We start from the raw sequence: 58,610 nt of genomic DNA, 5'->3' as shown, positions 1-58,610 counted from the left end.
ATTTTCCTCTTGCTGAGGTTTTAATGAGGCTCGACCCTTAGTTTGCTCCACTATGTACTCTCAAGGGTTTTGGTTCTGCCGTCTTTTTTCTCTTTTCCTCTTTAATAAAAATTTTATTTAAAAAAAAATATTTCAGATTCTAATTCTAATATCCCTAAGTCCCTATTTGATTTCTACCCGTTATCTGTTATCTTGCTCATGAATTCATGTGTAATACAAATTAATGGGTTATGTACACCTACTAAGTTCCATGTGCTAAACACACTTCTGCCTAACTAATATATGCCTTTCAAAATATAGATAGTGCGTGCTTGAAGATTATATTAGCATAGAACACTGTTATTTTAGTATAGTTGTTATTATTATCTCAAATAAAAAGTGTAGAACACTGTTTCATTGGAAGCTTTATTATTTGTAGGTGATAGAATGTCAACAACAACAATTAATGTGCCGATACAAGCAGGGACGGATCTAGAAATTTAATAATGACCGGGCGAGATTTCACCGGATGATTCTAATAAAGTTTTAATAAAGAAAACGAGTTGAATCTTGAATAATTATTTGAAATGACACAATTATGACCGGGCGAGATTAACATATATAGATAAAAAAAAAATTAAAATCACACATTTATAGGTAACAAAAAAAAAATTTGACCGGGCGACGGCCTGGGGTGCCTGGCCTTTAGATCCGTCCCTGGATACAAGCACAAGGTGAAACAGGACCAATATGTGTTCGTATGAAATTTTTTAAGTTTTAAATCTGAAAATTAAGTGTAAAATAGGAAGAAGAAAAAAATTACATTTCGTCAGGTCGAACCCGATGTTCGGGTTTGGTCCGATCCTGGATCGATCCTCTATCAAATTTTGGTATTAGTCGGTCCAAATTTAAAAAAAAAATCGGTTCATCAAATTCGACGGATCAGTCTGGGTCCGACCCGCTGCTCACCCCTGGTGGAGGGCTATATGTCATTCATGTTGATTGGACAATTAGAAGTAAGTTTGAAAATTTTAACATGTGCATCCTTCCATGTGATGCAAATTTAATCCATCTGATTTAAATTAATAGCCCTTGCCTTGCATGTGCTCTAATAACTTTTGCACAAAACAAAGTGCATAGTTTATTTTGGACGACTTAATGGAATCCAGACTAACATTTGGCTGCATCTATGCATCACATGTTTGTTTTGTCACCATATTGTGAACTTATTATTCCTCGGGCAACAATTATATCATACGGTTACGTATCCGCGCAATTTAATTAAGGGTTATTATTAAAATTAGTTCGAATTTATTAAGAGTTTATAAGAATAATTTTTATTTAATTTTATTGTTCAGTTTGTAGCTCAAATTAAAATTTCAGTCAATTGAGAGTGATGTGTTTTGTTGATAATTAAAAAAAGTTGCACCATTTTTTTTAATCTCCATGTTAGCTCCCCAAATGTCACCATTTCAAATGAGATTTTAACACTTAGCAATCTTAACATTTTTTTTAGAATTACAAGAAGTATCTATTACATAATCAAAGAAATTGGGTGCCTCAACTTTGCCGCTGGAGCTAGGCCTCTTTGATGAGAATGTTAACACTTAATGAGGTATAATCCTCGCTGAACGCAGAATGTATTTCTCTTAACAAGATTGAAATTTGAAGTTAAATGGGATGGTGTTGAGGGAGCTTATTTGGCAATTAAAAAGATACTACTCTCACTTAGATGTATTTTTTTTAATTGTCAAATTAATTACGGGCGAGACACGTCACCCCCTTAATTGATCGAATTTTAACTCGGGTTATAAACTGTATAATTGAAATAAATTCAGGCTATTTTTATAACTTTCATAAATTTGAATTGGAAAGAGAACATGAAGTTAAAGCTTGAACTATTTTTAAATAATAAATCTTTAATTAACAATTTGTGGATCTCGAAAACAAGTAATAAAAAATTGTGATATTAATGGCTCAATTAACAATCAGCTTCAGCTCCTTTAATTTGACCTAATTAATAAAAGTATTTGTAAACTAGGAAAAACTATAAACGGTTTGGTGGAGTTTTAAATAATATATATAGGTTCTTTTAATTATAACCGCGTCATCAACCATGTTATCATTGATGACAAGTTGATTCTCTTCTTCCTACGAGAGATTGAGATCTCTGATTAGTATATCCATGACTAGGGCTGTAAATGAACAGAGCTATTCGCAAGCTATTCGAGATTCGGCTCGAAAAAAGCTCGTTCGAAGCTCGATTCGATAATAAACGAGCTGAGCTCGAGCCTGATTTCGAGCTCGAAAATTTATCGAGCCGAGCTCGAGCCTGACAGTGCTCGGCTAGTTGAGTTCGCGAACATGTTCGAATTCGATTGTTCGCGAGCCTGTTCACGAACCTTCAGTCGAGCCTTCAATCGAGTTAGTACATGAGCCTTAAATATGTTAGAATTGCTACGGTCATTCAAAAATAAGTTATTATACTATAACTCCTAAAAAACATTACAATTAAAAGTTTAAAACTACATAAAATTATGACAATACTACAATTATTCAAGTGCCAACATGGCACATTTAAATTTAACAAACATATACTTGTGACAATTTAGGTGAGGTGCAGAGGAGGGAATATGGATTCGGAATATGTAAAATCAATCGATAGACTCAATACTAAGAGTATGACATGAAAAAAAAAATAGTTTTAATAAGGAAATGCACGAATTTTAATAAAAAAAATACTTGTATTGTGAGTGGAGAAATGATCCTCACTTAAAAATAGTTTTTGTTAATGATAATTAATTAATTGTATTGTGAGTGGAGAATAGGGCCCACCATATTATAGATAGTTTCCAAATATGAAAATGGACTAATTTTTATGCACATCCCAAAATAACTAAAATGGACAATTTTTTGTGGACGGGAGAAGTATAAAGTATATGGATCCACGGGGTGAATTTGGAACATATATGTATCTCAAAAATCGTAATTCTGAATCAGTTTCAAAACTTAGAGAAATAGCCAGATTTGATCAAAACCCATCATGTCTTATTTTTAGGGGTTATTAGCGCTTAAATACACCAATTTAGGATATCATTTTTTAAAACGTCCGATGAGTATATGTTGATATTTCGACTAGCACGTCAGCTTTAATTTGAGCAAAAATTGAATTTGTGGCGAAATTGCAACAATATTAATATTTATTAATATTTATGTACTTTTTTTTTCAAAGTTCATGTGCAAAACTAAACAATCCCCAAAATTAATGTATTTAGGCGCTAATAACTCTATTTTTAAAGGGCCTAGAATTGAAAAATGGATTTGAATCCACATATCTAGAGTACTATATGGAAGATCCCCTACCTTACTTTTAAAAAAATGGTTATTACTTTATTATTTTATCTTTTTTATATTTTGAAAATAGTATATTATTTTCATCTTTGAAATACATATTTAATTTTTTTTGGTCCATCCCCAAAAGTGCACTCATTTTCTTTTGATAAGTATACTCCACACAACTCACTTACAATAAAAATATTCCAAACCATTATTCCACTCACATTCACTCAATTAACTTTTTAAAATTTGTGTCATTCTCAAATTAGTATGCATTTTAGGAATAAAGGGAGTATTATTATACTAATTAAAGCGTAGTACTCCCTCCGTCCCAAACGAAATGTCCTGTTTTTCTTTTTGGATTGTCCTAAACGAAATGTCATGTTTCCTTTTTGGGAAAAAATAAGGGATAATAAGTGTCTAACTAAATTACTAATTTAGTCTTAATTAATTAAAACCTTAATCTCTTAAACCTTAATTAAGTTACTTTATTGTAGGACCCACTAAATTTTAACTTTATACAACACCACTTAATACTCTAATTAACTTTCTCCTTAATAACCGTGCCCAAAAGAAATACTCCCTCCGTCCCTGAAATAAGTTCTTCTTTTTTCTTTTTGGGACGTTCCCCAAATAAATTCTTCTTTCTTTATTTCTATTTTTGGACAACTGACACCACTAATAATACTTTATTTATTCTTACTTTTCACTTTTTCACCACTCTCAATACTAATTATAACACTTTTTTACTTTTTCACCACTCTCAATACTAATTATAACACTTTTTCACCTTTTTACCACTCTCAATACTAATTATAACATATTTTTCTCCACTATCAATATATTTTACCACTTTTCCTTAAAACTCGTGCCGTCCCCAAAGAGGAGCTTATTTTGAGGACGGAGGGAGTATGACATTTTATTTGGGACGGAGGGAGTATTAGTTTTAAATTAGATTATTATATGTTGTGATGATATTCAAATTTAATTTCTAATTATGTCTAATGATGGTCACGAAATAAGTAGAGTCAAATGTCCCATTGGGCGTACACCTGACTAAAACTTTTTCAATTTTTGTCTCTTATGATTTACTTCATTCGTCCACCAATTCATGTCTTACTTTTCTTTTTGGTCCGTCTACTAATTCATGTTCTACTTATTTTTAGTAACTATTTATACATTTTTTTAATTGGTGGGTTCCAATAAACAATACATTTTTTCTCCACTCAACTAATAAATAATACACTTTGTGATCTCTTTCTCCACTCAACTAATAAACAATATATATTTTTTTTAAAATCCGTGTTTCCTCCCTTAGGTCAGTCGACGGAGGGAGTAATTAGTTTCCTCAATCGGCTTTCAACTGTTGAAAGAACTTCCTTGAGTTCCTATCTTTTCAAGTTGTGGAGATGTCAAAGTATTCATGTGGAACGTTATTATCAGAGCATCGATCATGATAGACTTCTCTGTCTAGTGGTGGCTAGAATAAATTAATTATTAATTTGAAGGGAATTATATTTTTCGTGAGAACGTGAGAATAATGTATTTTTTTACGAAATTAATGTACTGACTCCTAAATTTTATGCATTCGAAAGATACAAAATCTTTACCTACTCTAAGATTCGAATTCAGATGTTGCATTTATCCAACAAGATAATGCATTTGCTGTAAATGTTCATGATCAAAGGGGTTATATATAATAACCGTCAAGATCTATGGTGGATACATGAATGAGATTCACTGTACAACACTTTGTGTCCCACTTTTCTTCAATTTCAACTTTGAGCTTTAGTTTAATTTTGTGCTTATTAACTAAGGTTTATTCCATCAATGTAGAGTATATACTTATTTTTATCATTTAATTTCACTTTTATTAATTAATAATAGGTTGATAAATTCAAAGTCATGCTATATAGTACTTTTTAAAAAAATTAATTTTTTAAAATAAAAATTAAATATAATTCCATAGTATTATAATAAATCTTATTTTTATAACAAATATTTTTAAAATAATAGATATAAGCATGGGATACATAACACACATAAAATTGTGGGACACTGGATCTCATCCCGTGGATACATCATTTTAATGGATAACATATGGATTAGAATCTTAAAAAAGCATTTTTTTTCAAGTACAATAAATTTTACTATGAATACATTACATTTTCACGATAAATGCAGTTATTATAAATTAATAACCAACTTATAAGCATGAACGACATATCGAATTAGTGTGAATTATTAATGTGATTAGCAGAAATTTCCTTCTTATATATAATAACCAACCGAGTGCATGAATTATAATTTCCTTCTTACATTATAACCACTAGGCTTTTATTTTTTATTGACAATAAGCATGAATTATAAATGTGTGATTAGCAGAAATTTCTACAGTTATTATTATTTTAATGATTTTCATAGAATTAGTGGAAGGTAGTGCGCAGTAATATTGGAGCGCGATAATAGCGCAGAAAATATATTTTGATTTTGAAGTTACAATGATTGTACCGCCAAAACTTAAAAGTTAAAAGTAGTCACTAGATTCTACGGAATCATGCATATTTTTCACTTTACATGTATAGTTGATTATTGAAAAAGTCTTCATGTTTTGTTGCTTATTGTATAGCTAGCTCGCTCTTACGCATTATACAGTAGGGTACACGGTTTTTTTTTCTTCTAAACACAATTATATTAAAAAATAGTTCAAACTATCATCCCATGATGAATTTTCGTCCTGAATTTATAAAGATTATAAATATAGCTTGCACTTGTAACTAATTAATATAAAGATATAATTACAATTAGTCATTTACGTACCATGTCAATTCATCTTCATATAATTATAATTTTATCCTTTTATGCTTATTTACAATTAATCGAACTTTAATTTAGAGCAAGCAATCTTGTATAAGGATATTCCCTTGTTTATTATGATAGATTGAAATTTTGGGATATTCCAAGACCCTATCGTTAAAGCTATGTTTACTTGATTCTTATCCCATTGAAAAAGATTGGAGAAATTTTATTTTTGAAAAATAAAAATACTCAATCATGCATCTTATCAATCATACAAAATAAACGCCCCCTTAATTTAATTTTTAAATCAGGATTTAACTAAAATGAAAAGTAAAAACAATATTAATGATGATTAATTTACACAAATATCTCAACAATTAAACTATATATACGAAAATCAAAATATGATGTTAAATTTGTGAGGCTTGTAAATCAAATTGAATATTTTATCTGGTGCAAGGCAAAGACTGTGAACCTTTATGCAATTTACTTTCACGTGCGTTTTCTTTTATGAAGAATGGTAGAATACATATATTTTTCTTTTTATTTCATTTTTTTCAAATGTTCTCTTAGTTGGAAAATTTTCCTAAGGCAAGAAGCAAAATTTTTATTGGACAGTGCTGGTGTGACTGTGGCATTTTCAATATCTAAATTTTTAAATGAGTCATGATTAAAAATTTCTCGAAGTTTTATACTTATAAATATATATATATATATATATATATATATATATATATATTTCTTGAAATATATTGAGACTCTACAGGCTAAAATTCATTAAAAGTTTAAATTACAAATCATATATAATCAATTAATTTATAATTAAATTGGTCAATATCACATGAGAAAAAAAAAAAAAAAAAAAAGTGGTTGTAAACGTTCACTTAGTCATTACTTACCTAAACAATACTAATGTAGTTTTGGAGGCGCCGTTTGGGGGAATGAAGTAAAATCCCACTAGCAGTATATACGCTGCCTTATTTCGAACACTAAAACGAATTGGATAATCATGAAACAATGTAGTCAAATGGCCATAATGAAGATTGAAAAATAATTTTTTGCCCTAATCTTAAAACATCAAAATATGGCCATTAGTTAGATGGTATGCCTAATTTGCCTTTTTTACTCAGCCGCTGGGGTGATTGCGAGACCGCTGGATGATTGCGCGGCCGCTAGAAGCTTATGGGTGAGTTGCGCGCTCGCGAAAAAAAGCCAGCGCCCGCTGCGCGTATGGCACTTATGGCACTAATAGTGCCATAAGTGTCATACGCATCATTTTATTACTTCGTTTTATTTTGACTTTCCGTTGGCACTTATGTCACTATTAGTGACATAAGTGCCAAAAGAACCATTTTAAACACTTTCCTGCAGGGTTTAGATGTTCCATTTAAGGTTTTGATTATCCATTTAGGGTTTAGATGATCCATTTATGATTTCTTGATTCTATTACTATTGTTTCTGTTGCACGTATTAGTGCCATAAGTGCCAAAATGACCATTTTACTTGGTTTTATTTTGGATTTCCGTTGGCACTTTTGGTACTATTAGTGCCATAAGTGTCAACGGAAATCCAAAATAAAATAGTGCCATAAGTGCCAACGGAAATCTAAAATAAAACCAAAGTAAAATCTTGGCACTTATGACATTAATAGTATCATAAGTGTCTAACCCGACCCGGCACGCGACCCGCGCGCCTGATCCTACCCGTTCCGCCTCATTAAAGGTAAAAATGTCCAAATCAATAAAAATGGCCAAATATTATGTTTTTTCAATGTGTGACCATAAATTGTGTTTTATGCTTCATTTTGACTACTTCAAAATTTTACTCTTTAATCATTGTAGTTTAATAAACAGCAGATCATTTTGAATTGGGAACTCCAAATTTGTGAAGATAAAAAAAAAAAAGAAAAAAAAAAGAACACTATCCTTTTCTAGTGAAAATGTACTTAATGTTTTTTTTTAAAAAAATAATTCAAGGAAAAAAAAATCACAATAGTTACGCACTTTTACAAAAATAGTGTGTAATAGTCTAAAATACACTATTATACGATTTTCGCAAAATCATGTCATTGTTGCAGATTTATTTTTACAAAAGTGTGTAATTACGAAAAAGAAAATGTATAAATTGTGAAAAAAATGCGTAACTGTGTAAAATACACTACTTACACATTTTTCGAAACTATTACACAATTTTACAAAATCGTATAAATCGAAAAAAATATTTAACAATATATTTTAAATTATTACACTGTATAAGAATATTTTAATCATAATAACTATTTCCATAATTTTATCTACATAAATAAAATTTATTCTTATTATATGTATTCAGCTAAAATATAGTATGCCTCAAATAAAAATGTGAATGAATATACAACAGAGACCTCACCTCGTGTGACCATAATTTTTTGGAGCTAATTAAGCGTGTCTGTTTGATTTGAATTTCGAGGAAAATGGATTGCAAAGGAACGTGTGTGTGTGGATACGCGTGTGGTGTGTGTGATGTGTGAAGTGTGATTTTACTCCATACCATAGCAGTGCAGTACGTCCAATTTCTCGTCAAAGTCCAACTCGGTGCATGAATAAAAATAGTAGATTGGTTGGACTATCCTTTTCAAATATAACTGATTTTTGCCCTCACAAAAAAATATAAATAAAATGCTCAATAAATTAGTTTTAGGATTTGTTTGGAGTTGAAATGTTGATTAAAACAATTTGGAGCTATACTTGATAAATAGCCTATTTTCTCTGTAAGAAAGACAAATGTTGGCCATTCTTTTAATATTATACAAATTGTAGCTTATGTTACTACCTACAAAAAATAACAGCTTAGATTTTGGTGTGAGATTTTGATTTATGTGTACATGCGATTTACTAATATGCATGCATATATATACAGATATAATATTGATATATTAAATAACACGAAGCTATATATATATTTTAGAAATTGAAAGTTAAGAACACTACTCTGTTCCACCCAAACACAAAGCTAACAGCGATATTATAAAGATCAACCGAAGATTGCACTATAACAATACACCTTGCAATCACACACTCACGCGAAGCTAAGAAAACACGATAGGATTTACGTGGTTCAGATCGTTGCCGATCTTACGTCCACGGGAGGTGAATGGAGCTCTTTTATCGTCACAACAAACTCAATGTATGAGATTACACAGTAGAGATTCACGAAAGAAAGAATCAAAACTCCTTCACTCAGAATTTTACCAGATGCACACAAGCCTCTCCAACTCTCAACTCTCGTGTTTCTTTTCTCTCAAGAAAACCCTCAAAACCCAAAAATCAAGAATTGGTTATCTCTCACTTGTACTCTAAAATACAATCAACTAAAGAATAAGATCGACGGCTGTGATCAGCTCCAAGAGATGAGCTGTCCATCTGCATAACCAACCAAACTTATATATTGCATATAAGTCCTTCAAGCTTTGATTATTATGATGATGAGTCATCGAAGAGAGAATAATTCCACAAACACCCCAACAGAAATAATATACTCACATGACCATTTTTGAAGAAGGAAACACAATATTTGGCCACTAATTGAAAAAACACAAAATCTGACCATTTTTTTTATGTTTTAGGATTGTTTTGCCCTTAATTAGGGCGGACTAGATTCGGGTCGGATTCGGGTTTGTGCGCGGGTTAGGCACACATGGCACTATTAGTGCCATTAGTGTCATATACCTGTGTGTTGATATTATTTAGATGGGTACGATTATATGATCATTTTGAACACTTCCCCGTAGGGTTTAGATTATTCATTTAGGATTTAGATTCTCCATTTAGTGTGCTGCACGAATGGTACTTATGACTATATTAGTGTCATTAGTGCCATATACTCTCTTATGTAGTATTGCACAAATAGTACTTATGGTTATATTAGTGTCATTAGTACCATATACTTAGATTTTTATTTTTATTTTTCGGTTGACACATATGGCACTAATAGTGTCATATGTGCCTAACCCGCGCGCAAATCCGAATTTGACCTGAATTCGATCCGCCCTAATTAAGGGCAAAACAGTCTTTACACGTAATAAATTATCAGATTTTGTGTTTTTTCAATTAGTAGTCAAATATTATGTTTTCTTCTTTAAAATGGCTATTTCAAAAGCGCTCACTATATTTTAAACCATATATTTTTGTGAATCCATGTTTAGACTGTAGCTATAACACAAGAAATTCTGAATTGAAAGAGATTCATTTGATTGGATCAGATCTATATGTAGAAGAAGTTTACTCTAAACCGTGTTAAACCTAGCTAAGTGTTATTATTGCATGCCTTCCATATTAATTCCTAATATAAATTGTATATTATTGCTAACAACATATCATCAACATACTCTATATATACTTAAGCAAAAGTTGAACCAAGATTGGATCGTCAAGGTTTAATGTAAATAGAAATTATTTATCGAAATAGAGGGTAAATATTATTGGATAATGTATTGAAGTTTAAACGTCTTTCGGCAGTTTTGATTCACTTTCCATTTTCAACACAAATCTTTAGCTTTAAGAGCACCTCCAGCGCGGAGGTCGAAGGACGCGTCGATCCACGCCGAAGGAGAGGGGCGTGCGCTGGAGACCCGGCCAGGTGCGAGGCGAGGTCGAAGGTTGGACCCGGGGCGAGGATTGAAGGAGTATGGCGCGTCCTTCGGACGCGCCCAATTTAAAAAAAAAATCAAAAATCGTTAATTTTTTTAAAAATTCGACCGTTGGTTATTTTTCTTTTTTTAAATTCGACCGTTGATTTGAACGGCTATTTTTAATTTCTTTTATTTATTTATTTATTTATTTATTTATTTATTTTCCCCTTCTATAAATACCACTCTTCCACTCTTTCAAATTCACCAATATCTTCAACTACAATTCTCTCCCAACAACAATTCTCTCTTCTACATTTCCAAAGATGGATCGTGAATTCGATGAATACCTCGAGCAACAAGGCGGATCGAGGCTTCCAATGATGGGATTTGCTCCATTTTCACAAGCCTCCAATGTCTTGGCTACGGAAAATGTTCCCACGCCGGCGGCGAACGCCAACGTTCAAGAAGAGCCGGAGGAGGTGAAGCCGAAAGCCAAGGGCACCCGCGTTGCATATTCTAGCGAGGAGTCCGAGCTCGTGGCAATATTGTGGGCGGAGGCAACCCACAATCCTATTTTGGGGACCTCCCAAAAGTTGCTCCAATATTGGGGAGCAATCGCCGAGAAGTTCAACGCGCTCAATACGTCGGGAGCGCCGCCGCGAAAGCCGGATCATCTCAAGTCCCACTTCGCCCGTGTCCAAAAGGAGACAAAATTCTTCGAGGGCTTCTACAACACTTGCAAGGATAATTGGGGGAGTGGTATGAGCGACGATCAAATCTTCCAACAAGCCCAAACGATGTTCGAGGCGAATTTCAAGAAACAATTCTCCTACGTCAAAGCTTGGAAAGTGCTTCGTGAATGCCAAAGATTCACGTCGCAAGCCGGGGATGTTCACTCCGCAAAAAAGTCAAAGGGCTCCGATGGTTGAGCAACCACTACTTCTTCGGAGCCGAGTGTCACAGCGAGACCCCAAGGCCAAAAAGCGGCAAAGCGAGACAAGGGCAAGGCGAAGAAGGGAGAAGGGTCTTGCCGAAAGCATGAGGGAGCATGCTCTCAAAACGGGGGAAATCGCCGAGGTCAAAAAAATGCAAGCCGAGATGAAATGGGAGGAGATGGATATGAAGCTCTTGAACAAGGACACGACGAGTATGATGGATGCACAATTGGCCTTGCACAACCACCTAGTCCAAGAAGTGCTCAAGCGTCGAGGGCTTATTTAAATTAGGAAATTATGTTAATTTTTATATTATTATCGTATTTTAATTATGTTTTTAATTTTATTTTAATTATTATAATGTTTAATTTTATTTTTAATGAAATTAGAAATTTTAAAATAAAAGTGTAGAAATATGAATTTTGTGGAAATGAGGATTTAAGCACCCACCTAAGACACAATGCATTGGAAATGGGTGTGTCTTAGGTGGGGCTCACTCCTAAGACACTCCTCTAAGACACAAGCATTGGAGTTGCTCTAAGAGCATCTCCAGTGGGGTGTGTCTTAGGGGGTGTCTTAGATGGTGGTCCCCACCTAAGACACACCCCTCTCCAGTGCATCGTGTCTTAAAGGGTGTCTTAGATCTCCATTTCCATAAAATTTATATTTATACACTTTTATTTTAAAATTCTCAATTTCATTGAAAATAAAATTAAACATTACAATAATTAAAATAAAATTAAAAACATAATTAAAATACGATAATAAAATAAAATAAAAAATATTTAAATAATTTAAATAAGCCCTCGACGCTTGAGCAACTTTTGGGAGGTCCCCAAAATAGGATTGTGGGTTGCCTCCGCCCACAAGATTGCCACGAGCTCGGACTCCTAGCTAGAATATGCAGCTCGGGTGCCCTTGGCTTTCGGCTTCACCGCCTTCGGCTCTTCTTGGACGTTGGCGTTCGCCGCCGGCGTGGGAAGATTTCCCGTTCCAAGACATTGGAGGCTTGTGAAAATGGAGCTTCGAACCGCCTTGTTGCTCGAGGTATTCATCGAATTCACGATCCATTTAAAGAGAGAATTGTAGTTGAGAAAGTGGTGAATTTGATATTGTGGAAGAGTGGTATTTATAGAAGGGAAAAAAGGAAAAAAAATAAAATAAAAAATAAAATAACAAAATAGCCGTTTCATGCAACGGTCGATTTAAAAAAAATTCAAACGGTCATTTAAAAAAAATGATTTTCAATTTTTTTTATATTTAATTGGGCGCGTCCGAAGGACGCGCCATACACCACCGCCGCTCGCCCCGGATCGCAGCTTCGACATGGCCTCGCATCAGGCCACGTCTCCAGTGCGCCGCTCCCCTCCTCGACGCGGGTCGTTCCAGCGCTCGACACGAGCGCTGGAGGTGCTCTAAGGAGTAATCGATGCTGCAAAATCCGCAAAACACAAACCTAGTAATACAAAATCACTACAATTCGTTTGGTTGTGATCATGCTTTCATATTTATTGTTTACTTTTGTATTTTTGTTCATGAAATTTATGTTTTTGTTCATACGCCTTGCGTGAGGTGGTCGACTGCACAGGACCGAAAAAAAAAATTGAGGCCCTAAAATATATAATCCATTAAATTACTAAAATTTTTTAATGTAATGCAGCACTAAAGAGCCCTCTCCTAAATTTGCTTGACATGGGATCAATCCTTCCTAGTTGCAAATGTTTGATTTATTTAGGGAAAATTGCACCTAAATACACAAACTTTGTCGAAAATCCATATTTGACGCGAAGTTAGGATTTTACATTTTAATACACCAATTTAAGAAGTTGACGCGAAAATCCATATTCGGCCACCTTCTCGAGGGTGGGGGGAAGCTGACGTGTGGAGAGAGAGAGAGTGGGGTGTGAGAGAGAGAGGGTGGAGTGTGTGTGTGTGTGTGTGTGTGTGTGTGACGTGGCGATGACGTGGCGATTCCGGCTGCCACGTCAATATCCCGGTCGCCGGAATTCAAAATTGTGTCAAAATTGAACAACTTCTTAAATTGGTGTATTAAAATGTAAAATCCTAACTTCGCGTCAAATATGGATTTTCGACAAAGTTTGTGTATTTAGGTGCAATTTTCCCATTTATTTATTTACATTCCAGCGCTTTTCTATGTGGGCTGAGGCCCAGGTTGTCTTTGTATGTTGAAGCCCAGTGCTTCTCTTGTGAAATTAGCTCTACACATTTCAGCAAATACACGACTAGTTTTATACATATTTCAATAAATACAAGCCTCTTGTCAGCATCAAACCAGATGGCATTTTTCTCTTTTTTAAAACTCATCTATTTCATCTTATCTTTCATTTTTAGCGATATTAGCAAGATAAATTTTTTAATTTTTTTTGCTCAACTATAAATAGAAGATTTAATTTAAGAATTCGCACCGGCCTATGAGATAAATGTTGTACTTTGAGAATGACTTGTGACTTTGGAAACGTAAAAGTATTCAGTGTATAAATGATAGAATGACCCATAAGCACAAATATATACGATTTATACATGTGTAAATCTGTAAATACAACATGTGCATAATTCCACGCCATGCATGTACAACTGCTCCCACAATATGCATAGTTTAAAAAAAAAGTTAGAGATGCCATGACTTCGATCTTCAAACGTATTTAATTATTATTATACAATACCTATTAAATCTAATATTATAATATTATACAATACCTATTAAACCTAATATTATACTCATCAAGTTAATAATATTGTTATTATATACTATAGTCTATAGAAATATTTATAATTCATTCGTGCTTAAAATGAATATTCATTTAAGAATGACACGAATTTTAAAAAATTGATTTAGTGCGTCTGGCTAGAATAAGGATTCTATTTTTGCTGTGGGTGAATTGTGCGAGATATACTAATCAAAAAGAGAAATTAATAGTATTTATTTAAGGATGGAACAAAAACGAAAGAGCCAACTTGTAAGATAGTCATACCACTTTGAGAGAGCATGCGCAGCCCACGGGCTTGACCTTTACGCCCTCCGTTTCCCATCTGCCGGCGTCCGGACCGTCCCCACCGCCACACGGCGTTCGGCCCCTCAGCTGCCGCCGTTCGGCCCCTCAGATCCCTCCCACCATCCCAGCCGGGCGCCGCTTCCCGGTTGCCCCCGTGCTCAGCCTCCCACCATCCCAGCCGCAGCCCAGCAGCCGCAAGCTCGCAGCCGCCTCCCGCACGCCGGCCACACCAGCACGGCGACGGCGTGTCTCCGGCGACTTGATGATCTTGGCACTCCCGTCAGCAGCCTCCAGACAACGGCACGCCGTCGCCCGCCACACCGCAGCAGCTCTACAGCCGCACCCTTAAGATCTGCCCGATCCAGATCTGGGCTGTTTCTCTTTCAAGAAAACAGATCCCTAGGATGCGCGCCTTTCTTCTCCGGGCTGTCCACGCGGCGGCGCGAGCTGCCGTCTAGCCTCCGGCTTTCTCCTCTCTGCGTCCTTTCTTGGGGACGGGGCTATTATGGCTTCCCTCCCACCGTTCCCGCAGGTCTCAAATAACTACGTCTCTTGTCCCGTTTTGCCTGGTTCTCGGCCTTCTCCTACGGCCAGCGTCGTCTCTCCGGTGGACGCCTACTCACCATCTGATCAGAAGGAGACGGATTCTGATTCTCCGCAGTTGGCTACACAGAAAACTCCACCGCCTTCTCAGGCGGAGACGTCGTCTCCTCTTCGGCTTGGGGGGCCGACCTCGGCTATGCCGCCACTAGAACAGTTCGTCGGGAAGGGTCAATCTAAAGCACAGCAATCCAGTCGATCTTTTGCGGATACTCTCAAACAGACGAAGGGAAGTCGGCAAGCTGATGTTCCTGCCTATGACTTCACGGTTCTACAGCCTTCTTTGGTGAACGATAAACCCTGTCTTATCATTTCGGAAGGGTTCCATCAACGACAAGTGCGATCATTCTCTCATGCCCTGCATGGCCGGATTATCCTACGCAAGGGGGATCGTCCTCGTTTTGCTGCTGATTTGCATGTCGAGTTACAGCAGATATGGAAGCCGGATTTATCTTGGGAAATTATTCCTCTGGGTAAAGGTTACTTCACCCTGAAATTCTCCTCTGCGGAAGATATGGCGCTGGCTTTCGCTAAAAATACATGGAAATTACGTCCGGGCATCTTGCATTTGCATACTTGGGTCCCAAATTTTGATCCATACAAGGATTCATCCACTAAAGCACAAGTTTGGATTCGTGTTTTTAATTTACCTCACGAGTATTGGCATCCGGAGGTGCTTTCTGGTATTGCTAGACACGTAGGGGCACCAATTGTTATTGATGGTTTATCTGCTCATGCTTCTGTGGGTCATTTTGCGCGTATTTTGGTTGAGATGGATGTCTCCAAGGCTGTGCCTGATTTTTTTGATGTCAAATGTGGGGATCGGGTTTTTGTTCTCGAATTCGGATATGAAGACCTCCCATATTATTGTCACTCTTGCTGTGTTGTTGGCCATGCTACTACCTCTTGCAGGAGATCTAAAGAGGGGATGAATGATACTGAGGATCAACCAGCTGGCAAAGGTACTGACCCAGCCCCTGTTCAGCAACATCGCTCCAAATGGAAACAAGTGGATCGTAAACAGGCCTGCTCTGAGGCTTCTCTTCAGATGGTTGTTTATGAGAAGGGTGGAATCCTAACCCCCTCGAATCGTGACTCTGCTCTTGGGGATGACGAGATGGACACCTTCCCGGATTCAACAAGGGAGGAAGTCGTTGGTTCCCTTAATCTTGGATCTGAGGCTGCGCAGGTGGACCTTCACAACCCCTTTGCTGCTCTGGAGTCGTTGGATGCTGAGGTTCAGTTGGATAATGAGGTTGTCTCTGAACACTCGGTTGGTGATAACAGGGCGGACAAGTCTGTTGGTATGGAGATTGTTCCGGTGATGAATGACACTACCCGACATCCGGTGGAAACTACTATAGTGTCAGATACACATGTTGATATTGTCACTATGCATTGTAGTAATACAGACATGGCTTTGACTGTGACGCCAGGAAAGGCGACAATGGAGGATCCCCCCATAATTCGCGGTCGTGGGCGTCCGAAAGGGGCTTCCAAGAAGGGGAAGGTTTCTGATTCCTCTATCAAGAACCGGCTCCGGCGTATAATCAAGAATGGTATGTCCTCGGAAAAACAAGCAACTGGTCGTGTCGCTGGTGCTGTTTTGCAGGGAGCCGTTCTTGACTCTTCGTCGCCAATGGAGTTCTTGAAAAAAGTGCAACATGCTCATTCTGAAGGCGCGCTTATGCAAAATTTTGTGATAGACTCTTCTTCTTCTGACGCTGCTCGTGCTATGTCGACCGTGGTTTCTAAAAGATGGGGAGATATGCTTGACGACGAAGATTGTTTTGATGAGGATGATCCTCTAAAAATGTTCTCTTAGTCTTGTTTGTTTTTCGGTTTCTCGTGGCTTCTCGCGGGTGCTTTCACTTGTTTTTGTTTTTTCTATTTTCCTTTTAATAAAATTTCTATTTCAACATATTGAACAATGGAAGTCAATATTTTGCATCCATCTTAAAAATATAAATTTTAGTAATTTTTTTTAAAAAAATTGGATTGCATTGTCCTTAATTTGAATATTGTATAATAATAATTAAATACGTTATACATTGCATGGGGGTGGGGCCAACCGTACCTCCTTCCAAACCAAATTTAAAACCTCTATTTATATTATGGGTTAATTGCCCATAATTACTAAACTTTAGATTTTATCGGATTTTGCTACTAATCCAAATTTCGGTCAAATATATCAAGCTAATATGACGTGTCAATATTTGACGTGACATGTTTATTGTTAATTTCTTATTAATAAGAAGAAAAAAAAAAGAACACAAAGCAAATAACTCAAATTCTCAATAGCTTAATATATCAAATTAAATAATAGTATTTTTTTTTAATTACCAAGTTTAAATCAATTTTTTTCTAGTTCACTATTACACAACTGATTACTCCAATATATAAAATAGAAGTTATTCAAATAGTATAAATATATAAAGTTTATAAAAAAAATTAATCTTTAGATAATGAAAATTTAATAAACTTTATTAATTAGCTAAATAAATTTTTTATATATTAAGTTATTGATAATTAAAATGTTCTTTGGCTGACACACCTAAATTCGAAGAATCCCCTTACTATTATTGAATTTATTCAATTATTAATTCAACTAAAAAAATACTACTCCCTCCGTCCCTGAAATAGCTTCCTCTTTGGAGACGGCACGAGTTTTAATGAAAAGTTGTAAAGTGTATTGATAGTAGAGAAAAAGTGATATAATTATTATTGGAAGTTGTGAAAAGTATTATAATTAGTCTTGGGAGTGGTGAAAAGTGAAAAGTAAGAATAAATAAAGTATTATTAGTGGTGGGGTAGGTGTCCAAAAATAGAAAGAAAGAAAGAGGAAGTTATTTGGGGGACGTCCCAAAATGGAAAAAGAGGAAGTTATTTTAGGGACGGAGGGAGTATTATTTAATTTGATATATTAAATTATTGACAATTTGAATTATTTGCTTTGTGTTCTTTTTTATTGATAAGAAATTAAATAAAAAATTTATTTTATCAATTAGTTGTCACGTAAAAATAAAAACGCCACGTTAAAATTGGCACGCCATATATAGCTTGGTATTTGGTTGGAATATGAATTAGTAGCAAAATTAGATAGAATTAAAAATTTAGTAATTATCGTGTCACAATTTAAAGTTTGTGTGTAAACTCAGAATTGGAGGTATTTTTTGATTAATTAACCCTTGTATTATCCATTGAAAAGTAAATTGAGCTTGCCCCTCTACTTCTTGATTCTCCACCTTTCCATTCTATCCATCAAGAATCCAAACCTGCTTCTAACTATATCTTTTTGCAGGTATCTCTTTCTCACACACACACTCGCCCATCTGGATTTGCTTCGAGCCAATTGCAGCTCTTGCATTTTGATTTGTCAGATGCAACTATACTTTATCATCTGCATTTTCTCACTCGTGCTAACGTTGATTAGAGAACTCATTCTAATATAGTTTCAATTATCAAATCCAATTTTCATAATAACGATTGTCGGGTCTGAATTTCTTTTCCCTAGCGGTTGCATTTGAATTTGAATTTGTATTTGTATTTTAAAGAGTTTTGCATCCTTCAATTACTGAGTACCGTAAATTCTTGTGGTTGCAGCAGAGGAAGAGAGAGAGAGTAGTGATGGACCTTCAAACTCCATGTTGTAATGCCTGTATGCTGATTAACAGAAAACCAGCTCCTCCTAAACTGTCATTTTCCAGAAACAACATCAGCATACCAAAATACCGATGTAAAACTGTGTCAGAGCTCCAATCAACAGCCTCTGTTAACGGGGGCGCACGCCCCTCTTCGGTTCCATCGCACAAAGTCACCGTACACGACCGTCAGCGCGGCGTCGTCCACGAATTTTATGTCCCTGAGGTAGTATCTTTGGCGCATTGCTTGTCTTGCGCAGTGATCAATTACATTATTTCTTTTTTCCTGCAAGCTAATGAAATGATTATTTATAGGACCAATATATCTTGCACACTGCAGAGGATCAGGATATAAAGCTACCTTTTGCTTGCAGGCATGGTACTGATCTGTTCATTACTAGATTTTGGAAATTGCATGTTCATAGATTATATTATGTATATAAATTTTGGGCAAAATACCTTACACAACTTGATTAACATTTTGGAAAGCAACTACCGAGTTTGGTATTTTGATCTAAAGATTAGAGCCAGCCATTATTCTCAAATGAATTTATTCTGAATTAGAGACGAGATTGGAGTGGCATTCCTATGCTGGCTAAACTATTTTAAGCTCTTGCTTGTTGTGTAAGATGTTTATGACTTTTGAAGTGTTTATCATCTTATGTTGCTTACTTGTTCCTGCGTACCTGTACTTTTCTGTAAGACGGGCTGGCCGAATTTCGATACCATATGTTCATGTACATCTTTTGAAATCATTTGACCTTTAATTGATACTTTCCAGCATTTTATGATGAGGCTTGATCCATTCAAAATGCTTCCAGGGGAAAAAGGCATAAACTTCTCAACTCTATTCGGTGCTACTTTATCATGCTCAAAGTGAAGGGGTCATTAGTGTAAATACATTCAGATAGTGTGAATAGAAGAACTTGTCAATCACAATAAATTTATACACTATGAGCTACGTATGAATTTGAGTCTAAAGAAATGAAGCAGGAAGCTTTTTTCTTGTTAACTCTCTTTCCTGCAGGCTGCTGTACCAGCTGTGCTGTCCGTATAAAGTCTGGAGAACTCAAACAGCCAGAAGCACTAGGGATATCTGCTGAATTAAAATCTCAGGTATGTTGCATATAACTTGACAGAGAAATGGCATAACATCTGTTTTATCCTTAAGCTGTGATAATATTTGGTGCTCATTATTGTCATCAATAACGGTTTAATAGGTTATACCAAGGTGAACTGTATGTAAATATCAAGCAAATACTTCTTGTCAATTGATGCAGTCCATGTTTCTGGCTGCAGAGTTACCTCATGTCATAAGACTATGATATTTTGTCCTTTTCACCAAGTTTTGCTTCCCGGGCTTTTGCTAACTTGACAATCATTCAAGCATCACACTCCATGTGAATGTTTGCTAGGGAAGTTTTGTTCTGTGATAATAACCAGTAGTTCTGGACAGAAAAACTTTCGGTAAACTGCCAACGTATGATGAGTGCTCTAGCATTACAAATTTGAGTATCCTTTGATAGTGACTTCTGAAACTAGGACGGAATTTCAGGATAATTTTGAATTCAATAAAAAAGGACTATAAGATAATTGTTCAGCAAAAAGAAAGACTGGGTATCAAGCTTTCAAGTATTTATTTGGTGTGCAGCTAATTTTGGTAATTGTGACAAGTGTCTAATGGGGAAGAATGTGACAGAAAGTAACAATCCCATCCAGCAGAAGGAACTGTTTGCTCTTCAAGCCTTAGTTTGAATGGATACTACAAGAGAGCAAAGCATTTAGGACCTCTTGAGTTGGTCCTGGGTTTTCTTACTTTTATTCGTTTAAGTTAACTATTGATTCAAGTTAAGGGGCCTGAGGACAAATCATTGGTGAAAAGAAATCGTGATTGGGATGATTATGCTCGAAATATGAATTTTGTGGATGTCTGATTTATCCTTTAAAATAAATTGCATAAGGAAACTTTTTTGCATGAGGAAATAATTTTTAATTCCTGGTTGGAAACTTCTCTTTTTTTCTCAGTGTAACCTTATCTTTAAGGAACTGGAGGTTTTAGTTCAAGTTTTCTTCATCACATTTCTGTTTTTTGAACCAACAAAATGTATTTGCTGTTAACATTGAGCTACTATATTCAACACGAACCTTCATAGTTGTGAGAGAATTTGATTGTGATTGCATTTTGGGGATCTACTGGGTTAATAATGGATGAGAAGTTATAGAAATTCTCAATCAGTCTGTGAATAAAACCTATCTAACTCATGAACCATTGTGTTACAACCCAAAAAGTCTGTCTTTATGAAAGTTCTAAAACAGCCATCCTCACCTTGAGCATTGTTTATAGAGCTTGATCATGTCTCCTGGAACTGATAGTGCTGGGTTTAGTAAGTTTATTGATTGGTTTTGACTGTCTATGCTTATAAAAATTATGTAACCTAGTTTTTTTATTCTTGTACACTATATCTTATAGCAAAGTTATGATACCTAATATGTTTGGATGAAGAAATATGTCTGTTGGAAATTAGTCGACTTGGTTTCTTTTTCAAGGATTTTTGAATGGGTGAAAGAAGTATTTCCACCATTTGAGCTATATTTGGCCTTTTGATACATGCTACCTATTGTCATGATTATAAACTGGCATTGCTCCCATCAATTCCTTGCTATTTCTTCGATCTGTTTTATCATTAATGTGATGAGAATCTATTTTTTGAGCTCAAGATGAGCTCTGAGTATACTGAGAAAATAGTTTTATATCAACTAAATCAACAATTGATAGAGAAGGAATTATGTAGAGTTCTAGTGGCATATTGCTATACCCAAGTGTGCAAATAAAGTTGTTGAAATGGCCGCCGTCTCATTTGATTGTCTTTATGTGATTGGATTATATCTTTCATGCTTCTATCAGAAGTTAAATTGAAATTGCTTTCAACATCATTTCTAATTCTTCCATATATATTTTTTTACTGTTGACATCTCATTGCATATTTTATTTCCTTTATGATGGATGTAGGGGTATGCACTTCTGTGTGTTGGCTTCCCATCGTCTGACCTGGAGGTTGAAACACAAGATGAGGATGAGGTAGTATACTATATGCATCTAAAAACTTATTTTTGCATATTAGTTGCGCCTTTATTCGTTAAGATCTAAGAAGCATGGGGACGGATACGTAATACGGATACGATACGGTACGGGGACGTAAATACGTCATTTTTCCAAAAATCAAGATACGATACGTCAAAAATACGTTTTAGTTTTTTTATTTAAAATATATTTTATATATATTATAAATTCATAATTCACCAAGAATATAAGTAAAACGCTACTAATTCATCATAACAAAGTTCCAAATAGCAAATAATGAAATAAAACAGTCTTCTTAACAGATAATACTTCATAAACACAATAAAATGTTAGTAGCCCAGATCACTCATCATCGTCTTTCTCCTCCTCCTCCTCTTCCTCTTCCCTCAAATCTTCATGGCTGCCAATTCATATAAAAAACATAAATCAAACTTCAATTCAAATAAAAAACAATAAATCCACTGCCCAACTCAATAAACCAACTGCCCAAACTTCAAAAAACAATAAACCCACTGTCAATTTGAAATACCCACTGCCCAATTCGAAATTAAACTTCAATCCAACAAAACCCAAAGCCAAACCCACTGCCAATTTGAAATACCCACTGCCCGAATTCAGCCAAGCCAAATAAAAGAGAGGAGAGTGCGAATTAGGGTCAGAGCAATACCTTTACAGCAGCGGGGCGCAGGGCGGCGCGACGGCGGGCTGGCGCAGGGAGGCGCGACGGCGAGCGCCGGGCTGGCGCAGGGAGGCGCGACGGCGAGCGGCGGGGTGGCGCAGGGTGGGTCAGAGAGGAGAGTGCGAATTAGGGTCAGAGAGGAGAGTGCGAACGTGGGAGGCGCGAATTAGGGTTTTACAATTTAGAAGTTCTAAAATTTTGACTAAAACGTATTTTTTGCTTCAAATACGTATTTGACCGTCTGGTCAACGTATTTTAGACGTATTTTTTATTTAAAAATTAATTAAAAAACCGGGAGTTAAAAATACGTCCCCGGGGACGTATTTTACGCGTATTTTTCGCGTATCGTCCCCGGGACGTCCCCGGGACGCGTACGTCCAGCAAACTGCCGTCCCCATGCTTCATAGGTTAAGATAAGTATAACTTGGAAGACGAGTACTTGTAGTTATAACTTTTATTTTAGTTCGGGTCTTCTCCTTTTAGGCTTTCCTACTGGGTTTCTTATGTTTGAAAAGCTATTGTCTACTTTATATACATAGGAAGTGGATCCTATAAATTTTTGTCCTAGTGTAAGAACCAACTATCAATCTGGACTATTGATTTTGTATGATCTACAATTGTCATAAAAAAGAATCGTTACAATATGGAGTATAAAAACTTATGATTAAAGAAGCATTATATATAAAGATGTATTATCATAAAAACACATTATTATATATGTGAAGAAGCATTTTTCTACATTTCCAGACTAGAGGTGGTTGCTACCATTAATATAACTTGTCATTGTGTGGAGCTATGACTAATAAACTATGTGACTGCAGGTGTATTGGCTACAGTTTGGCAGATATTTTGCTCGAGGTCCTATTGTAAGTCTTATTTGCAATATATGTTTCTGAATATATTCAGATTTGGAAATAAGTAAAACAAAAAATACCATATGAGAAATTCCCACCTCTAATTGAAATAATAGAAGTTGGATAATACGATTTTTAACTACTTTATATAGTTGCTTGTAATGGTGGTGCCAAATTTCTAATCCTGCAGGAGAGAGATGACTATGCATTAGAATTGGCCATGGGAGATGAGTAAGCTGCAATGACCACGAGGATTTGTCTAGAGAAAAATAATGTAGCTGTGTATTAATTATATACTCTATATGTTTTTTGAAATATAATCTGAATTTCATGAATACAGTAAATAGACTTAATTTCATTCCATTGATCTCAAATCACCTTTTACAAGGATAAAAAACAAGAGCGTGACTCGTTAATTTGATTCCATTGATCTCAATTATTATCAACACATTTAAGAATCGATAAGATATCTATGAAGCGCAGTTTTTCCGACAACTCTCCTTTGCTTGAGAAGCTCGTTCCTGAAATCAGCCCATGTAAATGTTTTATAGTTTCTTGGCTTAGGCTGTGCATTCATGAGCTGCAAAGGGCTCTCTATTGGAGTATCAGCAGCAGGGCTGATGAAATATGCAAGTGAGAGACGATGCCTTTCCTCATTCACAACAGCTCTGTGAACTACACTCTTTAACCTTCCATTACTCCAAGCCTGTACATCAACAAAATCAATCTCATTATATACATGACCTAAACATAGATATTCATGCTTGTTTGCTGCATATAAACACGACGACGTACCTCAAGTGTGTCGCCTATATTAACAACAAAGGAGTTAGGAAGGGGGCGGACTCCAAACCAGCGATTGTGATGGTCGCAAACTTGTAGGCCACCTACTTGATCTTGGAGCAATATGGTTAGAGTGTGAGGGTCGGAATGGCTGCCGAGACCCAAGCATCGGCCGGGGAGAGGGCACGGTGGGTATCGATTAACTCGGATCATACTGTTCTCTTGCTCCCTCAAGTGTCGACTGAAGAAGTCACTACCAAGCCCTAAACCAGTAGCTAGCATCTCCAATATACGTATTCCAACTTCTTCCATTGCATTCAAATACTTCATCATTGCATTGCTGTTCATTAAAAGTGGGTGACAAAAGTAAGACATCAAAAATAGGATAGAGGATGAATGTGGAGTATGATCATTACTTCACACACCAACCACAAATATCCAAATATAGAGACATACCTAAAGTGATGGTGCGAGTGATCGCCATAAACCCTGGTGGCAAACTCCAGCACCTGCTGCGGCGAGTGAAGCAACTGCAAGATCTCCGCCCACGGCAAATTGTTTCCATAATCGACGTTGGATGCCGAATAACCCAAAGGCAAGCTTCCCGTTCGAGCTCCCTTGAGCTTCTGCTCCATCGGGAGATCGTAAAATCTGTTCAAGCAGACGGTGATATCATTTATAATCTCGGCAGCCACGCCATGATCTACCAGCTTGAAGAATCCCCATTTCTGAGCAGCTGCCACCATTTTCCGGCAGAGGCCGCCGTAGTCTTCTTCGCCTTCCCGGCTAAGTCTTATCACAGGGATGTCTTGTTCGTCGTCGAAGACATCGTGCTTCAGTTTCGGCCATTCCTCGGCCGACCACACAAAGTCTTTCACTTGTAGCTTCTGATCGGATGAAGAGAGTGATTCTACGTGGTGTTCTTCGTCAACATGTGTTGCCATTGATGATAACTAATTAATTATTTTGATTTATTCTCTTGTGTATCTTATATATAGAGAGGGGAACAGGATCAGGTAGAACTCATCCCTACTGTACAACTATAGTACAATGCGGATTCATAATTTATCCATAGCGGCTGGATTTATTGAAATATAGAATCTAAAAGTGCTCACACGGGATTCGAGGGCGGCCTTACTCTTGAGTCAAATTTTTTTTTGGACTATTTGTATAATTTGTTGTTTTTTTGTGTGGCTAAAGTAGAATCTTAATAGGCTTATGAATAGAGAAGATCAATAAAATTAAATATGTGAGAATTGAGAATAATAGAACCACGCACATTTAGCATTTTCAAAAGAACCACACCCTATAAAAAATTGAGAATAATGAATAAATCAATAAAATTTTCGAATAAATTAATAAAATTGATGAACAAGCATATATATTTAATATGGTAAAAAATTCCCCCCCCCCCCTCTAAGATTCGAAGTCATACCAAAATACTTGTTCGTAAAAATTATTGACTTGTTCTAGAGAATTCAGACACATTCTCAATTCTCAACACATTTTGCATTCTTGACGGAATCTTTCTCTCTCTCTTGCACTTAATGTATAAATGAACTGCACTTTTGTGATAATAAATTGCCAGATAATTGTGCTCCATTTGAGATTCAAACTTAGGACCAAAAGTGCAAATACTTTATAGGTTAAGTGCAAATGGTTTGTAGTTTGTACTTTAGAAGAAGTTTATATGTATAGGGAAGAGATCATATAGAACATCTTCCCTTAGATAGTATATAGAACTCAATCTCATCCATCCATCTCCTTGATCCTATGGCTAATATTCCCCCTTTATTTTTTATTCTTTTAACTTAAGAATTTTATACTAAGGATAATATGGTCTGATTTTGTTTATTCTTCACGTGATTTCCTTCTTCTGAGCTGCGCGTACACTGAGGCGTGGAGGTAGACAATGGTGTCTAATGCGCAGCGGCGACGGTGGCGGCGGCAACTACCGACGAGTTCTCACGTAATGATTCGAAGATATATTGTGGTTTTGATAAGGTGGTCCGGTGGATAATGAAATTTTGATAGAAAATTGAGGGGTCGATAGATGTGGAAGCTATGGTGGCGATTTATGGCGGAGTTCGCCAGAAATCGAAGAAGGAGGCGGTGGGTTGTAGAGGAGTTCGTTGAAAACACGACGGGTTTTAATAAAAATGGTTAATGTATTGTGAGTGGAGAAATGATCTCACTTAAAAAATAATGTTAGTAATGATAATCAATTGTATTGTGAGTCAAGAAAAGAGCCACCTTGTCATAGAAAATTTTCAAAAATTAAGAAAAAAAACTAATTTTTATAAACATTTTAAAATGATAGAAATAACTTATTTTGTTATGAACGGAGGGAGTATTATTAAATATTAAAAGGTCTATATGTTCTCTTGTTTATAGAGAATAGCAATCGGCATCAATGATATCAATACAAACGCGCGGTAAATACAAGATACAAAGTATTGATGAAATATTGTTGTTAATTACTTAGTTCTTGTTTCATTTTGCGAAAAAGTAGCCAATTGTTCTCGACTAAATCGGTGATAACTATAAGGGGAGCTGTCACGACTTGGAATACAGCTGCATGATGGCGGTATGCGCCGCCTATCTTCCATGAGCATATTAGTTTTAAAGTTGGGATACAATCGATTATTTTTCGTGAGAGCAACAAATTAAGAAGTTAATGTGAATAAATTAATGTAAAATATGGGTAGTCGTATTTAGTTAATATGGTGAAATTTTCGTCTTTTTCAAAATTTAAACTCATGTGAGAATGATTATTCGTGCATTATATTGATTTATTCGTAGATTTATATTGACTTATTAGCTATTCTCAATTCACACGATTAATTCTAAAAAATATCAGTCATAGAATTTGTATATTTGATGTTATAGATTCATTCGCATTTTTCTCATCATATTTAGCCATCCTCATTAGACCATCTTTCTCCCTCTCTCTTTCTATATAGTGAAAACCACAATTTAAAATTCGAACTGAGAATTGAAAACTATACTGCGTGTAAAGTTATTATATTCACCATACAATTAACTGTACTTGGAAGAAATAAATTTGACTCCCTCCTAAATTCGAACCTCGGTGGTGCACCATACATCAAGATGATGCATCCACCGCAAATCTTCATAATCCAAGGGTTGATAATGGTTTTCTATTTTTATTTTAAATATAAATTCTCATATGGGGGTTGAATAAATTGAGAATATACCTTATCCTACGAAATAAGATGATTTATAGACCATAAAATCTGATGAGGAGTGATATGTGCAGAGTAGGGAAATGATGCAAATCAGAGGAATCGACTCCACCAGCGGAATAAGTATGGCAGAGGAAGCGCACTCGTCAGAGGAAATCATCCTCGCCAGAGGGATCTTACTCACTAAAGGCATCTTATGCACTAGAGAAGTCACCCTCGCCAGAGAAGTCCCCTCGCCAGAGAAGTCATCTTCGCCAGAGAAGTAGCTCTCACCAGAGGAGCCGTCTTCATCAGCGGAATCGCTAGAGACGCGGGAGATTTCCCGCGTGAAGGCAAATTTACCGACATGCCCCTCTATCACGCCAAGTGCACGCCTTAGCACTGATTTTACCATTTTTCCCTCCTATGTAGTCTATAAATAGAACCTGAGCTCGTACATTGTAACTACGCTATCTCTTATTTTCGAATACAACAGCTACTTTTCTCCCGTTCTGAGTTTTCCGATTGTTTACTTTGCCTTCTCCGATCACTCACACTAGGTATAGTCTATATTTATCGCTTTGTAGATTAGGTGTTGGTTCCTTGAATCACCAAAATCGTTATATCTATGGTTTAGATCTAAGATCTATGAAAAAAATATATATAACAAATACAGTTAATAAAATCTATAAACAAATCAATTATAATGCAATAAAATTTCATCCTCTCCAAAATTCAATATTAACTTGTTCGTTAATCTCAATTCACATGATCAATTATTATATATATATATATATGTGTGTGTGTGTACATTTGTTTTATTATAGTATCTAACGAATGGTTATTGACATCATCAATTTACATATCAAATACTTTATCCGTCCATTGATTCGTGTCATAGGGAAAGAGGACACAAGTTTTAATTAAGAGCATCCGCAATGGGGTTACGTGATAGCTTACATGATAGCCTACTTTATGATGGGGGGACCACATGGTGTAAAGATGCTGCAGTGGGGTTACATGATAGCTTACATGATAGCATTAGTTTTGATTTTTATGCTTTTTACTTAAATTTAATTGCTCAAATTTAAATAACACATTTTACTAATAATTAAAATTTCATTAAAATAAAAAAACCTAAAAATTACATAAAAAAATAAATTAAAAACATAATTTAAATTACATAAATTAAACTCCTAGTTTAGATAAGACCACGACGCTTGAGCATTTCTTGGACCATGTGCTCGTGGGCCATCCTCTGTGCATTGCTCATATGCGATGTATCCAGACTGAGGAGTTGCATGTCGAGCTCCCTCTCCTTGAGCTCGTTCCTTTTGGCATATTCGGCTGTGATTTTTTTCAAGTTCTGCTCGGAGCTTGCCGCCGCCTTCCCCTTCCCTTTCGCTTTCGCCGCCGCCTTCCCAATCGGCCAGGCAGACGAGATCTCCTCGCCCGACGCCGAGGTGGTGAAGGCGCCCTCCTCTGTCGTCTTTGTCCTCTTGGAGGAATGCACGTCTCCCTCGAGGTACATCGACTTGAACTTGTGGTTGTTCCGGAGAATTCTCCACGCATTCCAGTAGTTGAAGGAGGCGTTATTTGCGCTCCGACTTTTGAAAAGAGTTTGGGCCTTGTCCCAGAGCATATCGTCAGAATGGCCGGACGACCACTTGCTGCGCGCCTCCACCCAAATACTCTCCCACAACCGCACCTCTTGGGCAACTCGGGTCCAGTGCCCTTGAATCTGGCGGTGCTTGAGGTTGGCGCCGATGATGGGGTTGACACGGGCGACGATCCTCTTCCAGTAATCGTACCCCTTTTGATTTATCCCACGGATGGCGTCGTTTGTCTCCTCCATCCAAATTTGGACGATGATGTCCGTCTCCTCAGGGGTGTAGGTATGACGGACAATCTTTCTTCCGTCATCCTCCGCCCCCTCCTCCTCCGCCACAGGCACCTGCCTGTCATACCCGATCTTGTGGGCGACTTCTTTCCTCCGGCTGCCTTTCTTCGGTTTGGCGGCACTATGAGCTGCCGAAGGCATCTCCTCGCAGGACTGAGGAGCATCCCCCAAGTTACACCCCGATAAATCGGGATGATATTCGTCGGATAGATCTGGGCACCAATTTAGGTCTTAGTAATTTGGGTTGTGTGGATCCATGGGGTGTAGAGAGAGGAAGAAAGAAAGAAGTAAGGATGAAGAAGAAGAAGTGAGGGTGTAGGGAAAAAATGAGGAAGAAGAAGAAGAATAAATAGAAGAAAAAGAAGAGAAAAAAAAAATGAACGGTCAAAATTCACGGAAAACGAGGCAGCAACGGTCAAATTCGATTTTTTTTAATAGGCGCGTGCATCAGCATCACACGCGCCTTACACTATCCTCAAAATGGGCTACACGATAGAACGTGTAGCCCTCGTGTAACTCTCGTCTGCAACGCTGACACGATAGCAAGCTTACACGAGTAAGCTGCTATCGTGTAAGGTTGTCAATGCTCTAAGAAAAGATATACTCCCTCCGTCCGCCAAAAGTATGGCACTTTGGCCGGGCACGGAGATTAATAAAATTTGTGATGATGTTGATGTAGTGGAGAAATGGTCCCACCACTTTTTGAGATGTGTGGTGGAGATTGATTTTGGGGTGGGTTTTTTGTAAATAAAGAGTGTTTGTAAGGATAAAATATAAAGGTGGATGGTGGGACCATGGCTTAAAAAGGAAAGTGGAATACTTTTTGCGGACGCCAAATATAGTAATTGTGCCATACTTTTGGCGGACGGAGGGAGTATTATTTATTTGTTAAGTGGAGAAGGGGCACAACTTTTAAAAAAATGATTTATTTGTTAGAGAAATAGTTACTGAAAATGGGTAGGACATAAATTGGTGGAAGGACCAAAATGATAAATTAGGATATGAATTGATGGACAAAGGGAGTAATAATTAATGCTCAATGTATTCATTTGATAATTTATTTAGAGCTATTATAATAATTTAGAAATGTGTATTTCTAGAAATTCAGCCTATATACAATTTATTGGCATCAAATGCTATAAATTTTAGCAAATAAAAATAATTGAAACACATGGAATACATGAATAAATATATTATACATTTTATAATATGAAATTATATAAAAATTAAAAGTTAAGAGTGCCTAACAAAAGTAATTAATAGCAAAGTTATATTTGAATCCTCCTACTCTATTGTCTCAATTGCACAATGTAAAGGGAAACTTAGTAATTAGGAGTTGCAATGTTCGAAATATGTTGTGACAAATAATTAATTATTGTGATAATCTATATTTAATTACTTAAATATTTTATGTTAAGTAATTATAAAAGGTATTACTACATCAATTTGTGACAATAATTAATACTAAACTTATTTTTTTAAAACGAGTTTGAATATTAATAGACATGTCTATACGATTTTTTCTTTAATTTGTAATTTTTTGTATTTATTATACTGTATTAAATTAGTGTACAATTATATTTAATAAATCCAAACGATTTTTAGTAAATAGTAAGTAATGATATCATGTTTGAGACTAAAATGAAAAATAAAATCACTTTTTAATTATATTTGAGACGAGTGGGAGTAGGAATGTCAATCCAGCCCCAAACGTGTGAGCTAGCTCGATTAGATCAACAATATGAGTGGGTCATGGCTGAAAATTTTCAATCCAATAAAATTATAGTCCGAATAGCTCGACACCCGAGATGGTTGACCTGAAAATAACCTGAACCCTATAAGAAAACAATGTGTTCGCTTAATTATATGAAAAATTTATCGTTATTTTATTTTCGATTTCATTACTTTGCTTCTAAAAATTAGTACAATAAGATTTTATTTTTTTTTCAAAAAATTGTGAAATGTATCTTGATTCAATATTAAATTTTTATACTAATTATTTCCCTTCTCTGTTTTTTAAATCAAATACTTATATAAAAATACTTTAGATGTGAAAAATTAGAAAATGGTAATTATTTTAACAAAAATATATACTCCATCTTTATAGTATCTCCAAAAGTTGTATAGATTAACTATTATGTAAGTCGATGTTGAAATGTCATTTATATATAAATATATAAGTGTATATGTTTGTTACAAATAAAATTAGAAATATACTGGTTAATTTTTTTTAATAATTTTTCGAGTGATATTTCATGAAATTAGACGGGCCACAAAACAGTAGTAGGAGTACTTGATATGGAAACATTGTTGAATGAGTAGAATAAGAGGGAGGCAATATAGCTTTCTCGTTTTCAAATTTGGGGCTGAAAACCCGGGAAGCTTGAATTCTAAAACTAAAAAATTATGGCGCCATTTTATTATCGTATGCTAATCTATAACCTTATGGTGATGCAGTCTGAGTTCATGTCTGTTAAGGGAAAAATATGCCAAAATCTTCGCATTTGGAGCTTCACGCCTCCGATTCTGAGGTAAATGAAACAATGTATCAAATTCCTCGTGTTGTTAGAAGCTAAATGTTCTCACTTACAGAATCTTTGTCGATTATCCTTTTATCTTTTTGGCAGGCTTTGGATCTTCTTGATTCACTTTCACTTCCTCCAGGTTAGTAAGATTGTCATTTTTTGACGTTTGGGTATTCGAGCCCTCAATGTGTTTGTTGAAATGCATCAGAGAAGGTTTCCACCATGTTTTTTTCAAAAAGAAATTGTTGTGTTAATGAATCTATACCTTTATCAATTATATCCCAATATTTGCAATTTATCAATTCTATCATAATCTTTTCAACTTATATGAATTTTGTCGATCGTTTTTGATATAATTGTTTCTAAAAGATGTAAAATTTAAAATGAAATATTAATATGCTCGTATGCAACTTATTTTTCAAAGCAAAATAATAGATCGTCCTCCAACATGTCATGTCTCGACTCGAATGTTGAAGTAAAATTCAGATGATAAAATTGATACTACAATATACAAAAGTTGTGATATAGTAATTGTTAAGTTTCAAAGATTGGGATAAAATTGATACAATCACGAAAGGTTGTGATATCATTCATAAAAGGTATGGATTTGATCATTAACCCTAATTTATTTGAAATGTTGTTCTAGGTCATAATATGTTATGTCTTTGTTTATAGAACCTCCTGATATCAGAAACTGGTTCCCAAGCTACGTGTATGAGTCCCCGGAGTTGGATGACTTGGATTGTTTTCAAGATTCTGATGGGGCTGGAGACCGTTGTGTCAAGGAAGATAGCACCCGAAAATCGGGGAATAGTTGTCCTATAGGCAAGTATGATGATGCTTGTGCTGGGCAGGTGAAACCATCTCATGGGATTGAGTCAAATGTATCTGCTGCCATGGTGAGTGAAAGTCTGTCTTGCCACAAAAATAAAACTTTCTCATGTTTTCAAACTTGCTAGGTTTCAGTTGACATTTTTGAAATATCCACATTAAAAATGAAGATAAACAGAATAAATAATAGAATGGCTTAATGGCCACTGCCTCTTGTCTTGTGGCTTACATATTGTAATGAACTCTTTATATAGGTTTCAGGATTGTCAGATTCGTCCCTCTCCCTTCCTGAAGGTATGAAAAGGCTTTAGGTATTTGTGTAAGACTCAATCTTTTTAGTGCTCCATGATTTGAATCCTTTTTCTGATAAGGAAGGGATTGAAAGGAATGGTTATGGACATTTTCATTTCCTATGATCAAGAAAAAATAATATCAACTTCGATAAATACATAATTACATTGTCTTTGGTGCCATCAGAGCCTCCGGACATTCGGAATTGGTTCTCAAGTTATGTCTATGAGTCACCGCTGCTGGATACTGCACTTGATTTTGCAATTTCTGTTTGTGAAGAGAGCAAAGATGGCAAGTTAGGTGCTGTAGAAAAGAGCGCCTGTCAGAATATAAAGGATCCAATGGCCTCTAGCAGTGGTGAAAAATCAGAGTTGTGCCCACTAAAGAATACCTCGGATGCAGTGGTGAAAGGCCCCAATATAGTAAATGGTAGCAAACTAGACCATCAATCCGTGTGCAATGTATATGTTTCTCCCTCCATGTTTCCTTAGTATGTCTGTTGGTTGTTTATGTGTATTCTTCCAGCAAGATCAAAATTATATTTTCTTCAGCAAGACATCGAGTAATAGTTACAACCCTCTGGGTAGAATTCATTCCTAAGAACTGGCGTTAAGGGATAGGAGATCCAAGTGGTCTAAAATCCCACATACTGTGTCATGCTTTAGCAATGTTGGACTCTACTGGGATCATAACATAGCAAATGACAGTTAAGACTCAAACTAATTAGAATTGTGAAGCTCCATCCCTCATTCTTGCTTGGCCTTTTGATGTAGTCTTAAGTCTTTTAACATTATCCTATAACTCCATATAGGCTTCACTTTTCCTGTTCCAACAAGTTGATCACAACATCTCTGCCTGCAAGAGTGTTGCTGACTAATGACTTCCTCAATGGTAATAAGTTTAGTGATTGGTTTTAGTTCACTCTTTGACAAGGAAAAACTAGAAAGTATAAAGTGGTTTAGCTTAGCTACTTGGCCTATAAAGTGATTTTTACTCTTTAACAAGGAAAGAGTACGACAACAACCTTGACAATCTAGAAATTGATTAAGCGGCATTTTCTTGCCACTCTATAATTACTTTTCTTTGCAATTTGCGTGTTAGGTTTTCATTTTTATCAGATGTCAATCATTAAGTATCTAAGTTTTTACTTATGTTGAAATACCAACTGAACCTTGCTGCTTGTGTTAATCTCAATGTGTTTGTACTTCAATAAAGTCATAGAAAACTTTGAACCAGTATAAGGGGAATCATTCCTCTTATACAAAATAGATTTGATAAGGTGCAGCCATTGGCGCTAACATCAATTTATTCCTAGGAGAGTAATATGTATCTTTTAATATGAATACTAGCATAATTTGTCTGAGTGGCTTTTAAGATTGTTGCCATTGAGCTTGTCGAGTCCAACTTTTGTGTTATTTTTAAATTGTTAACAGGATGACTATGATGATGATGATGTTATAACGAGTCTATCTAGTTCCGATAAGGTTTCTGAAGCAATGCTGTCTGGACAAAAAGCAGGATACAGTAACTACAAATCTCTTGAAAAGTCGTATGATGATGATGCAAAGTTGCATGGAACATTTTTTAGCAGAAATTCAATATCATTAAGTATGGAGAAAAATCTACGCAGTCAGGATGGGAAATCAGTTTATAGGCCGATTAAAGGAACTTGTTGTGTCAAAGATGGCCTAGGAAACAAAGATATCAATAAAATCGTATCACCTCAAAAAATTGATAGGATTGTACCCAAAGGAGATTGTCGGGGAAGTCAGGCCGACAGAAGAAGCGCAGGGAAAGAAAACGAGGAGACTGAACTGCAAGAAGATGGCTTCATTTCTGTAAGAAAAAGGAGTCGTCAAGAAAATGCCGAGAATGTGGCAAGGCTCAGAATTAAAGTAGAACCTATGATGAATATTGAGAAGGATTGCAACATAGTCAGAAAGGTTTTATCTGAGATTTCTAACTTCCAGTCCCAGAATATAGTGGCATGTACAGGAAAATGGTCTTGCCCTCAGAAGAATAAACCAGACCTCGGTCCTCCTCTGAAGCAGCTTCGGCTAGATCAATGGGTTCGCCGCGTATAAATTCAAGTTTTGGACAGGTATATCTGCTGCTCTGTACAATACTTCACTAATAATTATGAGTATATAATAATTTTTCTTCATGGCTTAGTTGAAGATGATCTTACAGAGTAGTGAAACCTTGCATTGTGTTATTCCTGAATTACAGACATTGAGATATTTCATACATCGTTAAGGTCGGAAAGTATTGTATTGATTCCTCCTCTGAAAGTATTGTATTGTATTGTATTGATCTTCAAAAAATCTATAAAATTAATTTAAATTAAATTGATCCTTCAACGAATTTTTATAATTGACATTTGATCGAAATTTTTGTATATTTTTACAACGAGGATGAAAAATACTTTTTCCACATCAAAACATGGTCATTTTCTGTTCTGAGGGATTAATTTTTTTTTCTTCTCTTTATTGTGTTCTCTTCTACAAGAAGTATTTACCAGCAAAAACCCAACAGTTTTGGGAAGAGATAAAGGTTTTGGTGATGGGACGGGTGGAACTGGCTCCCTTCTCCTTTCGTAAATGAGGATTGATAATGGTTTTTCGTAATGACTTGAACTTTCAACTTATTGATCAGAAGAAAGTATCATATCAATTGAATTATATTTTGTTATCTGATTTAACCATACAGTTTTTTATTTATTTTTGTAATTAAAAAAAGGGTAATTTTAAACATAACCCCCAATTTTCTCACTATAACCCCTTATTTAAAAAAATAATAAAAATAATTATGATTGTACTATTATACCCTTAAAATCTCTAATTTTTTTGTAACAAATTAAACTCTAAAAAAATGATTGATCTATATAGCCCCTCCGTTAACCACTATTATCTGCATTTTTTTTTAATTTGAAGTGTGAAGAAGATGGAATACGAAGCTCTTTTTATTAACAAGTTGCCGGATAATGCTTCCACCTGCTTGGCTTTGGCTGGTGTTGCCGAGGCATACGAATAGCATAGAAAATGATCTTAAATGTTCTTCTCACCTACGCGTTGTCGTATGAGGCAGTCGACAACTTCAGAGACATTGATGCGATTCTCGTAAGTTTTATAGATAATTTTGGATGTTGAGTTAAATTAATATTTGATAGAAATGGTTGGAATTTGGGGGATGGGTGAAGCATTTTCATGTCTGGTGACGAGTGAAGAAGATGAAGGTTCTTGAAGATGAAGATCCTTCTCACATCAAATATATATTTTGCAAATTTTAGTGATTAGCAGAGGGGCTATACACATCTTTCATATTTTTTGAGTTTAATTCATTATAATTTATAAGAAATTAGGGGTTATAACTTATAAGGATATAATAGTACATTTATATTTATTTTTATTATTATTTTAAATTAGAGGCTATATTAAGTAAAATGGAGGTGTGAATAAAATTACCCTTAAAAAAATCAACCTTAGCTTCTTTCAAGCTATCGGTTAGTCGCGAAAGGGATAAAAATGATAACTGAAGATTAGCAGATGGTGAAGGTCCATCTGCATGTACTTTAAGGATGTGTTTAATTTGGCGAATATGATAAGATAAGATTGTTAGAATAGAGTATAATAGGACTATTTAAATTATTAATCTTATATTTGAATTGATTGATTGTAATGTAAGATAAATGGAAGAATTATCACTCAAACCAGATTCCACTTAATATTTTTTTCATGATAAATTTGAATTCTTCTTCCCACATCACGTTTATCAATTTCATATTCGGTCTCTACTGGGTATCTGCATACCCGCATATGTACCCACCATCTCGTCACTAATGTCTAATTGGTACTGCAAAATGAGGATTTAGATCTAGAAATGAAAGAAGATTATAGGAGAGAGAGACAGAGAGAGTTTTGGACAAAATTCCTGAATATCATTACTTTAATATCAAAACGGCTATACAAATAGTCTGATGTGTTGGCTATGGTGGTGTAGGCCACACAAAAAGGTTTTGGTTTTGAGTCTCTTATGACGTGAATTTTAATTTTCTTTATTTAATATTGTTAATTTATAAAAATAAAATAAAATTAAAAGTGATCAAATAAAATAGTACTAATTTATTTTTCAACCTTGAAAGATGAGTGACACATAGCGGACATAGATTTATACGATGAAGATCTAACTCAAAACAGAAACTAGACAGGTTGGAAAGATTATCAACCTACCTTGAATACACACAAACCATACATATAATAATCCCAACCCAATATGTTTATGAAGATTAAGAACATTGGAATTGAGAAAACGCCAGCAACGGGTGTCAAATTCTCAAACATGCACGCATTTCCTTGTTTTTTTAATGGATGAACAAGTAAATTTCAAGATGACGATTTTTTTTGAATGAATGAATAAATTTAAAGATGGCCATGGCGTGACCATACCCTGACGGCCCATTGTCAATTTTATTTTGTATGATTTTCCATAGAAACTCCTTTTTCCATTCTAGTATCTTTTTTTTCATTGAATTTTCGTCCTAAAAGTTTTAACTTGGGTTGTGTTCTTTGGGGATCTAGATTTTCTTTCTATACTTTTTTTTGAGGGAATTTTCTTTTTATACTTTGTTAGATGATTTTGTTTGCCTAGTAAGGAAACGTGAAAATCTATACTTTTTTTTTGAGGGAATTTTCTTTTTACACTTTGTTAGATGATTTTGTTTGCCTAGTAAGGAAACATTTTCTAAAGTGCGTTTATTTTGATGGAAAAAAGAGAAAAAAAATATATTTTTCACTTAATTTTTACTATTTTCACATGTTCACAGAAAATATTCCACCCATCTTCGAGCAGGATGAAAAATTTTGTTGGGCAACTTATTAATCTTATTTTCTCTCCAATATTGAATAATATTATCCTAAAGTAGGGGTGTGAAAATATTTTTTAAAATTTTCTTATCATTTCATTTTTAATAAAGATGTGACAAAAAAAGAAGAAAAATATACTCCCTCCACCCACAAAATAACTTTCTACTTTTCTTGTTTGAGACGTACATACATAAAAGAACTTCCTATTTTTCTATTTTTTTTTTTTTGAGACGTACTTAAAAAAAATCTTGTTTGAGACGTACACCACCTATAAATATCTCATTACTCTTGAGTTTCACCTTTTTCTTAACTAAGGTAGAGTCTGGTAGACGCACCTAAAACAAAAAAGGAAATAATCCATAATCTAATAAGATATAAATATTACTCCCAAAATAAGTAAACTAAAGGCCTCGACTGTAGGCAGGGCAGAGGTGCTAAGACTTGACCGGTCTACTAGCATTCTGGCCTCAGGCCCACAATTGGAGCATATCGGGCCTAAGCCAACGATTGAAATAGTTATAACTTATAAGCTCCTATCATATCACTGTTGAAATTGATTGAACAAACACAACAAAGTCAAAACTATGTTGGCTTGCTTGTTATAAATATGTGACCAGAATTATTAATTGCCACCTCGCTATGAACTACTTATTTTATGTTTTAAGTTTCGAATATCATTTTTAAAGATTGTTACTAGTTTAAAAACCCAAAAAACGCATCTAAATATACGTATACACCACGATCAAAAATGCAACTGGGATAGAGAATTAATCATCAAGTACATAATAGCATTACAAATGTTGTAACATTATTCGTAGAGGAATGAGAGGATAAACACACAACACAAGACAGTACGGAAGAGAAAATAGAAAAAGATTACACAAAACACAGGAACACAAACGCATCAAAAAAAAAAAAATAAACACAGGAACACAAAAATACTAATGTTTTGAGCAGAAATTGTGAATTATGAGCAAGGATACACACACACACACATCAACACATAAACAACAAAAACCACAGAAGTATTAATTTATAAAATCTAAGTTCCCTGAGCGCCCTTGACGTGCTGCTGGCCGTAGTGCTCCGCCTTGTCCTTGACGTCGTGCGCGGCGTGGGCGATCTTGTCCCTGGCGCTGTCGATCTGGTCGGCGCCGATGGGGTGCTTCCCGGTGGCGTATCTGTACATCCAGTAGAAGACGAAGCTGGCCACGGCCCCGAAGCCGCCGGACGTGATGAAGCCGGCGAGGATCAAGAAGACGGTGATGGCGGCGGGGACGAGGACGGGGCTGAATATGACGAGCAGCGGGGTGGCGAGCACGAGGCCGATGACGGTGGCGGCGAGGGTGAGGCCGGAGAGGAGCATGAGGGAGCCGCCGAGGGTGACGGCGGTGGTGGTCTTGGCCACCTGGTGGGAGAGCTGGTGCCGCTGGGGGTCGTGGCGGGGCTGGATCTGAGCCATTGGATGATGATGGTGAGAGATGGAGAAAGTGTAGGGTGTGTATAGATATAATGAAGAAGGGGAATGCATGGCGGTGGCACGTGAGGGAGGGGTGGGGGTGTCACGTGTAGAGTTGCATGACACGAAGCGCCTTTGGAGGAGACACGTATTGCAACTCAAGAGAAGTGGCAATAGCGAAGCTGTATGCATCTTCTCCTTCTCTAGTGGAAGCGGCAAATAGACACTGTGCTGCACTAGATGATCTTAATTATTGATTTTTCCAGGTGATTTTAAGTGATGGTGTAGCGCGTTGCATTGAATTTACTTATCTAGCTAATGCCAAATGCTACCTATTTATATAGTATACCCATGGGCACCAGAATTCCTCTATATATATATGAGCGAGCAATTCCGATACTTGATTGGGTTTTTTTTTAAGAAAATAAATAAATTATATATATAAAGGGATACTATATTTCAAATATTATAAGTTGAATAATTTGAATGACATTAGTATAGTTAAAAAACAAAAATAAATTAAATGAATATTAATAAGTTCATTCTTGAAAGCAATAAATATTGTCGATGAATATATGAATTTTGGAATTTTCTAAATGATTACAAATCATTTTTATATTTTAGGGTAATTGGTGTATAAATATATGAACTTACTCACTTTTTAGTATTTAACACGAATTTAATTTAAAACTTAATTATAAATACATGAACTTTAAACTTAATTCAACTTTTGACTTGTTTTTCATTTTTTTAAAAAAAATTAAAGCTAACTTGGAATGCATCTTGACGTGGACAATTCGGCGCTGAGATACGACAACATCGTTTTTGGTTAGAGGAAAATAATCCAACTAAAATAAGAAAGTGAACGATAAAAATCTGTCTACAAATTTCACAAATTCAGAAAGCCAATTTCGTCTTTTAAAAATATTTGGGGATTTCAGAAAGCCAATTTCACTGTTCAAAAATGAATTTCTCTGAAATAAAATTTGACATAAACAAAGTTGATCTGAAAATCAAAATGACGTGATGTAAATGGTAGAATATTTTGTTAAAAAATTAATGTGGTAGCATGCTCTCTCATCCCCCAAACACACGGGCATCAGCATCTGCAACATCACGGGAAATGGGGAGATGTTTGGTGGTGATGATAATATTGGAGGTAAATGTGAGAGGCTTGCAATTTGTTTTATTTATTATTGTGGAGAGACAATTCAGTTGGAATGCAGCTTGGTTTTTTTCAGTAGCTTTAAGCTTTCCCTTAAAGAAAAAGAAAAGCTTTTCTACATGCTTGATTAATGGACATAAAATGTTCAGGATTCTTACACAAAATAAGTGTAAATTAAAGAACAAAGGAAGTTAAAAAGTTGTCATCCATTTTGACCGTACGTCTTGAGGTCCCTAATTCAATAGATAAGGACTTAGGTCCATTTGATTTATAATGTTATTCAGAATTCAATATATAGTAGTTTGGGGCAGGATTTATTGTTTAGGTTTGAGTGAGTTCTTCAAATATATGCATGTCTGAGGCTAAACTCACTTAGGCTAGGATTTGATGACATTAATTTTAGCTCTTTTATACGGTGTGAGATCTCTATAAACGAGATGAATTTCTAATAATTAATTGACTTCTACACTCGTAAGACTTTCCTAGCGCCGGCCATTTCTCATTCAAATTATTCATCCATGGGAGAGATGAAAATTTAAAACTCATTCAAACATATTTCTCTCAATTCTTGCAAATTTTTATTGTCTTCTTTTGGTTGCTCCATCTCAATCTTCAACTTCTTCTTCTCTCTCGAAGCTTTCAAGTTCAGATGAGCTCAATTTAAGTTGAATTAAATAGTATCAATGTTTTTTTTAATCAAAAAAAGTTTTTTAATACTAGTGAATTATCAACTACCAAAAATATCAATTTTATTGCCATGCGGTCCGTTTAATTAATTTTACCTCTAGTATTTTGAAATTTTGGCGTACTCCCTCCCTCTCAATTCAATAGGCCATGTTTCCTTATTTGAATGTCCTAATTCAATAGGTCACTTCCTAAACTCAATACATAACAAAGATTCTCATATAACTCATTATTTACACCAAATATCATTGTACTCCACACATAATTATCTATTTCTCTTATTATTTACAACAAAAATTATTTTCTCTCTCCTATTTTATCATAAATTATAATTTGTTTCTTAACATCTGTGCCCAAGCCTTATGGTCTATTGAATTGGGACGGAGGGAGTATTAATTTTTTATTGAACTTAGTAATTATTTTATTTTTAAAAAACAACCATATTTAATTTAAAGAAAAAAGCTGAAAAAAAACTATTAAAATTTTCTAAATATTAAAAAAGTAATCTCTTTCTTACTAAATGAGTCGTGCTCCCTTTGCCGGACTCCCTGCTCGTCGTTCTCCGTTGCTCCCCTCGTGAATACCATACACGAGTAGTCGTCCGCCATTGCCGCTCATCGCATCTCATTGTTGCTCGTTAAAACCGCCACCACTAAAGAAGAGAGAGACATAGAGATAGAAAGGATTTTTTAAATATTCATTTTTTTTTATATCCAAATTGGATATAAAACGTAATAAGGCACAACAAAACAACGATATTAAGTGTCATATAAATTAGAAAAAGATTATAAATGAATTGAAAAATTAAGTAATAGAATTAGAAAATCAATTATTAAGAAAAAATTCGATCAACCGGGTTTTGAGCTAACTATCTTCGGTTCGGCTATTCGAACTAAATTTTTTCGTGCAAAAAGTTTTCAACACTAACTCTTCTTTTTATCTGTTTATTATAAGTGTCGATTCCTTGGTTTCAATCTTTATTGGCATCCCTAGATAAATGAATGTAGTTAATTAGGTATATGAGTTTATTGGATTTAATATAGAAACATTATTTACAAAGTGTGTGTACATGCAAATTAACTTTAATGGTTGATGGAGTCCTAATAATACTTTTCAATTTCTTTTATGGGCGAAAGTGCAGATTGGTCCCTGAACTCGACCCCTCTAGAGCGTTTAGCCCCCCTTTTTCTCGGTCAAGGCGCATTGACCTCCCTGAACTACTGAGAAAAATGTGCAACTAAACCCACGAACCAAACGACTGATAAACACCCGTTTCTTCCAGTTTTTCTGGTGTAACCGAAGTAGATCGGCAGCAAACACGGCGGCGGCGCCTTGTTGAACCGCCGGATGAACGTCTTCCACTTCGGCCCCGCCACCAGCTCCAACCATTCCATCACCTTCTTAAACGCCTCCACTCCGTTACTCCACCAACTCCGCTCGCCGCTGCCGTCGTGGCACTCGCTCTCCGATGTCAAAATTCGCTCCCAATTCATCATCTTCGGCCTTTCGTAGCAAGGGAAAGTCCACGAGCAGCAGCACCGGCGGTAGAAGAATGCGGCTTCCACGAAATCGTCGACTGAATCGTCGCCTCTTCGGTTGGATTCCGGCGTGGTTGTCTGCAGTTGCGACGCCATGAGAGGCGAATGAAGTATAAAGAGAGATGTGAGAGAAAAGAGAAATCGCAGAAGGAGACGATTCTCCCTCCTGCAAACCCTAATTCTAATGCGCTGTGGCGGTCGCTTTCTCTCTCACCCTCATAGATTAATTTGCGAGTTACACCATTGTAGATCTGCTCCGATTATGTCGCGCATTTGGTTGGGGTGGGACACTCGTCGGAGGAGAAGTGGCGCTAGCAAGATTTCCCCTTTCGACAGATGAATGTCGCCGGAAAATTGAAGGAATCCAGCCTGAGAAGATGCCAGAAAATTTTAAAAAAAAATCGTTTAACGACGTTAAACCGCCGTTAAATTCATGGGTTTAGTTGCACATTTTCTCGGGAGTTTAGGGAGGTCAACGCGCCTTGATCGAGTATGAGGGGTAAACGCTCTAGGGGGGTCGAGTTCAGGGACCAATCTGCACTTTGCCCTAAATAACTTATAGATTTATTTATATCTCTTTATATTAATTTCAAATTATCAGTAAAGTTTCGCAGTAATTCAAGGCTTGAAGCTGAACGGATATTTAAATACCAAATTGCTAAACGCCAAAAAGGTTTATTTCCAACAAAACACCTCCTCCAGATGAGTAAAAGAGTGTTTGGCTAGGTTTATTTTAAAGAATGTGTAAAGCTTCAATAATTTATAAAGATATTTCAAGAGTATAAAATATGTAATTTTTAAAAGTTTATAAGTTGTTAAATTATATGGACAGTTGAGCTTAAAATCTAGAGATAGAATCTTGAGCTCCAAAGATAAAATATTTGTTAGAAAAAAAAATTAAAAAAGAGATGAAATTGAAAGAATATGAAATTTTATTGAGAAAAAAGAAAACGAAAAACGAAAAACAAAAAAAACAAGACAAAAGTCGAAAAAAAATCTGTTGAAGGCACATCAGCGCAAACTAACGGGCTTCGAAAAATAGAACATAAAATCAACAGTCAAGAGCATCATCTTCAGAAATATCAGAATCCATGATGTCCCCCAAACGTTGAGAAGAGACCGCTGTCATCGCAAGACTAACAGCATCCCCAGGAGCGGAGATTAATTGTAAAAGCGTTGAGAAGAAGACCTTTGGTTGTGGCGTCTTGGATCTTACTCTGGAAAACCAATATATCCAAAGGCAAACTAATAGAGGAGCTCTGAATAGCAGGGTGCCGTAGTCGGTGCTTTATAGAGGTATCAGAAACTCCCCCCTTTCCAGATTTTTTGGTAGTGCCCTTAGGACGCCCTCGGCCACGTTTGACATCAGTTGAAGTAACCGGCTTATCAAGCACAGTAGATGCCGAGTCCGAAGCTGGGCGAGCCTGATCAATCTCCGAAGCAGGAGGCGTCCCATCCGAAGACTCACGCCCAGCAACAGAAGATGGAGTACACTTAGCACTCCCGTCAGTACAAATGTCCATACAGGAGGGAGATGAAATTGAAAGAATATATGATAAAAATAACAAATGAAAGTTGAATAGTTTTTATAAATGATTGTTGCATATAGGCTTATGAAAAAAAATAAATTAAGGTAAATTAATCTTATTTTTTATATAGCTTATTTTTATTATCCTATAAATTATTTATAAAATTATTTTACTAAATACTTTAAAAAAATTATAAACTCTAAAATAATTTATAAGTTATTTAAAAAAAATTATAAATTTCTTTATATCTTTTTTTTATAAATTAATAGCCCTACTTGCTCTTAAATTTTAGCCCACAAATTAAAACTCTATCCTACTTTTTGTATTTTTTTACTCTTCTTCTTTTCCTATATTTACTACCATTTGCCACTAATGATGGACCCACCTTAAAACATCTTTATGATTTTTATATTCTATATTTACTATACAATTTATCACTAGTGGACCAACTCACAACACCTTTATCACTTTAGTCAATTATCTTTATCACTTTAGTCAATTACCCTTATATTTCATCCACATATCTTTTTCGGCTTTTTTAGTCTCTGTGTCCATACCAAAGTGGGACATTAAATTGTGGACGGAGGGAATATTAAATAATAAATTTAGAGGCCACGTCAGGAAGTCGAACTCAAGATCATTCTTAAACATTAACCCATGATCGAAGACAATCTAACCGAAGAGAATAGTCTTTGAGCAAGAGAAATGTCTAATCTAATGGTTGAAATGTCAAAAACATATAGTCAAACAATCTTCGTGATTTCAAAGTCAACATTTGTTGCTTATCATCCGTTTGAATTCAACCATCCCGCACGTGTTAGTATTATATTCTTCTAGCTAGTTGAAGTATTTTGCTTTAATTGGAAATCATTCTTTTCTTCTTTTGTCCTCTTTTCTTATTTTTTGAGGAAATCATTGACTATACTTTTAGGTAATCTCTCCTTCGATTAGCAGTTGAATTTCTAATCTTCATTTCCTATTGCTGTATTGGTTAATTTATAGAAAATGAACATTTAATTATAAAATATGATAATATTTGCATGCATACATTTGAATGCTACTAATAGTCTTATTATAATCTTTTGTTGCATTTTTGCTAATAGTATGGTCCGTGCTTTTTTTGCCCTTTTAAAATATTGCACCTAAGTTTGAAAAAAAAATGCAACACTTTTACAAAAATAATTCATACTCTCTCCGTCCACCAAAAGTATGATATTTTTTATGGGTACATATTTTAACAAAATGAATGGCGATTTTTATGTAGTAGAGAAAGAGTTTCACCATTGTATGAAATGAGTGATTGAAATTGAATTAAGGATGAGTTTTTTGTAAATATGTAAAATGTATTTTTAAGGATCAAGATAAGGAAATTAAACATGTGGGGTCATGTTCTAAAAAGGAAAGTGTTATAATTTTGGTGAACACAAAAATAATAAAAATATCATATTTTTCGTGGATGGAGTGAGTAATAGAATGTAATTAATTATTTTACAAAAATAACTTCATTAATATGATTTTTACTTATAAAATATACCCTTACAAATTTATTTCTTCAGTTTTCTATCTCTAACTAGGGTTTTCTCCCCTTAAGAATAATTAAGATTTCCTCTATCTTAACTCACAATTTACTCTAATTACTTATAATTAAGTGCAATTATCTTAACACATTTATTAATTATTTGTAACAAAATATGTTAAAAGCACTATAATAATTCATAATTCTATGTGGCATATTTCCATTCCTTAGTATTCCTCTAAATAAGAACGGAAAATTATTTTTAATTTTTTGATTATCAAGATTTTCGTTGGATGCATCATCTCGTTGGATGAATGCATCAATTAAATTCGAATTCTAGAGTGAACAATTTTTTTTAGTACATTAACTTTAAGAGAGAATACATTAATTTTGATAGTGAATATATTAATTATAATAATTTTCACGTTCTAATGAAAATATAATTCTCGTTAGAAGCTTTTTTCTCTTCGAATTGTAAAGGAGAAATCTCGTAAATGTGTCCACAAGTTGATTACGTTTCGCTTATAGTTTTTTAATCATAAAGATCTGGTAAGTGTGTCTACGAGTTGATTACGTCTATCCCCATTTTCGCAACCACTGGTTAGTCTGATTTGAAGCGTGGACAAGAAAATGGAAGTAACATTTTTTTATTGACAAAAATTGTACAAAGTTGATAGAATTTGAATGAATGGGAAAACAAATACTAGTAAAGAATAGGAAACTAAGAAAAAGAAAAAATGTCGACGTTAATTACTGTAAGCCGACTTCAAGTCGGCCCTTTTTGAGCCCAGGATGGGGCGCCGCCGCCTTCCTCTTCCGCGACGATCCGCTGTCGGAAGACGAGGAGCGATCAGGGGAAGCGGCGGACCTCTTGGACGTAATCCTCACGGGCGCCGGCTCCCCGGAGTTTATCCTCAACGGGAAGTTGAGCAGCGCCCGTGAGCCGCGCATGGCGTAGGCGGCTTGGTCATACGCCAGCGCCGCGTCCTCCGCCGTCTCGTACGTCCCCAGCCACACGCGGGCCCCGTTCTTGGACGGGTCCCGTATCTCCGCCGCGAACTTCCCCCACGGCCGCTGTCGCACCCCTCTGTAATGAGCCCCTCGTGGAGGCGCCGCCACTTGAGGTTCGGGCTCCGGCTTCACGGCTGCGGGCCATCCCATGCTGCCGACGCCGCCGAAAACGCCGTACATTAATAGCATGTCGTGGATGCTGCTGTCGTCGCAGGAGAATATTCGAGAGTCATCGGGCAGATTTCTGCTGATTGTGTCGAGAAATGCTGTATCACTTTCGAACGTCATTATGTGAGCTAGGCTAATTGGTTGCTATTTTTGATTTTTGAGGTTATGATTTGGTGGGCATAATTTCATGATTTGGGTTAATATATAGGTTTTCACGTTCATGCATCTTGGTGAATTACAAATATTTTATTTGCCAAAATTTTCAAAAACGGCGACAGATTATTCAGAAATTGATCCCGGTGGTTTCATCGAAGTTTCTTGATGGAAAAGTAAAATTAGAAACCACGTGCCGAATTTTGTTTGCTATGTTGGGATATACAAGTAATATTATGATGTGGGCCAGAACCAGATAAGCGATGATATAATTAAGCCGTCTATAAGTTGTCGTAAACGAAATTGATGATCACTTGGCCGAGGGATGGCCCAAAACACTTAAATTTTGTTCAATTTTATTTCGTTTTATAGTTTAATATTTTATTGTTGTCCAACACATTTTACGTCAAGTGGTATATATATAGATATCAATAAGACCAGGGGCGGGGCTAGCTAAATGTGGGCCCTGTGCGAATTGTTAAATTTGGGCCCTTTATTTATAGTTGAAAAAAAAATATATTATATAAATATTTGATTAAATAATATATTTTTTTGTCAAATTATTTAATAAATATATAAAAAAATATGCATTCACTTAAAAAGTGTTGCCCTACTTGCAAGTTTTCATATCCAAATTGATATTTTCTAATCATATTAAGCTCAAGATTTTAAGCACCGATGTCAAGTACACAACTAAACAAAGTAAAGATTAGAATAATAACCAAACAATATAACTATATAAGAATTTAGAGAGGAAAGATCGCACCAGTAATCTTTATATGAATACGATAAACGTAGTATGTCCACGATTAACACACAAACCTAAATACAAAAAATTATAATTCCATCAGTTAAAATTAATAATAACAATTATTAAAAATAAAAAATTGAAATAAAAAATAAAAATTGAAATGTATAAAATATAATTGAAGTGACCCGGGTTCGATCCCTCTTGGGAGCGAATTGGAGATTGGAGATATAAGGTGGATTTTGGTGAATGGAGAGATAAGGGGTTCTTGGAGTGGATGGGGAACTAATTACTAACATCTAACATGACTTTGCCCGATCAAAAAAAAAAAAAAAAAAAAATTGAAAGTTTCAACGAAATTACCTTTAATCTCAAGACTTGAAAAATCACTAAAAATAAAAAATAAGATGCAAGAAATTTTTTGGAAAAGAAGAGTGAATATCGTCTGCTACTGCTTCTTGAAAAATCACTAAAAATAAAAAAGAAGATGCAAGAAATTTTTTGGAAAAGAAGAGTGAATATCGTCTGCTACTGCTTGAACTGAAGAGAGTTTATATTGTTAATTTGTTATAATCTCTATTTATCTAGCTTATATATATTGGTAGCATAGTATATTAATGTTAATAATTTTGAAAGAACTAGTTGGGCCTTCAAAGCATACCCTAAGCCCATATGAGGGGCATGTTGCTCGCCACATTTGCCTACAAATTAGGTGAATCTGTTCTACCTTTAACAAAAAAAAAAAAAAAACGCCACTTAGCTTCTAGGGAGAATCGAACCCGGGTGGACAAAGAGACCAAACTAAGGCACTTCACCACTGCGCTGCATTAAGGAATTCAATAATATATCAGGCTTTATTTATTATATATATATAATATATATGGATCTATATATTTTTGGGCCCCTATTTTTTCGGGGCCCTGTGCGGTCGACCACCCCGCGCACCCTCCAGAACCGCCCCTGAATAAGACTGAAGATTATACTAGAGACGTGCTTATTCAGACGATCATTATTTTTTCAAAAGGATGAAGAATATACTAAAAAGGAATTAAGTTCTTGGAACCTTAATGAAAAGGCAATTAATTAATGTTATATATATATTCTCTAATCGGTCAATATCAATATGCTTAAATTTATAAAAAAAAATACTCTTAAACCAAAAATGCATGGGATATTGAAAAATGTCACTGTCCAGTTGGTGACAATGTACGTAAATCTCAATTCTGTATGGTCACATCAAGGTTTGAAACCTTAAAAATGAAGAGGGGAGAGTCGATTAAGAGGGTGTTTGGCTGAGCTTATAAGCTCCTCAAAACAGCTTATAAGTTGTTTAGGAGCTTATAAGCTCATTCGAAGTGTTTGGCAAAATAAGCTCATAAACAATTTATAAGCTCCAAAAATAAGCTCCCCAAAAAATAAGTTCCTCTACCACAACTTATTTTTTTATAATCTCATATGCCACTATCTTTTTACAAATATTTTTCAACTATAATTTATTGTTTTCATCATACATCATTTAAGTTTATTTTTCTTCGATTTTCTCTCTCTAAAAAAATATTTTCTCTCTTTAACAAAAAATTCTCTCTCTAGCTTATAAGCTTAATTATCCAAACACTTTGACACCTTATAAGCTCTTAAAAATTACATCTTATAAGCTCCAAGAACTTATAAGCTCTTTAAATAAGTCCCTCACCTCTAAGTCTTATTTTGGGAAAATCCTAGATATTGCTAATGAGACTTCAAATGTTGGAGGTCTCAATAAATTGATGGGCATCCTCATGATGCACAGTCAAAAAAATCTATACATTAAGAAGAGTACGTTTGAACCCTCTATCACACTCAGGGCCGACCCTTTCACGATCGGAGGGGCAAAGGTAAAGGGGCCCAAATTTTAAAGATAGTCCCATTAATCGTATTTATTTTCTGTTTATTGCATATAAGATATTGTTAACTATACTGTTTATTGTAAGTTTAGCACAAAGAAATTTTTTTAAATTAAAATTGGTAATATTTTGCATTATATACTACTCCCTCCGTCCCATTAAAAGTGAGTTGTATTCCATTTTGGGCCGTCCCACTATAAGTGGCTTGTTTCCATAAATGGAAAAATTTAACCCTTTAAAAAGTGATTCTTCTTAATTTTCGTGCCGAAAAGTTTTGAACCACTTATAATGGGATAAAGAGAGTATATATGTCTCAATAAAGGTTAAATGAGCTAGCAATTGTATTCATTAAAAATGAAGTATTTAACACACTTTGATCTCATGTTAACAAAATGCTAGAAGATGTAAATTATTTCAATAATATTTTTATCATTGTTTTTCTATTTCAAAAACATTAAAATTATGTAGACATACAACCATGGAAGGCGATCATGTGTTATCTCTAAGACTCTAACTAACAAAAAAAACCTCGAAGATTCATTTCTTAAAGGGACCTTTTTTATTTTCACTTAGGACCCCGAAATATCAGGGCCGACCCTGATCACACTTCTCTACTATTGGCCTCATATTCCCTTACATCTTCTACGACACTGCAGGCTTCAAACATGCAGGTTTTAACAAGGAGCATAGCTATAAAGGGATTAAATTTTATTTTTGTATTAACAATAAGCTAGTTTGGAAGAGTGAATATATTTCCATTTATAAAAAGGGGTGTAAATACAAAATATTTTATCTGTCCCATTCTAATAGGATCACTTGTTTTAAGAAACTTACTTTTTAAAAGAAAAGGGGTGTGGTCCACACCAATTAAATATATTTTTTTAATCTATTCTCGAAAAGGAAAACGAGCCTATTAGAGTGAGACGGAGAGAGTACAACATATATATAGTACTCACTCTATCCCCAAATAACTTTCTAACTTTTCTTTTTGGTCCATCTCCTAAAAACTTTTCTTTCTAGTTTTGGACAATATCTCATTTATCCTTACTTTTCACCTTTTCACCACTATTAATACTCTATCTACCCTTATTTTTCACAATTTCACATTTTCGTCTTAAAACTCGTGCCCTTCCTCCTAAGAAGTTATTTGGAGGACATGGGAAGTATTAAATAAAACAATTCTCGAAATGACCAGTGCGTGGCACCTCCCCTAGTTTTAACGGTTGTGAAGCATGTACATATATAATTATAGTTTTGCGTTGTATTCATTAGTTGTTTTTCTTCGTACACCACTCAAGCTTAAATGACACCATGAATCTTCTTGTTGCAATTGTGTTGGCAAGAGTTAAATACCTATAATAAACTATGAGGGTGTTTAAATACACTTGAACCAAAATTTAAATTATAAAATTCATTAAGCGACATTAATCAAAATATTATGAGATGTACTAGAGAGAACATACGACCAAAGCATAACCTACAACAACAATAAATTAATAATAAGTGTATGTATATATATATATTATATGTAACACTATCCACATTTTACATAGTCGTGCGTTTTGTTAGATTAGACTTCAAAATCGCACTCGGGTTTCCTGGTGGACTGTTGTGCACAATAGTCATAACTCATATACTTGCGACGGTAAGACACCATTTGCGCCTTCTGCTGTGTGTTAAGATGTGTGTAGTTGGGGCCGTTCCAAGAGTAATGTGGTGAATCACAATCATTGGAGTGTGCAGGACAAGCGTGGAATCCAAAATCAGAATAGGAGGCGATGAAAGGGGCTTTCTCCCACTCTACTGGTCCCACCCAACTTGCATCTGCATTCCATATACTTGCCTCGATGTGCATCGCCTTGTTTGGATACGCTCCTCTCTTCACATTATTCTTGAACACTCGTATTGGGATGTTGTCGATTAAGAAGCTATAACCACATGTCAACAAGGGATACATGCATATATCATCATCATCATCATATAGATAGGGTGATTTTTCGTAAAAGCTATTAATCCTTTACACTTAATCTATATAATAACTACATTTAACCTATAAAGTAAATTAAGCTCCCATGAGATTTAAACTTAGGACCACGAGTTCACTCCACTTACCTTAAATATGTTAAACAATTCATAATTTTAACGTTAAATGAGGTTTTTATTTAATCTATATATATATATATATATAGAGAGAGAGAGAGAGAGAGAGAGAGAGAGAGAGAGAGAGAGAGAGAGAGAGAGAGAAAGAGAATGGTTCAACAGAGAAGCTAAATATTGTGGAGAATGGAGAATTCGTAAAATAAAAACGAACAGATCTACAATTTTAATGAACAGATCAATGTACCGCATGAACAGCAATTTCCCCCGGGTTCGAATCCTGCTGGTGGCGAGTTTTTCTATATTTTTATTAAATACGTCTGTTCATTAGTTATGTTGATCTGTTCGTAAACTATATAGATTTGTTCATGATGAATAAAAAGATAATTCTCTGTTGAACTCAACCCTATATATATATATGTATGTATGTATGTATATATGAATAACGATTTCATAAAATAAAAACTGGTTTTATAATTATAAATTAGAAACTATTTCAGCCCTTAGATTGTGAAGATTTTCGCAGATTCATCAATTTACTAAATGAATTCGTGGTTTTGAGTTCAAGTCCCATGTTGGGCAAAAACTTCATTTTTTTGAATTAATCACTTTCCATTACAAATTCATCATATTTCAAGAGAATGGATCATGTATTTATAGTTTATATAGTTTTTACTATAATTGAGATTTAAGGCTAAGCGATAATGATCATTTGAAGTGAGAACAAAGAACACATGTACAAACATATAAAACTCATAAACAAGAGATGACGATTGAACAAATAAATATAACACACTACATTAATTGATTTGTCAATCATGTGCATGTGTTTTGTTTATTTTTTCAATTTACTCTTCTCTTGTTTATGAATTTTATATATGTGTACATATATTATTGGTCATAAATTTTATGTGGTCGTGCACATGTTACTAATTCTTATTCATAAAACAACTTACACTATCTGGTGGCAATTCCAAAGAAAATCATATGAGTGATAATCTTTGGATGGATCAAACCAGAGGTTGAAACTCTGTTCTCTGTGGCCTGTATCATTATCATAAACATTGGTTTGCACTGTTCCATTCGTTCCCAAGAATTCGTAGTCGATCTCAAAATGATTTCCAGGATCTTGGTTATCTGCTGCTGCAGTTAACTACATAATACAAACAATATTATATTATAAATAAAAACTATAAATTATTTTATACAACGAAAATGAATGGAATATCTTTTACGTAAAAGGTGGTAACAATTCCCCCTGTTTTCTTCTCTGGTATCTTCATCCTCATATGGAACAACCCCGATCCATACTCCAGTTTTGACCGAAATCCAGCACCTATATCCAAATATTTTAATATATAATTATGCACTTGTATACATATATATATATACACACATAATTTGACTTCTTAAGAGGGCCCTAATTAGCGAAGTGGATGATGAACTTGTGACATATCTAGGTCAAACATCCTAGTTTTCCTTTCGTCCCACCTTACTTGACTTAATTCTTTTAGGCATGATTATTTAAGAGAGTAAAATTGTAGTGTGAAATATGTGGGTCATATTTATTTTAGTGGAAATTTATTACTTAAAAAGAAAACTTGTCAAACTGAGTGGGACAGATCGAAAAGAAAATTAAATTAAGTGAGTGTAACGGAGGGAATACGATTTACCTCTCTCGATATTTGTCCGCTATGAGAGAGCGTAGGTTTGCAATGTTATTAAGGGTGCTAACAATATATTGTAACACTAAGAGGGATAAGAAAAGACGAATTTTAGTTATTACATTTTATTCTTCACCTTTCTTATCCCATATTTCTCTAGGGTGGAAATACATGAAAAAAAAATTATCACATCAATACTTCATTATAATATTATTATGAATTAAAGTGAAAATAAAGAACAACTGGCGATTAAAATATATATATATATATATATACTTCTTATCCCATATTTCTCTAGGGGAATGCTAAAATACTTAAAATATAAAATATGAACTATTTTCAGTCCTTAGATCATCAAGATCTACGGTTGATTCGTAACCCTTTTGGATGGATTTATGGTTCTGAGTTCGAATCTCAAAGGTAGTAAAAATTTATTTTTCACAATTCATATCTTTACACAGCGAATTCATACGTGTTCTACATAAAATTCATACATTGAAAATTGCTCTTATATATATATATATATATATATATTATGTCATGAGACAATTATTTACCTAACGGCAGGGACGGAGCCAGGGGGGGCTAGAGCCCCCTCCCAAATTTTGAGTTTTTTTTTTTTTTTTTTTTTTTTTTTTTTTTTTAAATTTTAAAATATATATAGATATATGTTTATACCTATTATAAAATAATTTTGTTTTATAAAAGAGTATTTGGTTATTATATTCTCTCATATATACTTAATTTAAGGATAATTTTGTTTTTTAAAACTATATGATCTATGAAATATTGTTTGTTATTATTACTATTATACTTGTCTTTTAATAAAAAATGCCTAATATGTATGAAATGCTAAAAAAAATTATAATGTATTGAAACTAGTTTGTAATATATAGAAAATATATAATCTATGGACATGTTGTTTGTTATTATTATTATTATGCTTGCCTTTTAATAAAAAATGTCTTAAATATACGGAATTTCCAAAAAAAGTTTTGTGATATATTGAAATTATATAATCTATGAAAATATTGTTCGTTATTATTAGTATTATGCTCATATTTTAATAAAAAAATACCTTACATATACTGAATGCCCAAAAAAAAATTCTCGGGGGCTACCGCCCCCGAACCCCCGTACAGGTTCAGCCCCCCCGAACTAAATTCCTGGCTCCGTCCCTGCCTAACGGTACATGTGAAAAGAAAGCATAAATAGTAAAAATATATAAGTTTTCATTATTTTTTTTCATCAAAGATAAAACGCTACCTAGGCAAATAAAATATGGTATGCGAATATATATATATTGACCTGATGATCTATCCATTTTGAGTTGGACCTCTGTTCCTTGAGGATTTAGGGAAAAGTGGTCGCCACCCCAAAGATATGAATAATATGCAGAAAATGGGTTATTTAATCCATCCGCTTGCATAAGCATATAAATGGAACAAAGTAAAAAGGTTAAAATGGCGAAGCAAGTCATATTAGAAAATTTAATGTAATGAAACAAGGCTCATCTATTCGGGGCTCCATGCTATATGTATATATATATATAGCACGCCCTCAAAATACTAATTATGGCTTATTTTTACTGATCTTTAAATTATTACATGAATTAGTGAAAATATCACGCCATTTAATTTGATTTCGTTCTATATCTAATGTTTGAGCATATATTAAATTTCGACGGACGGATATTGAGCAGAATATTTTTCCACACTTTTGCAAGATTCACTCACTTCACAAACTAAGTGTAAACTTTTACTGGATATATTTCTGACATTTTTCGATTGTATGTTCGAATAGAATACTCCGTCTGTTTATAAAAAATGCTCCCTCCGTCCTCATGATCACTATCTAATTTATCATTTTCGTTCGTCCTTATAAAATATATTCAGTCTACTTTTAATAAGTTTTCCACTCACATATAATGGGAAACTTACTCCACTCACAGCACATTCATGATTCAACTACTTTATTAAAACGCGTGTCATTTAGAAATTGATACTTTTTACAAGGACGAATGAAGTAGTTTATTTTTGTTATTTTGAGATCTCTACAAAAATTAAATTATTTTTATTTTTGAACAATACCCCGGCACTTAGCTTTATACCGCATGATGGGCATCTTTCTCCACTCACAATATAACTAATTGTCATTATACACTATTTTTTAAGTGAGACCATTTCTCCATTCATAATACACTAAACCATTAATTGTCATTAATAACACAATCTTTTAAGTAGTTTATAGATTCAAATCTGAACCATTAATTGAAAAAGGTGGACTGCACAAATGAATGACACGTGGCGCTGACACTAAAAGATTTCATTCATAAAAAAATACGGAGGGGCAAAACAATCATTTTTCATTTCTTGCAAAAACCATGCATATGACAAAACAAAACATTGCATATTGGAGATCATAACAATGCATATTATAAAATAGAACCATGCACGGCTAATTGCAAGAAAATATTTAAATTGAACCATGCATTCATGTAAATTGAACATACATATTGTGTCAATGAACCCTGCATATATATTGTGTCAGTGAACCATGCATTTCGTATCAATGAACCCTGCAACTTGCATGATTCTCATGTTAATGGACCTTGTAACATGCATGGTTCATGAACACAATATGAAGGGTTCATTGACACAATATGCATGATTCAGTTTTATAATATGCATTGTTTTGTTCTGCAATATTTATATCCAATGTTATGCATATTTGTGTTCAACTATATGCATAACTATGGCGGCGATGAGCGGCAGCGAGACGCATCAGAGGGGTCGCTTAGTGATACTTTATCATGCATATTTCTATCCAACATTATGTATATTTGTATTTATGTTTATGCAAATATATTTGTGTTCAATTATATGCATAATTTTGACGGCGGACGTGCCAAAAGATTGAATTTTCAACCAAAAAAATTATTAAAAAAATTATATATATATATATATATATATTTACTTTTTAAAAATTGTATTCTTATTTTATTCCTGCGTGTATTTTGCCTTGAAAGTCCTTGAAAGGCACCTGCCACGTGTCACGCTCCTAGTGCCACATACACACATTGTGTGGTCCAAATTTAGATTTATATACTACTACCTAAGGGAGTGGGTTCTATATGATCCATTCCATATATATAATATAGAGTTAGGTTATAGTGAAAATGACTATTTTCGTGAGAAATGAGAATAACGAAAAAGTTAATCTAAATTTACGAATAAGCTCGTAGATTTATACTCCATCCGTCCCACGAATTTTGACACGTTTGATTTCGGCACGAGAATTAAGGAATTGTAGATTAGTGTTTTAAGTGTGTAGGTAATAAAGTATAAAAATGATAAAGTAGGAGAGAGAAGGTAATACAGTGATAAAGTAGGAGAGAGAATGTAATTAAGACCCCTTATTTTTGGACTAATTATTGCGTACCTTATTTGGAAATGTGTCAAGATTCGTGGGACGGCCCAAAAATGAATACGTGTCAAGATTCGTGGGACGGAGAGTGTTGGGAACCTTGTGGAATATCCTAACCCTTGTTTTGATGATACCAAAATTCATAGGACTTAAATGTAATAGACTAGAATCGTTTTTGAACTCAAGTGTTAGAGTTCGTTTCTAGTTTAGTTGCGGTGTCAAAGACTGAAGACTGAAGACTGAAGAACGAAGACTGAAGACTGAAGACTGAAGACTGCAGTTACCAACTGAAGTATCAGTTGAAGAATCAGTTGAAGACTGATTATTTAATGCGCGCCATGGACTGATACTAAAGTCAAGTATCAGTTGAACATTCCTCCTATGACTGATCTTCCAACGTTCAGAGGAAGCCACGTACGCTCAAGTACAGCCGCATTAAATGCAGAGATATCTCAATATCTTATCTCTGCAGAGGTCATTCCTATCTGGTGGTTACTTTTCAGAGATGTCACATCTCCTGTCCATCAAAGAGAGCCGTTTCCACACAGACAAGGAACCTCGAAGATTGAAGCCTCAGCCCAAATTCGAATTGCTCTCCAACGGAAGAAATCTTGAGGACGATTTACGCCAACGGATCTATTCAAGAGTTCTCCTACAAATAGCGCTCGAGGATCACTTCAATCTTCACCGATTCAACGACATAAGCTGAAGCTCTGCCGAAATAGCTACTCAGCCTAAAGCTTAAACCGCCCAAAGCTTGAATCGAAGAAGAGAATTCCAAAGCCAAAATCAGTCACTGCTGATTACATACATTCTCTTAGACCCTAGGCATATATTCTGTGTACCCAGAAGCCAAAGGTCAAACTTGCTTCAAAGAACTCGTTCTTTGTAAGTATAGTTGGCGCTCGTTTAAACCTCTCCCCCATAAGAGTGTTTGAGTGACTCGGAGTTTCAGAAGGTGTTCTGAACTCTGATAGGGAAGTCTGAGCACGAGGTGTGCTTAGCAAGGAAATCCTGCGCGAGCTGTGTAGGTGCTGAAATCCTGCGCGAGGTGTGTAGGTAGGGAAACCCTACGCGAGGTCTGTAGGTGCTGAAGAGAGAGTTTATCTTCAGTTCACGGTTTGCAGTGCACCAGGGAAGCACTTGCGGAGTGGATTGTTGGTCTGATCAACCAGCCGTGGATGTAGGAAAGAGTTTTTCCGAACCACGTAAAAGTCTCTGTGTTATTTACAGCTTTCAGTTTTACATTCATAACTGTGTTATTTCAATTGATAAAACTGAATGCTGACTAACTGAAAAGAGAAACCTTAATCCAACTATCTGCTCCACCGAGGCTATTCGAAACTAAGTTTAATTTCCGCTGCGTATGATATCAATCTGACTCACTATCCTCTGATAGTAAGGAAGAGAGATATCATCTTCATCTTTGCAAACACGACTGAAGCCCTTACGTGGATCAGTTAAGTTCCAGTGACTTACCTGATAACTCTTTACTGAAGAGCTTTCAGTATCAGTCGTCAACCCTGTTGGTCAACACTTATTTCGGTTAAACAGGTGTCTTGTTTGCGTGTAAAGTTTCGCTTCTATCTCTGACTGAGATCCCTCTGATTGAGGTTTGTAGATAGTCATAAAAATAGCCTATAGGTGTATCCCCCCCCATACAC

At 35.1% G+C, this 58,610-nt stretch overlaps 6 protein-coding genes across 13 annotated transcripts; 2 read left to right on the top strand and 4 right to left on the bottom strand.

Annotated features, from left to right (window-relative positions):
- Nucleotides 1-18,451: 18,451 nt before the first annotated feature.
- Nucleotides 18,452-23,863, top strand: LOC131015532 (ferredoxin C 2, chloroplastic). Of its 6 annotated transcripts, none has more exons than XM_057943975.1 (7): nucleotides 18,452-18,573; nucleotides 18,879-19,139; nucleotides 19,229-19,292; nucleotides 19,941-20,029; nucleotides 21,924-21,992; nucleotides 23,496-23,540; nucleotides 23,719-23,863. In XM_057943975.1, exons 2-7 carry the CDS (start codon nucleotides 18,900-18,902, stop codon nucleotides 23,761-23,763), a joined length of 552 nt encoding a protein of 183 aa, XP_057799958.1. In that variant the 5' UTR covers nucleotides 18,452-18,573; nucleotides 18,879-18,899; the 3' UTR covers nucleotides 23,764-23,863. The 6 variants fall into 6 exon arrangements, with proteins under 6 accessions (XP_057799958.1, XP_057799941.1, XP_057799949.1 ...); XM_057943958.1 differs by having other exon boundaries at nucleotides 18,876-19,139; XM_057943966.1 differs by having other exon boundaries at nucleotides 18,496-18,765; nucleotides 18,876-19,139.
- Nucleotides 23,864-25,419, bottom strand: LOC131015520 (gibberellin 20 oxidase 1-like). The gene is made up of 3 exons (XM_057943929.1): nucleotides 24,768-25,419; nucleotides 24,324-24,651; nucleotides 23,864-24,234 (listed from the first exon to the last, which is right to left on the bottom strand). The coding sequence occupies exons 1-3, from the start codon at nucleotides 25,253-25,255 to the stop codon at nucleotides 23,980-23,982; spliced, it is 1,071 nt and encodes a 356-aa protein (XP_057799912.1). The 5' UTR covers nucleotides 25,256-25,419; the 3' UTR covers nucleotides 23,864-23,979.
- A 6,277-nt stretch (nucleotides 25,420-31,696) lies between these two features.
- On the top strand, nucleotides 31,697-36,261 carry LOC131015493 (uncharacterized). Of its 3 annotated transcripts, XM_057943911.1 has the most exons (7): nucleotides 31,697-31,927; nucleotides 32,024-32,060; nucleotides 32,597-32,820; nucleotides 33,007-33,046; nucleotides 33,230-33,504; nucleotides 34,477-35,144; nucleotides 35,977-36,261. In XM_057943911.1, exons 1-6 carry the CDS (start codon nucleotides 31,883-31,885, stop codon nucleotides 35,125-35,127), a joined length of 1,272 nt encoding a protein of 423 aa, XP_057799894.1. In that variant the 5' UTR covers nucleotides 31,697-31,882; the 3' UTR covers nucleotides 35,128-35,144; nucleotides 35,977-36,261. The 3 variants fall into 3 exon arrangements, with proteins under 3 accessions (XP_057799894.1, XP_057799902.1, XP_057799892.1); XM_057943919.1 differs by lacking the exon at nucleotides 35,977-36,261 and having other exon boundaries at nucleotides 33,230-33,472; nucleotides 34,477-35,323; XM_057943909.1 differs by lacking the exon at nucleotides 35,977-36,261 and having other exon boundaries at nucleotides 34,477-35,323.
- A 2,404-nt stretch (nucleotides 36,262-38,665) lies between these two features.
- On the bottom strand, nucleotides 38,666-39,412 carry LOC131015485 (oleosin Cor a 13-like). The gene has a single exon (XM_057943908.1). It carries the CDS (start codon nucleotides 39,365-39,367, stop codon nucleotides 38,948-38,950), a length of 420 nt encoding a protein of 139 aa, XP_057799891.1. The 5' UTR covers nucleotides 39,368-39,412; the 3' UTR covers nucleotides 38,666-38,947.
- A 7,015-nt stretch (nucleotides 39,413-46,427) lies between these two features.
- On the bottom strand, nucleotides 46,428-47,281 carry LOC131015479 (ethylene-responsive transcription factor 1A-like). The gene has a single exon (XM_057943906.1). The coding sequence runs from the start codon at nucleotides 47,093-47,095 to the stop codon at nucleotides 46,547-46,549; it is 549 nt and encodes a 182-aa protein (XP_057799889.1). The 5' UTR covers nucleotides 47,096-47,281; the 3' UTR covers nucleotides 46,428-46,546.
- Nucleotides 47,282-51,329: 4,048 nt separating this feature from the next.
- On the bottom strand, nucleotides 51,330-54,949 carry LOC131008102 (xyloglucan endotransglucosylase/hydrolase protein 3-like). Its single transcript, XM_057935002.1, has 4 exons — nucleotides 54,829-54,949; nucleotides 53,092-53,192; nucleotides 52,813-53,009; nucleotides 51,330-51,687 (listed from the first exon to the last, which is right to left on the bottom strand). Exons 1-4 carry the CDS (start codon nucleotides 54,947-54,949, stop codon nucleotides 51,330-51,332), a joined length of 777 nt encoding a protein of 258 aa, XP_057790985.1.
- Nucleotides 54,950-58,610: the final 3,661 nt, after the last annotated feature.

This window comes from Salvia miltiorrhiza, chromosome 1, assembly GCF_028751815.1.
Source record: "Salvia miltiorrhiza cultivar Shanhuang (shh) chromosome 1, IMPLAD_Smil_shh, whole genome shotgun sequence".
Taxonomy (NCBI): domain Eukaryota; kingdom Viridiplantae; phylum Streptophyta; class Magnoliopsida; order Lamiales; family Lamiaceae; genus Salvia; species Salvia miltiorrhiza.
This window is presented reverse-complemented; position numbering and strand designations above follow the sequence as displayed.

Coding starts and splice junctions, on each gene's coding strand:
- LOC131015532 (XM_057943949.1), top strand. CDS start 18,900: ATGGACCTTCAAACTCCATGTTGTAATGCCTGTATGCTGATTAACAGA. Junction 19,140..19,228: donor ACGAATTTTATGTCCCTGAG/GTAGTATCTTTG, acceptor GATTATTTATAG/GACCAATATATCTTGCACAC. Junction 19,293..19,940: donor ACCTTTTGCTTGCAGGCATG/GTACTGATCTGT, acceptor TCTTTCCTGCAG/GCTGCTGTACCAGCTGTGCT.
- LOC131015520 (XM_057943929.1), bottom strand. CDS start 25,255: ATGGCAACACATGTTGACGAAGAACACCACGTAGAATCACTCTCTTCA. Junction 24,652..24,767: donor CACTCGCACCATCACTTTAG/GTATGTCTCTAT, acceptor TTTAATGAACAG/CAATGCAATGATGAAGTATT. Junction 24,235..24,323: donor ATATAGGCGACACACTTGAG/GTACGTCGTCGT, acceptor GTTGATGTACAG/GCTTGGAGTAATGGAAGGTT.
- LOC131015493 (XM_057943911.1), top strand. CDS start 31,883: ATGCCAAAATCTTCGCATTTGGAGCTTCACGCCTCCGATTCTGAG. Junction 32,821..33,006: donor CAAATGTATCTGCTGCCATG/GTGAGTGAAAGT, acceptor CTCTTTATATAG/GTTTCAGGATTGTCAGATTC. Junction 33,505..34,476: donor ACCATCAATCCGTGTGCAAT/GTATATGTTTCT, acceptor AATTGTTAACAG/GATGACTATGATGATGATGA.
- LOC131015485 (XM_057943908.1), bottom strand. CDS start 39,367: ATGGCTCAGATCCAGCCCCGCCACGACCCCCAGCGGCACCAGCTCTCC.
- LOC131015479 (XM_057943906.1), bottom strand. CDS start 47,095: ATGACGTTCGAAAGTGATACAGCATTTCTCGACACAATCAGCAGAAAT.
- LOC131008102 (XM_057935002.1), bottom strand. CDS start 54,949: ATGCAAGCGGATGGATTAAATAACCCATTTTCTGCATATTATTCATAT. Junction 53,193..54,828: donor CAAAATGGATAGATCATCAG/GTCAATATATAT, acceptor ATTTGGATATAG/GTGCTGGATTTCGGTCAAAA. Junction 51,688..52,812: donor TGGAATTGCCACCAGATAGT/GTAAGTTGTTTT, acceptor ATGTGGTTATAG/CTTCTTAATCGACAACATCC.